At 41.2% G+C, this 72089-nt stretch overlaps 2 long non-coding RNA genes across 2 annotated transcripts; one reads left to right on the top strand and one right to left on the bottom strand.

Moving 5' to 3' along the window:
• Positions 1-19496: 19496 nt before the first annotated feature.
• LOC139177349 (uncharacterized) lies at positions 19497-35130 on the bottom strand. Its single transcript, XR_011561818.1, has 3 exons — positions 34956-35130; positions 26183-26292; positions 19497-19976 (listed from the first exon to the last, which is right to left on the bottom strand). It is a non-coding gene; the product is annotated as an uncharacterized lncRNA (long non-coding RNA).
• Positions 35131-35180: 50 nt separating this feature from the next.
• Positions 35181-57591, top strand: LOC139177070 (uncharacterized). Its single transcript, XR_011561476.1, has 5 exons — positions 35181-35281; positions 39907-39960; positions 50515-50680; positions 52867-52960; positions 53338-57591. It is a non-coding gene; the product is annotated as an uncharacterized lncRNA (long non-coding RNA).
• Positions 57592-72089: the final 14498 nt, after the last annotated feature.

The raw sequence follows: 72089 nt of genomic DNA, 5'->3' as shown, positions 1-72089 counted from the left end.
GCAACCTTTTCTGCGTACACGCCTATAACTTGGCCTCCGATGGCTCCGAGCACCCTGAAAGGTGAATGATGCTCACGGGAGACCGCACTGGAAGCTGTCACCCTGGGCTCCTTCCCTGCATTTTGCCTTCTTCCTCTAATTCTTAACATCTCTCTCTCCTTGATTCTTAGATTTCTCCTCCCATGTCTGCATCAACTCATGATACCCTTTTGTCAAAACAATGGACAATAATAGTTCACAATGAGCTCTAAATAATTTAAATATTTGGTTACAATGAAGATGGCCACAGCCTGCACATCTCTTTGAGCTCAGAAAGGGTTTCCTTCATTAGTTCTAACTTTATTTCCCATAAAATAGGAGGCCATTTGAGTAAAATGATAGTTGGAAAAAATTTTTAAACAGAACCAGCAAATAAACATGGTCTTTATGAGTTGTAACTTAATCCCCAGCTGATGTCATGCTTCATGTTTCAACAGCCAGAAAATGCCTGACATCTATATATCAGGCAGATTTATGGAGACTTCAGGGTAAAGAGGTAAGAGGATTTCTTAAATAAGTATAGTGTGTTAGTCTGGGGGCAATTTGCATCCTCTGTTATTCAGAGATCGAAATGTGCACATTTGGGCAAATTATAGGAATATGCCTTTTCAGTTCATCTCTTTTTTATGCTTAAAAAGTCTTCAGATCTGGGAGATGAGTGCGTGAGAAGAGAGAGGTGGGGAGAGAGAGAAAGTCAAAATGTGGTTCTCCTTTGCCCCTATTTGGTCACTGATGCTGCTCTGGCAATACTAGAGAGAACAGGAAAGATCCTGTATTGCAAATCTCAGAATCATAAACCACACACAGACCCTCTCCTCTTCCATGCCTGGCTTAGTGGCAGAATTGATTGTGTTGGCTGCAGGGCATAAATGAAGATTCAGCACCCTCATGATTCCCTATCAATGCCTATTGAAAGGGAAAGTGAAAGTTGCTCAGTCAAGTCCAGCTCTTTGCACCCCATGGCCTATAGAGTTCATGGAATTCTCTAGGCCAGAATACTGGAGTGGGTAGCCTTTCCCTTCTCCAGGGGATCTTCCCAACCCTAGGATCGAACCCAGGTCTCCCACATTTCGGGAGGATTCTTCACCAACTGAGCCACAAGGGAAGCCCAAGAATACTGGGGTGGGTAATCTATCCCTTCTCCAGCAGATCTTCCCAACCCAGAATTCGAACCAGGGTCTCCTGCATCGCAGGCAGATTCTTTACTAACTGAGCTATCAGGGAAGCCCCTTATCAATGCCTATTTGATCACCACAATTCCAGCAGTTATCCCACAGGGACTGAACTTTTCAGACGTAAACCTCTCCTTATATCACACATTGGTGGTCAGTTAGCCTAGAAAAAATGATTTTGAAGGAGTCCCAGCAAAAATGACTCACTTCAGTTTTGACATGTATTGTCTGTAGATTTAATCCAAGCTTCCCTATAGGTCTGCTCACCCTGGTGAATGAGTAAGAATAAGTCACACTAACTGATACAGAAAAATGCCCCACGTCTCAGTGGCTTAACACCATCACGGTTTCTTTGTTGCTTCTACTGTAATGCTATGGAGTGCTTACAGAGTGGACTTCTATATGGTGACTCAAATAGTGTCTTTCAATCATGTACCTTTGCCATCTGGAAACACTTGGAGTCTACTAGATACCCTGCATTCATCTGGGAAATAAGAAAGACAGAGAGAGAGAGAGAAGTCTGGAGAACTACATAGGAAGTTTAATGGATCGCTGGGCAGACTGGGTCACACAGCTCTCTTAACTGCAAAGGATGCTGGGAAACGCAGACAACTGGTTTCCAACCTCTATTTTGGTGCAGAAGTCACAGGACTGCACAGGTGAATGGCTGCTGGGGTTTCCTCAGAGACAAAAAGATGAAACAAATAACAAAAACAAAAGTAGCTTTTTTATATTTTTATTTCACTGTTGACCACATGCTTCAGGCAGGACAAGTACTTTTAAATGGGGCTCTATAGACTTCTTTCGGAGAAGGCACTGGCGACCCACTCCAGTATTCTTGCCTAGAAAATCCCATGGGCAGAGGAGCCTGGTGGGCTGCAGTCCACCGAGTTGCTAAGAGTCAGACACGACTGAGCGACTTCACTTTCGCTTTTCACTTTCATGCATTGGAGAAGGAAATGGCAACCCACTCCAGTGTTCTTGCCTGGAGAATCCCAGGGACGGGAGCCTCATGGGCTGCCATCTATGGGGTCTCACAGAGTTGGACACGGCTGAAGCGACTTAGCAGCAGCAGCAGCATAGACTTCTTTGGTGATACAGTGGAAAGACTCTGCCTGTCCACACTGCACAGGTTTGATCCCTGGTTGGGGAACTAAGATTCCACATGCTTTGCAGCTCAGCCAGAAGAAAAAGTAAATAAATAAATAAAAAGACAATGTTTTTAATAATTAGACAGATTCAACTATTTTACAACCCCATGGGCTGTAGCACACCAGGCTCCTCTGTCCATGGGATTTCCCAGGCAAGAATACTGGAGTGGTTTGTCATTTCTTTCTCCAGATCTTCCTGACCCAGGGATCGAAACTGCATCTCCTGCATTGGCAGGCTAATTCTTTACCACTGAGCCACAAAAGAAGTCCTAGATAGATAGATGGATAGATAGATATGGTGGTTCTAAGTGAGGTAGGGACTTGCCTGTGTCCCAGGTCATAAAAGTAATAAAGGACCCATTCTGAATCAGGACCCAGATATCCCAGTGTTGAATTCGCAGTTGTTGCTACTGCACGGAAATTGTAAATATAAATGGTACTAGAGGGTAGGAGGTGGGGTTTATCTCAAGAAAGCTGGAAATTAAATGGAATTGAGAGACAATTTCTAATTCCATCTAAGTGTTGGTAATGACTTACTTATGGGGTATTTGAGGAGTAGAGAGTGAAATTATTTCAGTCTCTGCTTTGAGGCTAAATGCCAGCCTAATTCAGAAATCCAGTCCCTGTTCACCCTAGTCTATCGTTTTTTTCTCTTTAAGAAATTAAAGCAGAACTTTTCATTGTGTCATATTAACATGACTGCTGGGACTTCCCTGGTGGTTCAGTGGCTAAGACTCCATACTCCCAATGCAGGAGACCTGAGATTTGATCCCTGGTCAGGGAACCAAATCTCACATGATGCTGCAACTAAGACCTGGTGCAGTCAAATATATATATATTTTTTTTCTTTTTTTAAATATAACAAGTGGTGATGACATTGGCCAGGACAGCAGGTGGAAAGCTGTTATGACCTCCTGCAATGATGCAGAATGGACAAAAAACACACTTAAATGAGTGCAGAAATATTTGAGAGGGTTAAGGTTAGAATCCTGGTGTGTGTTAATTTCCACAGCTAGTACAATACTAATAAAATGTTTTCATCCTTCCTGCCAAAGAAAGAGGAGCTCAACCCCCTTTGCTCTGGATATGCAGCTCCGAGGAGATGTTGCAAGGCTTTATAATCATGATTTCAAAAAGGTTTGTGGAAATGTTGCATTAATTCTTATAAAGAAATCTTTTTTTCTTAATTTTTTCATTAACTTCAGACATTTACTTGCAATTACATTTGTTCGGTGAATACAATGACAGAAATTAATAATTCATAGCTTTTGTCAGGGAAAATTTTTTTAAAAGGGACAGTTGTTCAATCAAATACAACTTTAAATGCCCCATCTTTATTTAAATAAGATTTTTAAAATAAATAATGGGGACTGTTATTGTACTTCCTATAAATCTCTTTTTCAAATTATATCTATGCTCTACCTAGTGACATGAAATCTTGGGTTGTTCAGAGCCCATCAGGAAAATAACAGGTTCAGATCTGATGTTCTGAAAGCAGGGAAATTTGAGCTCTGTACATACCGCTCTGCCTTAATCCTCTAGGGCATCGTGGTTTGTGATGGAGTATCAGAGCATGAGAAAGCTAAATGGGGTTGACAAGTTTGTGCCTTCCTGACAACCTCTCCTCTGACTTTTGGGAAGTTCAAGTTCAGAGAGAGTGTGAGCCTTTCAAGTTCACAGAGTGAATGAGCAGCACATACCTCAGCGAACATCTCCTGATCCCTGGCCAAGGCTCCCTCCATCTGTGATGCTCTCTTGAAGTCATCTTCCTGCCAAGGGCCTGCCTCCCCAGTGGCTACTTGGAGATTTTGGTGTAAGGTGTTTCTAGGCAGACCAAACCTTTCATCCCAACTGCTTAAACAACTAACCTGAGATTCAACTATTAAAATTTGGTTACTTTGGATTATGAATACAGATAAAAATCATGTTTCCCTTGTTAAAATGAAAGTACTCATCACTTGAGAATCAGCTTATGTGGAAAGGTGGGAAAAAGGCCAGGGTCTAGGAGAAAGAGGCTGATAAGGGGAGCCTTAGGTCATTAGGTCTCAAGACAGTGGATAAGATGGATTCTCTATGTGTCTCTGCCTCTCCCTGCCTGTAAGAACCTGGTTGGCAAATCAATTCCAGCCCTCAGTTGTTCCAGTCATAAAACAAACCATGAGACACTGGAAATTGCTAGCCTATCCATAGGCTGAGGGGGGGCGGGAGGGTCTCTGGGAAGTTTAGCCTAATGGTTAAGAATTGACTGTCTCTAGGTTTGATTCTTGACTCAACCAGCTGTAAGATCTGTGCCTTGGAAAAATTATCACTAAGATCTCTGAGTCATATTTTATTTGTAAAATGGAGAATTATCAGTTAGCTCTTGTGCTGTAACAAACAGCCCCAAATACAGGACTTAAAACAGCAATTATTTATTTTCATGTGTCTGAGGGTCAACTGTAGTGACTCTGTGTCTCACTGTGGTCTGTGGGTTAGTATGGGTGGTTCTGCTCTTTGCATGTGTCTTTCAATATCTTTCTGGGACCAGCAGACTAGGTGATTCTTCTGAAAGCGATGGCAGAAATGCAAGAGGGCAGGAGGAAACCTGGATGACCTCTAAAGACCTAGGCTCAGGCTGGTACTTCCATTTGTCTATACTTGACCAAAGCAAGGATGTGTGTGTTCTAAGTCGCTCAGTCATGTCCAACTCTTTGTGACCCTGTGGACTGTAGCCTGCCAGGCTCCTCTGTCTATGGGATTTCCCAAGCAAGAATACTGGAGTGGTTGTCATTTCCTTCTCCAGGGGATCTTTCTGAATCAAGGATCAAACTCTTGTGTCTCCTGCATTGACAGGTGGATTCTTTACCACTGCAGAAGGATGTGGCCAAGCCCAAAGTCAAGGGATAAATTCTACCCCAAATGAGGCTATGGCAAGAGTATGGAGGAAGCAAGGAGTGAAAAATCCACTCCCCCCCCAAAATTTATCATAGTAAATTTTGTGAATTATAGTACATAATTATCATAGTAAATTAGTAAATTTACATAGTAAATTATCATAGTACATTCCTCAGTTGCGTCTGACTCTTTGCAACCTCCATAGACTGTAGCTCACCAGGCCCCTCTGTTCATGGGATTTCCCAGGCAAGAATACTGGAGTGAGTTGCCATTTCCTTCTTCAGAGGGTCTTCCTGACCCAGGGATAGAACCCATGTGTGCTGCATTGGCAGGCGGACTCTTTAACACTGAGCCACCAGGGAGGCCCATCAGTTCAGTTCAGTCCCTCAGTCATGTCTGACTCTTTGCGACCCCATGAATCGCAGCACGCCAGGCCTCCCTGTCCATCAGTAACTCCCGGAGTTCACTCAGACTCACGTCCATCGAGTCGGTGATGCCATCCAGCCATCTCATCCTCTGTCGTCCCCTTCTCCTCTTGCCCCTAATCCCTCCCAGCATCAGAGTCTTTTCCAATGAGTCAACTCTTCGCATGAGGTGGCCAAAGTACTGGAGTTTCAGCTTTAGCATCATTCCTTCCAAAGAAATCCCAGGGCTGATCTCCTTCAGAATGGACTGGTTGGATCTCCTTGCAGTCCAAGGGATTCTCAAGAGTCTTCTCCAACACCACAGTTCAAAAGCATCAATTCTTCGGCATTCAGCCTTCTTCACAGTCCAACTCTCACATCCATACATGACTACTGGAAAAACCGTAGCCTTGACTAGACGGACCTTTGTTGGCAAAGTAATGTCTCTGCTTTTCAATATGCTATCTAGGTTGGTCACAACTTTCCTTCCAAGGAGTAAGCGTCTTTTAATTTCATGGCTGCAGTCACCATCTGTAGTGATTTTGGAGCCCAGTAAAATAAAGTCTGACACTGTTTCCACTGTTTCCCCAACTATTTCCCATGAAGTGATGGGACCGGATGCCATGATCTTCGTTTTCTAAATGTTGAGCTTTAAGCCAACTTTTTCACAAAAGTACTTTCTCACTGCATGGTTCTGACAATTAGTTAAGAAAGTATATATATTAGGCTTAGGTCTGGCTGTGCCCTCTCAGAGAATGGCAGGGTGTGCCTAGATGTATATTTGGAGTCCTCTCCTGGGTAAAGCAGCAATGGTTAGAGGCTAAGGATTTCCCTTTTTGATTTGAGATTTGGACAGTTGTTACAGAGGTTGTCTCCTGGAGGTGAGGAAATGTGTGGTCTTCCTCAATCCATCCATTTCCTGCTTCCACTTACAGTATTGACCCTCATCTTACACACAAAAGAAGCAAATGGATTTGATTAGCAAATACTTTCATCTACATCCTAATTGAAGTCTCTGGAACTTCCTTGTTTAAGAAAATCCCATTTTAATGCACAACACATCAGGTAGTCAAAAGAATTCCCTCTCCCATCAGCCATCCTACCCCTCCCAAACAGGGGAGTTTATCCACCATTTCCCCATGAGCTCCATCTGTCAGATCTAGACCCATGCAACCAAGGCTCTAGGCTGGAAGATTCTCCTCCTGTTTTTGATTCATGCTGGGAATCACTCAGGTCTAAAGCACTTAAAACTGGAGGAAAAATGCCCCCAGTGGTGCCTGGTCCAGATGTCTTCCCCCTGTGAACCTTCCTACTTCTTGCTAGGACCCCCAAGACAAGAAGCCCACTCTCAGAGGCTGCTTCAGCTGAACTCAATTGCAGCTGAGGAGGCAACCATTTGGCCATCTGAAAAGTCTGACCAGTTGGCACATTGCTGTCTCCAAATGAGCCGGCAGGAAACGGGGTTTCCTAAAACTTGGTTTTAAAGCACTTACAACAGGAAACCATTTCCCATGCATGTTAGATCTCTCTAATGACTGACTAACGAGAAACAGGCTATCTTAATACTCTGCCTCAAGCCATTACAAATGGCTTTCTTTCCAGACTTCATTAGAATATTTACTGCGTTTTGGATAGAAGACTTTTGACACTGCAGTCATAAAATTTACAGGGGACCTTTTTTTTTTTAAGTCTAAGAAGAAACTCGGAAGAAGTGGGGAAAGCCCTTGGCTCCCCAGCCACCAAGTCCTTCATTAGTGGTCTTCGAGTCTCGTGACCTCTAATTAAGAAAATAAACATCCCTGGGATAGTCCAATAAATTACCTTCAGAAAGAAAAACAGCTAGGTCTCTCCTTTGTCAGCTCCAGCCTCTTTCATATTATATGCAGCGAGAAAGAGAAAATCCACAATGTGGGCCAGTCCTTGTGCTAAGCACTTTGGAAGTTACGTTACTGAAGCATCACAACCATGTGAAAGAGCGAGGTCATCATCCCTGTTTCCCCTCTGAGAAAACGTGGGGCTGAAGTAAGCCAAAAGCACACAGTTGGTGAGTGACAGAGTTTGGAAGGGATCCATAGCTCCTGGAAACATAGCCCCTGTTTTACCAACCTCACTCCTTGTGCCTCGGCTCAAACAGACCCAGTCAATACAGGCAATAGCTACTCTGTGCAAGAGAGATGTGGACTCAGTTTCTTCTTGTTGTGAATTTCATGCATCCAGTCTTCATAAATGTCATCAACCAGAGTCCAACACAACTCCTGTTAAGTCTCCATCCAGAGAAACATCACTATGGGCCCATGTGCTGTAGTCTTTGCAATACTGCAGTACCCACTTGCAGGGCTGGCTATCGAGGAAACAACCAAAGATGCGGAAAAACAAAGCAGGGTGAAGGAATGGCCGGTGATATCTGCAGGGAGCAGGCTAGAGGAGACATTGAGTGGTTAACTGTGTGGTCAGGGAAGAATTCTGATGAGGGGTCATTTGAGTAGAGACCTGAATGAGGGAAGAAGAGAAAACTATGAAAGGTTTTGGCAGAACATTCTAGAATGAGTGGACAGGAAGGATTGGGGTCCCACAGTGGATGCATACAGCCCAGGTGTCTCTGGTGGTGTCCCCCATGGTCAAAGGTTGCATTGATAACTTTGAGTGTTCAGAGCTCTAAATTTGTCCTATGTAAACATACCAGAAACCTTCCTTTCTCCTAAAGTTTAATCCCATGTCAGAAACATCTTCACTGAAGCGCACTTTAATGATAGACCTTTGTTGCTTTGTTATGTTCTTTTTATAACTGGAAACTTTTATGCATTTTTTGGTGTAGGTGAATCACTCTGCTGTACACGTGAAACTAACACAACATTGTTATCAATTATACTCCAATATAAATTATTTTTTAAAAAGTCCATTGGTGTTTATTACCAAAATAATGCTTCTTCAAACTCAGCTATGCTCTGTGGAATACCCCATTCTCTATGATACTCTGTGTATTTAGAGACAAGAAAAAATGATCACTCATAAAGACAATGTGCTTTCTTTTAGTAAGTAATGAAGAACAATTGACCTACTGTGTTTCTACACTTTTGCCTTGATTCCTAGGAAGCTCCATGTTAAATTGAATATTTAATTAAAACAACAAACTTAGCTTTCAAGGATTTCGAACATTTCTAATGCTTAAAATTGTATCTGTTTTTTATTGCAACCATCCTTTAGTCCTTTGGGAAATGGTATGTAAATAGCACATGTACATAACATAATATATGCCAAGAATATAATAAGTATTGATTCATCTAAAAAAATAATATCTATAATCAGCTCTTTGGATACTTATTCCATTTATACTACATGGAGGCCAACCATATGACCAGACTAGATGAGAAAAGGAGAAACGTTGTCGTAGATTGATAGTCTAATGCCCCCATGCATGAAGCAATCAATGGTTTACATCTCCCAGTACCCACATCCTCACATAGCTTCCTCTCACATGAACACTGATTTTGGCCGGTGACCTGCTTTGGCCAATGCTGCTGCTGCTGCTGCTAAGTCGCTTCAGTCGTGTCCGACTGTGTAACCCCATAGACAGCAGCCCACCAGGCTCCTCTGTCCCTGGGATTCTCCAGACAAGAATACTGGAGTGGGTTGCCATTTCCTTCTCCTTCTGGCCCATTGGACATCAGCAAAAATGTTGCAAGCAGAGAATTGATAAGCAATCACAGGTATTGCAATCAAGGCTTACCCTCTTGAAATGTTGTTCCCACCATGTGAGACAGTCTGGTCCAGCTTTACTGAAGATAAAAAAACACATGGAGAGAGTGGTTCAACTCTCATATCTTTCTTATTTGAGCCCAGCCCCACACTGATCTTTCAGCTTCATGCAGCCTCATGAGTGAGTCCAGGCAACAAGGAGAGGAATCATCCATGGAATCATGGGAATTAATAGATCAAGCCTCCATATTTTACAGTAGCTTATTGCACAGCAATATATACAATCAGATCAGATCAGATCAGATCAGTCACTCAGTCATGTCCGACTCTTTGCAACCCCATGAATCGCAGCACGCCAGGCCTCCCTGTCCATCACCAACTCCCGGAGTTCACCCAGACTCACGTCCATCGAGTCAGTGATGCCATCCAGCCACCTCATCCTCTGTTGTCCCCTTCTCCTCCTGCCCCCAATCCCTCCCAGCATCAGAGTCTTTTCCAATGAGTCAACTCTTCGCATGAGGTGGCCAAAGTACTGGAGTTTCAGCTTCAGCATCATTCCTTCCAAAGAAATCCCAGGGCTGATCTCCTTCAGAATGGACTGGTTGGATTTCCTTGCAGTCCAAGGGACTCTCAAGAGTCTTCTCCAACACCACAGTTCAAAGGCATCAATTCTTCAGCTCTCAGCCTTCTTCACAGTCCGACTCTCACATCCATACATGACCACTGGAAAAACCATAGCCTTGACTACACGAACCTTTGTTGGCAAAGTAATGTCTCTGCTTTTCAATATGCTATCTAGGTTGGTCATAACTTTCCTTCCAAGGAGTAAGCGTCTTTTAATTTCATGGCTGCAGTCACCATCTGCAGTGATTTTGGAGCCCAAAAAAATAAAGTCTGACACTGTTTCCACTGTTTCCCCATCTATTTCCCATGAAGTGATGGGACTGGATGCCATGATCTTCGTTTTCTGAATGTTGAGCTTTAAGCCAACTTTTTCACTCTCCTCTTTCACTTTCATCAAGAGGCTTTTTAGTTCCTCTTCACTTTCTGCCACAAGGGTGGTGTCATCTGCATATCTGAGGTTATTGATATTTCTCCCGGCAATCTTGATTCCAGCTTGTGTTTCTTCCAGTCCAGCGTTTCTCATGATGTACTCTGCATATAAGTTAAATAAACAGGGTGACAATATACAGCCTTGACGTACTCCTTTTCCTATTTGGAACCAGTCAATTGTTCCATGTCCAGTTCTAACTGTTGCTTCCTGACCTGCATACAGATTTCTCAAGAGGCAGATCAGGTGGTCTGGTATTCCCATCTCTTTCAGAATTTTCCACAGTTTATTGTGATCCACACAGTCAAAGGCTTTGGCATAGTCAATAAAGCAGAAATAGATGTTTTTCTGGAACTCTCTTGCTTTTTCCATGATCCAGCAAATGTTGGCAATTTGATCTCTGGTTCCTCTGCCTTTTCTAAAACCAGCTTGAACATCAAGAAGTTCACGGTTCATGTATTGCTGAAGCCTGGCTTGGAGAATTTTGAGCATTACTTTACTAGAGTGTGAGATGAGTGCAATTGTGCGGTAGTTTGAGCATTCTTTGGCATTGCCATACATGTGTCCAAAGACTTCTTTTTAATACAAAATTCTAGAGAACTGTTACTAAGCATCTGGATCCAGTAAGCTCTTAATTCATACCTTAGAAAATTAGGGCCTCCTTGAAGGACTTATCTTTCCAGGAAGTAAAATATACCAACAAGAACACATATTTTCTGAGAAACTACCATATATAAGAAATCTCTCTTGAGCCAGTGGTTATGGTGATAAAAACATATAATCATTATCTTCAAAGAGCTCAGTAGATTATAAGGCCAAAATAATTTAAATGGTCTAGAATTGCAAGAGAAACAGATAAATGAAAAAATCAGAACAGAAAATCTAGAAACAGATTCTAGTTAAGTATAAGCATGTAATAGACTCTAAAAGTGGTAATCCATATCAAAGGCATATAAAGTCATTATTAAAGGATTTTCCATGCAAGGTACTAAAATAATAAATAGCTACAAGGAAAAGACTCTAAGACCTTACTTTAAATATATAGAGATAATCAGTAGCATTATGCTCATATGGAATTTGGTAAATATTCAGAAATTTAATACCTAGTCATTAAACTGGTGGCATCTTAATATCTATAATAAGAGTAGTTAAACCATATTAATTGGCAAATGCTACAAACCAGAGCTTTTAATTTATTTTTTGAGACCTAGTTTACCAGCACACCATTAACAATTGGAAATATTTATGCATTTCACCTCAGATATATTTAAAATTTGCTTTTGAAAAAAAATCTATAAAATGAGGTTGAATGAACAATATATTTTGTATATGTGACAAAAGTATATGTGTGTAGAAAAATATTGCAAGAAAATTTCTCACATTCTCTTTATACCAGCCTGTAGTTTTCAGATTTTCCACAATGAGCCATGTCTTGTGTCTCATCATTCCAAAAATTAAAACAAGGTAAGTTTTGAAAATCTAATTGTATAAAAAGAAAACAAAAAATTCTTCCCTCTCAAAATAGTAAAATTACTTAATACTTAAAATTCCAGGCATTAGACTAGGAAATTGATGTTCATCATTGAATCCTCCCCACATTCCCAGTTTGCAGATGATAATATCAAAGTCTGGGGAAGCAAAGTGATTTAGCCAAGGTCATATGGGTGATAAACAAGAGAGAAAAATTTTACATTCTTTTCACCCTGTGGTGCTGGTTTCAGTATTGTGCCCAATGCTAAAAGTCATCTTAAATTACTGAGTCTCATAAAATCCTATAAAGCCTCATAAAATTCATAGATCCCTTGGTCTCTCAGGCTTTCACTTAGAGGCTATTTATTCTCATTTTAGGCAATATTACATGAAGCATGGTGAAAACAGTACATCAGAACGTGAAGGCACTAACTCTGGAGGCACATGGGCAGCTATAACAAGTGACAATTGACAGCTGAAGACTTTTGTTTAGTCGCTCAGCTGTGCCCTACTCTTTGTGACCCCATGGATTACATCATTCCTGGCTTCCTTGTCCTTCATTATCTCCAAGAGTTTGTTCAGACTCATTTCCATTGAGTCAATGATGCCATCCAACCATCTCATCCCTGCCACCCCTTCTCCTTTTGCCTTCAGTCTTTCCCAGCATCACGGTCTTTTCCATTGAGTCAGCTCTTCACATCAGGTGGCCAAAGTACTGGAGCTTCATCTTCAGCATCAATCCTTCCAAGGAGTATTCACAGTTGATTTCCTTTAGGATTGACTGGTTTGATCTCCTTGCAATCCATCCAAGGGTCTTTCAAGAGTCTTTGACAGCACCACAATTCAAAAGCATCACATCTTCAGCACTCAGCTTTCTTTATGATCCAACTCTCACAACTGTACATGACTACTGGAAAAACCATAGCTTTGACTATATGGACTTTTGTCAGCAACGTGACATCTCTGCTTTTTAATATGCTGTCTAGGTTTGTCATATTTTTCCTTCCAAGGTGCAGGACTCTTAATTTCATGGCTGAAGTGATTTCAGAGTCCAAGTAAATAAAATCTGTTTCTACTTCCCTTTTTATCCCTTCTATTTGCCAGGAAGTGATGGGATGGTATGCCATGAACTTAATTTTTTGAATGCTGAATTTCAACCCAGCTTTTTCAGTCTCCTCTTTTAACCTCATCAAGATGTTCTTTAGTTCCTGTTTACAATCTGCCATTAGAATGGTATCGTCTACATACCCAAGGTTGTTATTTCTCCTGGCAATCTTGATTCTAAGCTGTGGTTCATCCAGCCCAGCATTTCGCGACTGCATGCAACCCAATGGACTGTAGCCCCCCAGGCCCTTCTGTTCATGGGATTTCCCAGGCAAGAATACTGGAGTGGGTTGCCATTTCCTATTCCAGAGGATCTTCCTGAATCAGGGATTGAACCCACATCCCCTGAATTGGCAGGTAGGTTCTTTACCAATGAGTTATCAGGGAAACTCACCCACAGTGGATACACCAATTTATATTCCTAGTACATGTTTTTTAATAGATTAAAACAAACAAACAAACAAACAAAGAATGGGAAGGAGAAAGAAAGAAAAGTAGAAAAAGCAAGAGTAGAATCGGAAGATGAACAAAAGGGAAAGGTAGAAAGGAAAACAAGGAAATTACGAAGAAGCAAACATAAGAAATAAATACCATAGTGATAAAGGGCCAGGTTCTACAGGGGCAGTGATCTGATGCACCTCAATTGCCTCAGAGTGCACCTCAGTTAAGTTACAGCCAGGATAAGAACTGATGTTCTTAATTAAGACCACAGATCATCAGAAAACTAAAGTAATACTTAGTATAACATTATTCAGGAGTCAAGGATAATATAGAGTATGTTTTAGAGGTATTTCTTTCATAAGTGATTAGGTTTAATACTTAGATGGGTCAGTATCAACCAGGTAGAAAATTTATTTTTCTAGACCAGCTCATTCCCAATCATGGGGAATCATTATCTTTGATTATGAACACATTTCCATTCAAACAAATCTTGCAATGAAACTGATGACAAATTGATCACTCCAACTATTTAGATGTGCAGATGTTATCAGCATTTCACTATCATTTGGAAAAATCAAATATTTCTTGAAAGTTTCTTTTTGTTTCATTTTATCACAAACTGCATATTATCTGACTACACATTCTCTGGAATTTTTATGCATCTTCCTTATTCCTTGACTTTAGAAAGAGTATTTTATTTTTTTCAATTCTAAACCAGAAAAAATTCTAAATCAAAAATCTGGGCAGGATATGGTCATGATTAACAGTACTCATTCAAGAATCAAGAGGACCTGGGTTGTCCTCCTTCTCTAGGGTTATTTGCTGAGATCTGGCTACCTGGTTTACCTGTTCTTTCTCAGCATCCCTCTATAAAAAGGATTAAAGTTTTTTCCCCAAGGTAGGAGGAAATGAGTAGGAAATTATATAATGCTGCCTTCAGGTCTTATAATGGCATATAGTAAACACTCAAGAATTTAAAATAATAATTACTGAACTAAAAACAAAATATATCTGTCAAGGTTGTATAGGGATTATATTTAAAAATTTTTTTGATTGTTGTACTTTGAGATAGAAATAAAGCCAGGCTTTAAGCCTCTGGTTAAAATATTAGCTTCTAAACTTATCTTAAGGGACTTCCCTGGTGGTCCAGAGGTTAAGTGTCCACCTTGCAATACAGGGAACACAAGTTTGATCCCTGGTTGAGGAACTAAGATCCCACATGCCACAGAGCAACTAAGCCTATGCACCTCTACTAGTGAGCCTGTGCACTGCAACAAAAGATTCTGCATGACATAACTAAGAGCCCACATGCTGCAACTAAGACCAGACACAGACAAATAAACATCTATTTTTTAAAAAACTTAAATTCATCTTAAATTTTAGGTCACCTCTGGGGTTCTTCTCATGACAAGATTTTGTAGGGTAGATGAAATTAAAGTGGTGTTTAAATGGTGATCTTTATTTTTGACTGAAAATAATTTGTTGGTTATCACACAGTTGTTTCATGATGGAATCCTACAGTAGAGCTTTCTTCTCTCCTAGGTAGGGGAGTTCCTATCTTAATTGAATTTGCTCTAAGTAATTTTGGTTCAAAGTTTAGTGAGCATTGGCTAGGTAACTCCCAGTTCCTGTTTGTTATTATTTTTTTTTAGATTGATTCCTCCTACTCTTATCCTTTTGATATCAGATTCAATAACCCACCACGCAAACAAACTAAACCAAAAATTTCAATAAATGTCTTCCATTCAGAGTCATGTTCAAAAAGTCCAAAATCCATGCCTTCTGACCCAGTGATTGATGAAACATTGTTGCCCTTTAATGATCCAGCCACACAGAAACTCTAGAAGATGTGGTCGGGGTTGGGGAGGGCTGCAGGGAAGCCCAAACCTTGGATGTTATTCCACGGCAAAACAGAAGCTCTTATCCCCAAACACTGTATTTGTAGATGGAGGTTTATTTTTTTAGAGAAAACATCATCATAAAATTGGTTGTAAGCTTTCAGAGATGCGGATTCAAACCCTGGGTCAGGAAAATTCCCTGGAGAAGGAAATGGCAACCCATTCCAGTATTCTTTTTATTTTTTTTAATTAACTAATTTATTTTAAGTGAAGTGAAGTGAAAGTGAAGTCATTTAGTCATGTCCGACTCTTTGCATCCCCGTGGACTGCAGCCTACCAGGCTCCTCCGTCCATGAGATTCTCCAGGCAAGAATACTGGAGTGGGTTGCCATTTCCTTCTCCAGGGAATTTATTTTAATTGGAGGCTAATTACTTTACAATAGTGTAGTGATTTTTGCCATACATTGACATGAATCAGCCATGGGTGTACATGTGTTTCCCATCCTGAACCCCCCTCCCACCTCCCTCCCTATCCCATCCCTAAGGGTCATCCCAGTGCACCAGCCCTGGCAATCTATTTCACATATGATAATATACATGTTTCAATGCTATTATCTCAAATCATCCAACCCTCACCTTCTCCCACAGAGTCCAAAATTCTGTTCTTTGTACCTGTTTCTCTTTTGCTGTCTCGCATATAGGGTCATTATTACCATCTTTCTAAATTCCATATATATGCATTAATATACTGTATTGGTGTTTTTCTTTCTGAATTACTTCACTCTGTATAATAGGCTCCAGTTTCATCCACCTCATTAGAACTGATTCACATGCATTCCTTTTAATATCTGAGTAATACTCCATTGTGTATATGTACCACAGCTTTCTTATCCATTCATCTGCTGATGGACATCTAGGTTGCTTCCATGTTCTAACCATTGTAAACAGTGCTGCGATGAACATTGGGATACACATGTCTCTTTCAATTCTGGTTTTCTCAGATTGTGTGCCCAGCAGTGGGATTGCTGGGTCGTGTGGCAGTTCTATTTCCAGTTTTTTAAGGAATCTCCACACTGTTCTCCATAGTGGATGTACTAGTTTGCATTCCCACCAACAGTGTAAGAGGTTTCCCTTTTCTTTGCACCCTCTCCAGCATTTATTGTTTGTAGACTTTGACAGCAGCCATTCTGACTAGCATGAGATGGTACCTCATGGAGGTTTTGATTTGCATTTCTCTGTTAAGCATGTTAAGCATGCGTTTGTTAGCCATCTGTATGTCTTATTTGGAGAAATGTTTGTTTAGTTCTTGGGCTCATTTTTTTGATTGGGTCATTTATTTTTCTGGTATTGAGCTGCGTGAGTTGTTTGTATATTTTTGAGATTAATTCTTTGTCAGTTGCTTTGTTTGCTGTTATTTTCTCCCATTCTGAAGGCTGTCTTTTCACGTTGCTTATAGTTTCCTTCATTGTGCAAAAGCTTTTAAGTTTAATTAGCTCCCACTTGTTTAGTTTTGCTTTTATTTCCATTACTCTGGGAGGTGGGTCACAGAGGATCCTGCTGTGTTTTATGTCAGAAAGTCTTTTGCCTATGTTTTCCTCTAGGAATTTTATAGTTTCTGGTCTTTCATTTAGATTTTTAATCCATTTTGAGTTTATGTTTGTGTATGGTGTTATAAAATAAAGTGTTCTAGTTTCATTCTTTTACAAGTGGCTGACCAGTTTTCCCAGCACCACTTGTTGAAGAGATTGTCTTTTCTCCATTGTATATTCTTTCCTCCTTTGTCAAAGATAAGGTGTCCATAGGTGTGTGGATTTATGTATGGGCTTTCTATTTTGTTCCATTGATCTATATTTCTGTCTTTGTGCCAGTACCATACTGTCTTGATGACTGCAGCTTTGTAGTATAGTCTGAAGTCAGGCAGGTTGATTCCTCCAGTTCCATTCTTCTTTCTCAAGATTGCTTTGGGTATTTGAAGGTTTTTTTGTATTCCCATACAAATTGTGACATTATTCGTTCTAGTTCTGTGAAAAATACCATTGGTAGCTTGATAGGAATTGCATTGAATCTATAGATTGCTTTGGGTAGTATACTCCTTTTCACTATATTGATTCTTCCAATCCATGAACATGGTATATTTCTCCATCTACTTGTGTCATCTTTGATTTCTTTCATCAATGTTTTATAGTTTTCTATATACAGGTCTTCTGTTTCTTTAGGTAGATTTATTCCTAAGTATTTTGTTCCAGGGTGCCCTGCCCTTCACAAAGAAAAGAGAACTCTCTCCAGGGCTCCCACCAGCTTCTCTGGGATTGGTTGCATTACTGCACTGGATGCCTTGGGGCACCCATCTCTGCCACTCTGGATTCAGGGATCTGAACCCAACTCCCTTTTGATCGGCTGAGGGCAACGGAGGCCATTGCCCATCCCTTGGAATGGTGCTCACTCATATCTCAGGACCAACTGACTCATGTTCCACTCCAGTATTCTTGCCTGGGGAAATCCCATGGACAGAGAAGCCTGGTGGGCTGCCATCCATGGGTCCCAAGAGTTGGGTACAACTTAGTGACTAAAGTCACCAACCAAGCTTTCCCACAATTTCCAGGCTTGCTGTTACAATCCAGCTACCTCTGGTTTCCTTTAAAAGGCCAGGAAGGCTTATAATATTCTACTAGCATTTCCTCTCTTGTTGGCCTTTCTTTTAACTGAACTGCTGAGGAAGAAACGGTGCATTAATTAGACACCTCAGTCCTTCTTATAAGAGACATATTTTTATCTACTGGTATGGGTTCAGCTGGGTCCCCTTGATTTCTACTGGGCATACTATCCAGTCTTATTTTGGCCTCCAGTTTAGACCTGAGGGGCAAACAAGACATCCTTTAGGGAATTCCAGCCAACTTCAGGTTTCTATAGACTTCCTTCTCTGTCTTTTCAATAGTTATTTTACAGGAAATTCACAGGTCTCCAAATCACACACTTCCCTACCCTAAAATTTTAACCAAGATTTACAACACAAGACAGCCCTACTGATGAGAGAAATGAACCAACTACCTTTATTTTTTCTTTCCATGGTGAAAAAGCCACAGTGCCTCGTTTGTTCCTAAAATTGACTTTAAAAAGAAAACTTCTCCCTTTGCTGACAAAAAGGAAATTTCAGGGGATTCCATTTCTTGAGTTATTTACCCTTTCAGGAAGGGCATTCCTGCTTATCTCATACTTTCTGTTCAAAAATCATCATGCTAGGTTTCTTTTGAATTTCTTCTCCTCTAAAAAGCTTACCAGAATTATCTAGTCTGCACATCACAGAGTACTGAACGTGTGTTTTATTCATCTTGGTAATTGATAATATACTGTATTGTACTTATTTCTAATTAATTTTCAACATATATATATATATATATATATATATATATCTCCTCCAAACTGAAAGCAAAGTTCCTTCTGTAGGGAATCCTTATCTTCTAAACAATGCTAAATATGTACTAGATAATGAACACTGATTATTGGATTTCTGTTGTGAATGTTTTTATAAATTCTATATATTTTCATGGAAGCATTAAAACTAAAGGGAGGGTGAAAGAAAAGCAGATACTTCTAGAGCAACTAATTCAAGTAAAAGGATCACATGAATCCTTGATATAAAAACATTGAATTACTAGAAGTGAAAATGCCTCATCTGGTATAAATCTCCATCCAATCTTGAGTTCTTACTAACCTTCTCTAAGAAGTTATTTTAAAAGCATTTTCCAGTATTTTAAGGTAGAATCATATCAACAATTTTAAGCAAGTCAAAGGAAAAAGTGAAAAAGAGGAAAGAAAATATATGAATAATGTTTCATGATCAATTATAGTATATGCAACACATATGTATTTAAAACATACACATGGACACACTAGGAACCCAGTTTTCTGTTACTTGCTCCAAGTTAAAGTTCAAGTAATTGGTCAGTGGGATTAAAAGCACTGGGATTCAGTGCATGTTTAATGGCCTCACACCTGCCTTCCTGTAAAGCTGCAGCCTATTCCTGCTCTATAACCTTTAAAGTTCACCACCAGCAATTTACCGATGCAGCCAATTAGACGACAAAGAAGGCAAGATTTCAGGGGGATCATTCCCAGGTCTAAAATACAAGGAACTGTAGCCCTGCTGAGATTCTCGCTGAGAACATTCACGGCTGTCTTCCAGGTTGGAGCTTGGCTGAATTCCTTTCACATACTAAAATTACTAGTTTCAGGATACATTGTCACCAGGAAACGTGTTGCCAGACCATCAACCATCTCGCCTTTTTCCCTGATTCTAATTTCTATCTGGTGACTTCTACAGAGCAAGTGTCAGCCCATTCAGATTTCCTTTGGCAAGTCCCCACTGTTAAGAGAGACCCTTGAGGAGTGTCTAGAGTAGGAAAGAAGCATAGGTTTGTCACAAGTGATCATCAGCAACCATGTAGGATTAACAACTACACACTCAGGAGGTTTACTTTCTTACATTTTTATTTTCAGTACCATCTTGATCCTCCTGGCTTTTTGGATTCACTGCTATGTTTGGGTCTATTCCTTGAAACCTTACCTACAGAATGTTTAAGCCCCAAAGCCTATCTACCAGGTAAGAAATATAACACGTTTGTTGATCAAATCAAGATGCTCTGATTTTCTTGTAGATCTAGGTAGCAGAGTTCCCAGATGACAGGTCTTGGCAGAGCACAGAAAGGTCTCTCATTTGGAGCTGGGAGAGAAATCACCTGTGAGAAAGAAGGATTCTGCTGTTAGACTCCGTGAGCAGAGGGATGTTTCACGTGAAGTTCCTCTGACTGGGGGGACTTTTCTAATAGGAGAGATTTTTCTAGCAAAAATGCCTGCTTAGCATTTGTTTCCTTTAGCGTGTTTCCTAACAACTCTCCACTGATCTCTGTTCAACAAGAACACTAAAAAATAAAGGGATAAAAATCTTGACATTTGGGTCAAGATTCTGCTTAAGTCTTGCAACAAATGGCCATTGATGATTGTAAGAAGATGCTTTCAAAGCTTTTGTGCTTTTAAATGAAATTTTATACAGAATATAGGTAAGAGAGCTGCCTGATTTCAGAGCTTCTAATTATATTTCACTTTTTCAGTCAATAGGAAGACAAAAATGAAAGCTCATGGAATTTTGCATCCTATCAAACTGGCTGATTTAAATTGATGAGAAATATCTATGTAATATTTATGCCAGAAGTTACCCAAGCTATCGAGACACCTTTAAAATGTGATAATTCGGAAGTTGCTTTGGTAATGTGCTCATTTGACAGCTTCCTTTTTTAAAGAAATTAAGCAATTAAGTTTGCTCTTATATTTAGATGTACTTCCTTAGAATAGCCTTGTGTGCTGCCTTCTTTAAGCACAGGCCAAAAAAATACAGCAAATGTATTACAGATGAGTAAAAATAGAATGGCACTCCCAAACCCCATTCTATGTAATTTCCTTATGTTGTATAGAAAACCTACTTCTCTTCAAAATGTAGCTCTCGATACTTCATACGACTAAAAACAAAAGATCAAAAAAATATGTTTTTATATAAAAGGGATCAGCAGAAAGGAATTTACACTGGTCAATTATCTTTCTGTTGGTTGTTTTTGTTTGCTTGTGAAAAAATGAAAACTCAGTATTGGTTGCAGTTAAGCTGACTTCAGGATTATATGCCCCAGAAGAATTTTGAAGATTAACATTAAAAGAAAAAAAAAGATCTTTTACTCCTCTTTCAAAATTGCCTGGGAAAAGAAAAGAAATGCAGGTGATGGGCAGATCCAATTTCACCACTGCATTGAGAACTATGGAAAATTATACTATACAGAAAATAGTTTTCCACGAAAAGAAGTTTGAACTGATTTGAGTATCTGACTACATATGAAAACAAGAGGCCATGTGATGCTATATCTGAATCCCTCCTAAGCAGGGTTTGCTTGATGTCCTGGGTGGGGTGGGGGGGGACAAGTATTTCTGTACAAGTAAAAATGTGTGTTTTATGAATTGCTAAGACCAGTGTGCACTTCTGATCCAGGTGGATAATTCTCCTACCCTAACATTAGCCACACCCCACAGAAGATGGAAAACCGCCAGGATCAGTGGCTTTGAAGATGAAAGGCCTGGATTCTAAAATTGGCTTGTGATGGACAAACTTGGGCAAGAAACTCCCATGAATCTCAGTTTTTCCACCTGTAAAATGGAGTTGAGAATAGTGGCTACCTACACACCTCCTCAACCCCCCACCCTCACCAGTTGATTTGAAGGATCATTTTAGACGATTCATGTGAAACATGAAGCAGAGTCCTGGCACACAGTACGCACTCAGTCAACGCTGTTAACCATTACAGCAGGATCACTATAAACCTTTGTAGAATTGAGTCACGCACACTGACAGGAGAGAAGCCAGAGGTTACAAAAATGACTGAACAAGGCACCTTGTGAAGCACTAAGGCATTTGGCCTTCAGAGATCTTTCAGCTGAAAAGTTACAGGTAGGTATTAAAGTCAATGCAGGTGTAAAGACAGCTAAGCAGAACAAGGAGAGGAGAAAAGAGGTAATCTTTTAAGAAGAGGTAATCCTTAAGAAGGAAAACTGATTTGAGTCCTCGGACCGTCACAAATGCCTTGAATAGCCTGATGAAACATACCAGATATTAGAGATGGGGCAGAGTGGTTTGCTGTTCATCACACTTAATTCCCTTTCTTCCTGGCACATGGACAGACTACAATGATCAGTACCCCTCTCTTGTAGTGGGGTGTGGTCAGGAGACAAATACTCCAATAACTGGGGGAGTGCAGGCAGAATGGCCATTGCTAAGCTTGGCCCATGAAACTGCCTGAGTGGTCTTCTGCCCTCTCCTCATGCCTGGTTGTGGACATCCTTGGATTCCTCGTGATAAAGATGGTATAGCCTCCATCAGCCTGGGCCCTTGAATGACCACATGGAACAGCCTCCTCCTGTTTTACTCCTGCATCTATGTCAACTGGACTATATGTGAATAGAAAATTAATGTGCATGAAGTTAAACCACCAACTGGAGAGTTATCATAACTGAATCAGCCTCCAATTCATAACTGAATTTTCCCCTAGTCTTTTCTGCCCCTGAAATTAAGTATGTGACCCAGCCTTTTCCCAATAGGAACATTTTACATTTTGACTCTATTTTTCCTTAAAATGTAAATAAGGCAAAATTGTTCTTGGTACTTAATTAATTCTGTTGATGAACATAACTTCATCTTCAAGGAAATTCTAAGTAAATTAACATGAAAGTAACTCTATGGAGGCTTATAAATTTTAGGATATTAAAGAACCAACCACAGTGAGAAATGGGACAGTATGAGATGAATGAGGACTCTACATTCATCCAAACATCTCTAACTCAACTAAAACTCCGCACAGGAAGTAGGCCATTGAAAAGCTAGAAAACAAAATTATGAATCAATGTTCTACTTATATAATATTATCAAATACATTTTAGGATGCTTTTTGAAAATTAAAATAATTTTACGATTTTTTTCCTCACCATAAAATAAATGCATCTTTTTTTTTTACAAGCATATATATTTCTCTTTATTTTGTTATATGTTAATTGTATTTTATATATGAATGAAAAATACCATAACATTTTTTTTTTTGCTGGTTAGTAGTTATTTTTTTTTAAGTTGCATTTTTAATTGGAGGATAATTACTTAACAACATTGTGTTGGTTTTGCCATACAACAATGTGAATCAGCCATAAGTGCACATATATCCCCTTCCTCTTGGAACTGTCTCCCACTCCCTTCACCCCACCCGTCTAGGTTATCACAGAGAATCTTTTAAAAATCTTTGGAGAATACCTAAGTTCAAAAAATGATATCAAGGTCATCTTTAATGTCACCACCCAGAGGTAATTGCACTAGTAATAGACCATATGAGATTCTTATTCCCATCAACTCTCACTGACCTAGACAGCCTCATCACTCACTCTACTCTGCCAAAATGGTAAGAGAAAAAAATTGCATCCCCATGTTCACTTTTATTTCTTTGACTATCTGTGAGTATATCCGTTATGTGTATTTCCTTTGGCTTATTATTGAGTTGGCTAAAGAGTTCATTCAAAACTTTTTGCCAACCCAATATATATCCTTTTGCACTCTTTTTTTTTCTTTTGACATGTTCATCTCTTATTGGTTTTTTTAAAAAGGTCTAAATAGATATGAATTTGACTTTTTAAAATAGAAAATAAATTTGAATACTCTATTTTTCTAAATATATTTGAATATTTCAATGCTGTGAAATAGGTTTAGATAATCTTTCTTGATGGAGCTTTCTTAAGCGTGGGAAAATATTAATAGTTTTAATTTGCATAAGGATTAGAAACGTCACACATCTGGATCTTTTCCTACTAACATAAAGATCTCTTTTAACTTTTCAGTACAAAATTGTCCACAATTGACAAGGAAAAAGACCATAGATTCAAGCTTTTGTTAATTGACCAGTGCTGTGGATATTAGATGTAACTTATTTTTTTTCTCTTAGTACTTTATGACGTGAGTCTGAGTGAACTCCGGGAGTTGGTAATGGACAGGGAGGCCTGACGTGCTGCGATTCATGGGGTCGCAAAAAGTCAGACACGACTGAGCGACTGAACTGATCTGATCTGATGATGTTCAAAAAATTTCAAGGAATCTGGTGATAACTAAAGCTGTCATTCTATCTCACTTGAAGATTTCTTGGTCTGGAACACAAGACCAAATAAAATCAAAATAATCATCACTTCTTTATTTTAATCTATACTTCATAAATGTCAAATTGCTTTGAGTCCTGTTTTTACAGCTGACTTAATATCAGTCTTGTAAAACTGACAGCATATGTATCATTTTTTTATAGGTGGAACAGATCAAAGTTTTGAAACATTGCATGAATTTTCTAGAATTACAGTGAATAATAATAGTAACTAATGGTATTTAAATTCATCATGCCCCTGTTACATAGTAAATCAAGTATAGCATGCTTTATCTCATTGAATTGTAATAACCATATCTTAGAGATGAGAAAAATAAACCTCAGAAAGGTGAAATGACTCCCCCAAAGTCACACAGCAAAGAAACGATAGAGCTGTGACTTCAACTACGGCAGATTCTAGAACCTGTTCTCTTAAGTAGCCAGCACTGATTAACTCCGTTGGAAAAGTGGCAAATCAGTATTAACTACAGAAACAGAACCAAGGCCTAGGGATAAACTCCAAATATAAACTTCACACTTTGCTATTGGTCTATTCTTATCACAAGAGCATCTTAAAAGAGCTTCTCCAAGCAGTTTGAAGGCTAGGGTGGGGCTTGCTTATAACAGGGAGTCGATGAAAGGATGGCATGGTTCACCGGTCAGACTTTTCCCAATTATAAGCAATTTTAACATTCTCTCAAATCTATAATTATAGGATTATTACAAACTCAATATATAGGTTGCTCAATCTGAAGCCTGCATGTACAGAATTCTGAACAAAACAAAAATTATATGTTTCAAAAATGTTAAAAACCCTCTTAATTTTTGTACAAGGTGATCCTCAAACAGCATAAAGGTGGTTCTTAGCAGAGAAGATTTTGGGAAAAAATATTCTGCACCAAAGTGTGTAGATGAAAGCTGTCTGATCTTTTAAACTCTATTGCCTAAAATATCCATTTGTGTTATAAAAATAAATGCAGATATTACAGAGAAGTACTGGCAGGGAGCTCTGTCATAGTTAATGAATCTTGAAAACACTGTTCCCACTCCAAACCCGTGATTGAATTTTCATCTTCCCACTCCCAAGTTTAGATGCTGGAGGTAGTATTTTTTCTTTTCCTTTTTTCCCCTTCGAGAATACCACATTGCCTGATTGTCCTTCATTTAGACTCTCCCCTGATTGAGATGTATTCTGGATAATACAGACAAGCCTTTGCCAGAGGCAGTCAAATGGCCCAGACAGTCTCTCTTGGTCCCTTAATTGTCTTCCAGGTCCCTAAACTGGACCTGGAAGACAATTTAGAAGTAATTGAAATCCAACACCCCCTTTTTCTAAACAGATGAGGAAAACTATGGTCCACAGAGATTTAATAACTTGCCCAATCACACATCTCATTGCCTTGAAGTTATGATTCCAACTTAGATCTTGATTTACTTTTCAACTTTCCCCAGACCCTAGCACTCAGACTGGCCAGCTTCTAGGCAATGTTTCTGTGTCATCAGCATCTGGAAAGAAGAGAAAGGGGCAGGTCAAGAAGTCAAGACTTCTGAGGCTCAGCGAAGCCAAGAGACAGTACCAAGTTGCTTGATATCTTGTTCTGCAGTCACTGGTGTCACACATCACATTTGGTCTGCAGCTGCAGGTGTGAAGAAACTATAAATTTACCAGTTCCAGGACAAACACGTCTTAACCAGTGTAGAGAAAAGTCTCGTGGTAACCCAAGCATAGTCTTCGGTGGTAAAGAATCCGCCTGCCAATGCAGGAGATACAGATTCAATCCCTGGTTCAGGAAGATTGCCCTGAAAAGGAAATGGCAATCCACTCCAGTTTTCTTGCCTGGGAAATCCCATGGACAGAGAAACCTGGTGGGCTACAGTCCATGGGGTCGCAAAAGAGTCGGACATGACTTAACCGACTAAACAGCAACAAGCCAAGCACACCCCCATGTAACCAACAAAAGCCAGCTCTAGCAGAGCGCCAGCCACAGGGCACCCCAGAGTCTCTGAGATCTTGCACCCCCAAAAAGCATACATAGGGCTGGGGTGGGGAGTAGTTTCTGGGCATGTTTCTTAAACAGCAGAATTAGACGCAATTGGAAACAGAGTAGGGGGAGGGACCAAGCTTTCGCTGTTCTTTTTCTTTTTTTTTCTCTTTTCAAGGGGTCAAAAGCCAACAATCTGACACTTATAAAAGTGTCAGCCCAAAGGGAGAAGTCTCCTTGGAAGACAGGATCGCTCACCCGGCGTGTATCAGAAACCGAGATTCATCACCACGTTTTCTTTCTCTTCTTTCCAACAGCCTCTGTTGCTCGTGGCAGATTTAATGGTGTGATTTACAGCACCGAGAGACCTTTGTCAGGGCCAGTAAAATGACAAACAATGAATATATGGAGCAGTATGTTAACAGCCCACCACACAATACCTTGTCAGTTACAGCTTGATAGTGATACATTTTAATTTTGTCTTTCATAAAAATCTTGGCATGTATGCCTCATTTGAACACAGGCTTCCAAGTCAAGTGTGTCATCCAAGCAAGCAGTTTATCACCCTCTATATTTTCTGTCCTTTTCATTTAATGTCATTCCTATGGCAACAGACATCGCCCTGGAAATCATTTTCAAAACAGCTTATTTGTTGAAAGGGACTGGATGAGGTTAAAATATGTGTTTGGCTGGGAAGAATGTCAGAGTGTGAATATGGCTTAGTTACATTAATCATATTCTTTGAGGACTTTGTGTAATCAGATACTTGAAGGAGGCGTATTGTGGGGTGGGATTTGACATCTCCACCCCACCCCCAGCTTTTTATGGGTTCACATTTCATAAGGATAAAAATAAGAGAAGCAAATTTGCAGTGCACTTCACGGGAAGGCATATTCACGTGTTTCTAATACGGCCCAGTATATCCTTTTGTGGAGTTGGGTGGATGGGTGGATTGTAACCCTAATGTTAGGGTTACTCTGAAGCTGATTATGGAAAACCAGATTTACTCATTCAGCATTTATTCAGTGATTCTTTACTGAGCATCTATTAGGAAATAGGCATTGTGCTGAGAATGTGGGTGAATAAAATAAACTGAGTTTCTCCTCCTATGGAGGGAGGAGGGTTAGAGTTTAGACTCTAGTGGGGAAAACAGATTGTCCAAGTTGAGTTCTCTAGCAATAAGGTCTGAGACGAGGATTCTTCAGTTCAATTCAATCCAGTCACTGAGTTGTATCCGACTCTTTGCAAGCCCAAGAATCGCAGCACGCCAGGCCTCCCTGTCCAACACCAACTCCCAGAGTTCACTCAAACTCATGTCCATTAAGTCCGTGATGCCATCCAGCCATCTCATCCTCTGTCGTCCCCTTCTCCTCCTGCCCCCAATCCCTCCCAGTATCAGAGTCTTTTCCAATGAGTCAACTCTTCGCATGAGGTGGCCGAAGTATTGGAGTTTCAGCTTTAGCATCAGTCCTTCCAATGAACACCCAGGACTGATCTCCTTCAGAATGGACTGGTTGGATCTCCTTGCAGTCCAAGGGATTCTCAAGAGTCTTCTCCAACACCACAGTTCAAAAGCATCAATTCTTTGGCATTCAGCCTTCTTCACAGTCCAACTCTCACATCCATACATGACCACTGGAAAAACCATAGCCTTGACTAGACGGACCTTTGTTGGCAAAGTAATATCTCTGCTTTTGAATATGCTGTCTAGGTTGGTCATAACTTTCCTTCCAAGGAGTAAGCATCTTTTAATTTCATGGCTGCAATCACCATCTGCAGTGATTTGGGACCCCCAAAAAATAAAGTCTGACACTGTTTCCACTGTTTCCCCATCTATTTCCCATGAAGTGATGGGACCGGATACCATGATCTTCGTTTTCTGAATGTTCAGCTTTAAGCCAACTTTTTCACTCTCCTCTTTCACTTTCATCAAGAGGCTTTTTAGTTCCTCTTCACTTTCTGCCACAAGGGTGGTGTCTTCTGCATATTTGAGGTTAGTGATATTTCTCTCGGCAGTCTTGATTCCAGCTTATGCTTCTTCCAGCCCAGCGTTTCTCATGATGTACTCTGCATATAAATTAAATCATATAAATTAAATAAGCAGGGGTGACAATATACAGCCTTGACATACTCCTTTTCCTATTTGGAACCAGTCTGTTGTTCCATGTCCAGTTTTAACTGTTGCTTCCTGACCTGCATACAGGTTTCTCAAGAGGCAGATCAGGTGGTCTGGTATTCCCATCTCTTTCAGAATTTTCCACAGTTTATTGTGATCCACACAGTCAAAGGCTTTGGCATAGTCAATAAAGCAGAAATAGATGTTTTTCTGGAACTATCTTGCTTTTTCCATGATCCAGCGGATGTTGGCAATTTGATCTCTGATTCCTCTGCCTTTTCTAAAACCAGCTTGAACATATGGAAGTTCACGGTTCACGTATTGCTGAAGCCTGGCTTGGAGAATTTTGAGCATTACTTTACTAGCATGTGAGATGAGTGCAATTGAGCGGTAGTTTGAACATTCTTTGGCATTGCCTTTCTTTGGGATTGGAATAAAAACTGACCTTTTCCAGTCCTGTGGCCACTGCTGAGTTTTCCAAATTTGCTGGCATATTGAATGCAGCACTTTCACAGCATCATCTTTTAGAATTTCAAATAGCTCCACTGGAATCCCATCACCTCCACTAGCTTTGTTCGTAGTGATGCTCTCTAAGGCCCACTTGACTTCACATTCCAGGATGGCTGGCTCTAGGTGAATGAACACACCATTGTGATTATCTTGGTCATGAAGATCTTTTTTGTACAGTTCTTCTGTGTATTCTTGCCACTTCTCTTATTATCTTCTGCTTCTGTTAGGTCCATACCATTTCTATCCTTTATTGAGCCCATCTTTGCATGAAATGTCCCCTTGGTATCTCTAATTTTCTTGAAGAGATCTCTAGTCTTTCCCATTCTGTTGTTTTCCTCTATTTCTTTGCACTGATGGCTGAGGAAGGCTTTCTTATCTCTCCTTGCTATTCTTTGGAACTCTGCATTCAGATGTTTATATCTTTCCTTTTCTCCTTTGCTTTTCGCTTCTCTTCTTTTCACAGCTATTTGTAAGGCCTCCCCAGACAGCCATTTTGCTTTTTTGCATTTCTTTTCCATGGGGATGGTTTGATCCCTATCTCCTGTACAATGTCATGAAGCTCCGTCCATAGTTCATCAGGCACTCTGTCTATCAGATCTAGTCCCTTAAATCTATTTCTCACTTCCACTGTATAATCATAAGGATTTGATTTAGGTCATACCTGAATGGTCTAGTGGTTTTCCCTACTTTCTTCAATTTAAGTCTGAATTTGGCAATAAGGAGTTCATGATCTGAGCCACAGTCGGCTCCTGGTCTTGTTTTTGCTGACTGTATAGAGCTTCTCCATCTTTAGCTGCAAAGTATATAATCAATCTGATTTCAGTGTTGACCATCTGGTGATGCCCATGTGTAGAGTCCTCTCTTGTGTTGGTGGAAGAGGGTGTTTGCTCAGTGCATTCTCTTGGCAAAACTCTATTAGCCTTTGCCCTGCTTCATTCCATATTCCAAGGCCTAATTTGCCTGTTACCCAAGGTGTTTCTTGACTTCCTACTCTTGCATTCCAGTCCCCTATAAAGAAAAGGACATCTTTTTATGAAGATTTATTTAAGACACCATAGAAGAGACTTACAGGAAGTTAATAAGGAGGTATAGAGGGCAGAAGAGGCAAGGAGATGAAGGTGAGCAAAGCTGAGTCCAGCCTCAACATGGTCCTGGGAAAGCTTAGAGCTTGCATAGCCCCAAGAGTGACCACCCTCTGAGGCACTGCACCAGGCCTGGGGTTTTGGGTGTGGGCTTCCCAGGTGGCTCAGTGGTAAAGAATCAGCCTGCTAACACAAGAGACACAGATTTGATCCCTGAGTTGAGAAGATGCCTTGGGAAAGGAAATGGCAACCCACTCCAATATTCTTGCCTGGGAAATCCCTTTGACAGAGGAGCCTGGCAGTCTACAGTCCACGGGGTCGCAAACAATCAGAAACGACTTAGCAACTGAACAACAACGAGTTGGTCACTGATTGCAAGCTGTCATGTAGGGTCAGTGTCTACTGTCATAGTGTCCTCTACATCCTTGGGCTGGGTGACTCCTGTTGACAAAGAGTGAGCCTTGAGAGAAGGGTGCAGAGTGGGCCAATAGCAGTCAAAACTCACAGCAGTTAGGGAGTAGGCACCCCAGCCAGGCATAGGAATCTGGTAAGAGGACATAGCTTCCACTCTATGCATATGTATGATATTTTATGTTAGTAGTAGTGCAATGAATAGAATGAGGATAGTCAATCAATGGCAGATGGACAGGTCATGAAATGCTTCCCTGGAGAGAGGACATCTGAGCTGAGAGCCAACATGGTGAAGATCTGGGACATTATCTCCCTAGGGACTTGAAACAGCAAGGACAAATAACCAGTGGGATCTTTTTAAAGGTGAAAGTTTAAGATATTTGAGGAGCACAGAGAAAGCCCAGGGGGTCCAAATGCCACAAACAAAGGAGGGGCTGGTAGAGGAGAAGGTCAAAGAGACAGGCAGGGGTCAGAGAGGATGTGGCAGCCCATGAACAGGGCTTGGGGGTTTATTCTAAGGTCAGTGGAAAGCCTACTACCCTATTTCACTTTTTTGACTGTGCTAGGTCTTAACTGCTAGTTGTGGCGAGTGGGGCCCTCTCTAGTTGCAGTGCGAGGGCTTCTCATTGTGGTGGCTTCTCTTGTGGAGCACGGGCTCTAGAGGATTGGAATTGCAGTGGCTGCAGCGCGCTGTCTCGGTAGTTGCACCGCACGGGCTTGGTTGCTCTGTGGCACGTGGGATCCCCCTGGACCAGGGATCAAACCCGTGTGTCCTACACTAGCAGGTGAAATCTTAGCCACTGGACCACCAGGGCATCAGATATCCCAATCTGGGAAATCAAACCTTCAGCCGACTTTCAGCTCCTCTTAGCACCATGCCAGAGGGTCTGAGAACATTGGTGTGCACAAGATACTGCTTATTTCACCACAGAGCTGGGCCTTGCTGGATGGAATGATTCCCAAGAAGCACATTCACGTGAATGTGAAAATCAGCTACAAATACTGCAATTCTTGCATTAAGACCACCCAAATATTGGTTCACACAGCAACCCATACAAGTCTTCTTAACCTCTGTCATGGATGACCTGTAGTTTTGATGGCAATCTGAAGCTTTTTTCCCCCATGTATTGTCCCTGTAACTGGTGTTTCAGGAACACATTGTCCCCACATTAGAACTTAGTGCAGGGCTTCCCTGGTGGCTCAGAGGTAAAGAATCCACCTACCAGTGTAGGAAACATGGGTTTGATTCCTGGTCTGGGAAGGTCCCACCTGCTGCGGGTTAACGAAGCACCTGTGCCACCCACTGTGCCCGTGTGCCCTAGAGCCAGTGCGCCACAAAAAGAGAAGCCACTGCAGTGAGAAGCCCATGAACCGCTACCAGAAAGTAGCCCCCACTCACCACAACTAGAGAAATCTCTTGCAGCAACGAAGACCGAGCATAGCCAAATATATAAATTAAAAAAAGAAGAAGAACCTAGTGCATTTTCCCATAGAGGAAATACTTGCATGGTGAACAGCCTTATAGAATTTGGCTACCCAAATTGTGATCCATGGGTATTCCACTTAGAAATGCAGACCCACAGGCCCCCTCCCTCCCAGGCTTACTGAATCAGAATCTGCTATTTAACCAGGCCCCCAGGTGATTCTACATGCACATAAAAGTTTGATCAACTCTGTTGTAAAAAGTTGTTTCTACAGGAAAATGTTTCCTGAAGTCCAATAGCTCACTTATTAACAAACACTGGGAATATACAACCAGTGTGTTAAAAAGTATTGAACTTTAAAAAAAGTAAATAAACTTAATAAAAAAATTTTAAATATTGAACTTTATAATACAATTAGAAAAGAAAAAACCATGTATTACTTTTCCGCATAATTACAGTCATTTTGTGTGGACACTAGGAAGCTACCTGGAGGCCCAAAATGATTGAAGAGAGACCCTGAATGGAAAGAGATTTGAGAAGAGAAGAATAAAGAAATGTAGTTTTGATGGATGGTATCACAGAAAGGAGAAGTGAGCATTAGTCCAAGTGTGTCTGAACATATTTTTTCTCAAAGGCGAGACTTCCAAAAAGGTAGGAATCCAGAAATCTGCTCTTCTATAAAAGCAATGGGGCAAAAAAGTAACATAGAGAAAATTGACTAAACCAGCTTTTTAGAGCTCTGGAAATTAATCAAAATTTTGCAATAATCCAAGGGTGTTTATTCAAGAAAATACTAGTTTTACAAGATGATCATAAGTTTTACTCAAAAGAAGACCCTGTACTTAAACGAGAAGCATTGGGTGTGAGAAAGTTTAACAGGTTTCTCTCAGCAGGACCTTTCAGGGCCTTTAACATGCCAAATGTACAGTGTATAGCATGCAATTTTCCCCCAAACTTAATTGATCACAGATCCCTTTTGTTGTGAGCTATTTCAAGGATTTAAATCCTGAGAAATATACTTTGGGAAATACTAGGTAAGACTCTGAGGTGAGATCTGAGGAAAAAAGGGGGAAGAACTGTGCACACTAGAGGAGAGAATGGGCATAAGAGAGAATGAGATGATATTGTCAATGCACCTTTCCTATCCAGAAAGTCTAAAGAGCAAAGAATGTTGACTGGATAAGATTAATGATAAACAGGTTGAAATATAGATGGTCAGAAAATACATGAAAAGCTGTTCAACCTCCAGAATTAACAGGGAAAGACAAATCAAATTAAAACCATTATACATTTGACAAATGTTCTAATCTCTGATGATATCAAGTGTCAGTGGAGAGATAGAGCCTGGCAACTCTCAAATATCATCAGTAGGGGTATAAAATGGGATCACCATTTTGAAGTGCAACTTGGCAAAATTTAGAAAAGTTGAAGATGTACAGGCACTCTAGAGAAACTCCCACTTGGATGCTCATGGAGACAAGTCCAAGAGGGTTTGTTTCAGTGTAATTTGTGGAAACAACCTAAATGGCCTTTATGTATGAATATATTATTTTACATTCATAGAATAGAATGTTATACAGTAGATAAAAATGAATGAAGGCTATATGTATTCACATCAATAAATCTTAACAGGGCACAAAGAGACTGAAATCATTTAAAGTTTTTAAAAATTTCAAAATATTGCATATTGGATTCTCTCATATTAGGTCCTTTTCAGATGTTAAAACATCCATAGAAATGATGCATACACATTCCTCATGATGGTGACTTCTGGGGAGGGAGAGAGGGGGATGGAACTGGGGAGGGATACTCAGCGACTTCAACTCCATAACGTTTTGTTTCCTCACAAAAAATATGAAACAAATATGGGAAAAGGTTTAAACCTGACTAGGTTCTGTTCAGTTCAGTTCAGTTGCTCAGTCGTGTCTGACTCTTTGCGACCCCATGAATCGCAGCACGCCAGGCCTCCCTGTCCATCACCAACTCCCGGAGTTCACCCAGACTCATGTCCATCGAGTCAGTGATGCTATCCAGCCATCTCATCCTCTGTCGTCCCCTTCTCCTCCTGCCCCCAATCCCTCCCAGCATCAGAGTCTTTTCCAATGAGTCAACTCTTCGCATGAGGTGGCCAAAGTACTGGAGTTTCAGCTTCAGCATAATTCCCTCCAAAGAAATCCCAGGGCTGATCTCCTTTAGAATGGACTGGTTGGATCTCCTTGCAGTCCAAAGGACTCTCAAGAGTCTTCTCCAACACCACAGTTCAAAAGCATCAATTCTTTGGTGTTCAGCTTTCTTCACAGTCCAACTCTCACATCCATACATGACCACTGGAAAAACCATAGCCTTGACTAGATGGACCTTTGTTGGCAAAGTAATGTCTCTGCTTTTGAATATGGTATCTAGGTTGGTCATAACTTTTCTTCCAAGGAGTAAGCGTCTTTTAATTTCATGGCTGCAATCACCATCTGCAGTGATTTTGGAGCCCAGAAAAATAAAGTCTGACACTGTTTCCACTGTTTCCCCATCTATTTGCCATGGATAAATACATGTTTATGTGTGTTTGAAAAATTATTTGCTTTGCTTCTCTCGATATAAATTTGCTATGGGTTGGATTACATCCCTCCAAAATTCACATGTTGAAGTCCTAGCTTCATTCTGAAGCCCCGAGAATGTGACCTTTTAAAGTCACTGAAGCTCTGAAGTTATAATTAGGATGTGATCATACTGAAGTAAAATGTCCCTCTTATCCAATATGGCGGGTGTTCTTATTTTAAGAGGAATTTTAACACAGACACGAGAGTAGGGGTAATGCCAGGTGAACATGAAGTTGGAGATCAGGATGATGCATCTACAAGCTTCACAGTTTAGATGATGCATCTAAAACTTCAAAGTTTGCCACCCAATGGCCAGAAGCTAGAGGAGAGGCACGGTACAGATTCTTTCTCAGTAGAAACCAACCTGAGTGACCTTGATCTTAGATTTCTAGTCCCCAGAACTGTGGGACAATCCATGTTTGTAGCTGAAGCCACTCGTCTGTGGTACTTTGTTACAGTAGCTCTAGCAAACTAATGAAGATTTTATATGAGACAGCTCAAGGCAGAGATGCATTCTTGAATAAGAAGAGATTCAGGGACAGCCTCCTTCAGAAGTGACCTTTAAACTGAGCATTAAGTAGGGGGAGTGGACATAAGTTGTTCTGACCTACTCAGTACTTCTTCCTTTGCAGAACTGACCTCTCTCATGTCCCGTGATCCCAGAGGGCATCCCCATCACACCTTCCAATCTAAAGACCATGGGAAGCCACATGACACAGTTCAGGCCAATCAGACTCTCCCTCTTAGAAGGTGAGTTTAAATCAGACACAAAAGAACACTAGCAATAGATGCTGAGCTCACTGATGACAGTACATAGAACTGTGAAACTTCCCCAGAGAAGCTGAGACACATTTTGTTTTCCAGAGATTACTGCAGTAGTATCTCCACTCCTACCTGCTCTTCTTACAATGTGAATTTGATCCTGCTCCATTTGAGATGTAGGGCCATTCTCCCTCCCTTAACCTGAGTGAGTGGCCTTATGATGAGTGGAAATGATACTCTGAGATTTCTGATGCTACATCCCAAAAGGCAATATAACATTCAGCTGGCTTTCTTGGGATCCTTGGAACCTAGCTACCATGGAACCTAGCTACTTGCCTTCCAGAACCCTCTGTGTTCCAGGCTCATCACAATGAAGCTAGTACCAAAAGCCTAGGCATACTGTAAAGAACCTCAAAAGCCTGTGGGAAGAAACCAAGGCTCCCAGCTCCCCTGTTCAGGTATGCTCTCAGCTACCAGCCATGTGACTGAGCCATATTGAAAGTGGGACCTCCAGCTCCCATCTGGGCCATGCCAGGTGATACCCCACAGGATGGAGGGGTTTCCCTGTCCAAGCTGAAGATTCATAAGTGAAATAAAGGACTGTTCTTGTTTCATGCCATTGAGTTTGGGGACACTTAATTACCTGGCAATGAAGCTTCCCTGGTGGCTCAGTGGTAAAAATCCTCCTGCCAATGTGGGAGCCGTAGGTTCGATCCTTGGGTTGTGAAGATCCCCTAGAGAAGGAAATGGCAACCCACTCCAGGATCCTTGCCTGGAGAATCCCATGGAAGAGGAGCCTGGTGGGCTATAGTCCAAGGGGTTGCAAAAGAGTCGGACACGACTTGGTGACTCAACAACAACAAAGACTGAAACAGCCGTCCTGATTTTCCTTTTTCCCATGGCCTGGATGTTGGGTTCTTTTTAATTTTGCAGACTTTTGAGGAATATCCTTTTGAGGAATTTATTCTTACCTAAATTAACCAAACTTTGTTCCTTTTGCTTGTAACTACTTGCATATAACCTTGGAAAATGATAGAAAGGCAAACGTCAAGTGAGCGCTAACAATGGCCTAAACACGTGTTCAAGGAAGAGCCCGGGCCCTTGAAAGGAAGGAGAACAGTTGGTGAGGCTGGAGTGTGAAGGGGTGCAGGTCTCAAGATGAGGTTGAGAGGGAGTAAATTAGTACTAATCGTGTACCACGCCTGGGCAAGGTATGTAGCTCCTAATGTCTCAGTCATCTGCATATCAACAGTAAGACGGAAGTCCTATTTTTAAGCAACTCCCCACCTCCACACACACAATACCCCATTTAAAGGAAAATGAAATCAAAACTCAGCAACCTCTATTTACTGCTGACCTGGAACTCGACCCGGCTCTGTCTTCCTCCAAAGCTTGTCCTCCTAACACATCTGCTGCGTGGCTCAGGAGATGATTTATAACTTAGAAGACAGAGTACAGGGAGAGCGCTAAGGGGGATATGCATGGATGAATACACAGCCCAGTTAGAAAGACCCAATAATGTTATGGAGCCATAAAACTCATTTTACAAAGAAAGAGATCAAACATGGAATGTGACTATCATTAAAGGGTGGAAGAAAGAATATGGACTTTGGAACTCCACAGAACCTCCTACTATGGTATGTGTAATCTCAGGCATTTCACCTGACCTCACTCAGAATCCATTTTCTCTAACAAGGGGGTGAGGACCCCCAAGTCCCCCTGGTAAGGTTTGACAATGACGCTTATAAATTTGATGGTGCCTGGTGGGTATCAAAATGTCACCAATAATTCTTGATATTGAGAATAATTATAGTAACACCCAAAGTTGTATAGATAGAGACTCAAAAAAGTGAGGGGAAAGAAAAGCAGGTAAAAAACAGAGGAAACAGGGTAAGATGGGAGAAAGGGACACAGGGGGAAGGAGTTACTGGAAGGAGGGAACATGGGCAGCAGGAACAAAAAAGTCAAATCTCATGCTGGAGGATTTTTAAGTCTCCACACAAAAAACAATTCCAGTGCCTGAAGCAACTCCTGGTGTGACCACCCCTGCAGAAGAGGTGCCAGCCACGTGCAGCCCAGCCCTAGGATCTTATAAAAGATCAGATTTTTATGCTTGGGTTTAGGGCACCATAGCTCCCAGGAAACCAGTCCCCAAACAATCAGATGCTCCCTTTGCAAAGACAAAAGGCAGCTAGCCCCCTTCTACATGAATCCTCTTAATTTCCCTACCTTGTCAAGGACCAAACAGCTCGTCGCGTTCTTGGTGGCCATGGGGCTCAGGCTCCCAAGGAAGCCTTGTTACTCTTTGACCGTCATGCATGGAAGAGTTACAGAAGGAATTTGGAGGAGGGCAAGTTGGGAGGTCCCCTGGGGGCAGTGGGCGAAGTAGCCCACACTAGGACCTCAGCCCCGAGTTTCCATTTCTGCCCAACACCTGATGAAAGGAACTGGTTTTCAAACCCTATCACCCAGGAATGAAGCAAGCAACAGATGAAAGGAATTATAGCAACTTTACCAAGTCATCTAAACTGTGGCCAGCATTGCTAGGATTCCTGGGTATGAGGTTTCCAGACAAGGGAGAAAAATGGACCGAAGGGAATTTCTTTCTTAAAAGGGAAGTGGGTCTGTGTTGAGATAATTCAGAAGAAGGATAAAGCTGGGAAGGCTGGTGCTGGTTCCTTGCCATCATCCTATCCTCGGGCCCTTATTGAAAATTCCTACCCTCCAGGCTCCCCATCCCCACATCAGGGTGGGGCCCCTTTCTATGAAGAAAATAGAGGTTGCAATGTTTGGCATATTAATTCGGAGCATATGGTCAAAAATATTGTTTGCTATGGCTCGTGGGCTTATGATATTTAATTTAAAATAGATTTTCCTAAATAAAAAGAGACTTTGTACAGATGGCCATTAAAAGCAAACCGTTTTGCTGCTCGGCATTGTTAAAATACAATGTTTTTAAAGCATTTTATAAGATGTTGGCCCTTTGGCAAGAATGGAGTGTTCTGAAAAGATGGAGGTTTGGCACAACGACAAGATGTCCCTGGTACGATGGTCACAGGCCCAGTTCTGTGGGCAATCTTTATCTCAGTAAGCTCGATTTTCTTTTACACAGTACACTTGCTTCTAAAATCCTGAAGTTACATTCAGACCTGAGAAAGTCCAACTCTTGAGATCAAGTAGCTAGAGTGATAACCACAAACGCTTTCTTATGTCATTTCTCATTAAATATGAACAGATTGTTTCCACAACAAACACAGAGCAAGCACGAGACCAGGTGTTCTCCCATTTTCCACGTCTCTTCCAGCCTTAGTGGGAGGATTACAGGGCTTTTCCTTCCTCTCTCTCTGCTTCTTTTAGCGATCACCTGAGGTTGATGACTGCCACGGAAAGGGTGGCCTGGCATCTTAAAGGCTTGGAGGTTGATGAACATGTCAAATAAGGTTGGTCTACATGGAGCACGTGAGCGGCATTTTTGTGCTGTTGATAATGCAGGTTCTTTCGAGTGGTTACAAAATAAAAATACCTTCTGACTCATCTCAGGAGAGTCGTACCATGAATTATGTCTATCCAGCTTGTTTTCTCCAGACAATTCATTCTGATTTTCTGAAGATGGCAGCAGACCCAGAGGGTAGAGCCTGCTAAGCTGCTTAACCATGAAACACACACAGAAAAATGACAAGGAGGAGAATCAATGGTGTTAACTTATGGGCTCCTGCTCCAAACAGGAGCATTCTGAACAACACTGACCTCTTCTATCCTCCCCTCAAATCATCCCTAGACAATATCCTTCCCTGGAATATGATCAGGAGAGAGCGCACATCTCAGGATCCAACTTGCTGCATTGCTTTTCATGATGCAAGGTCATCCACTGAAGACTTTTGTTGAAAAGCTGATACTTGAGAAATGGTTTCATATTAGTTCGGGATGGGAAAGAAAGCGGATAGAAGTTTCTAGATTGTCAGTAATCTTTTCTTATGAATGGCCAAAGAGAAACAGCCCACTTTTTGATGGAGGGTCAGAGAAACATGGAGGTACCAGAACAATTGTTCCCAACACAGTACCATCTGTAATTAGTGACAAACAACCAGTGTGGTTTGTTTTCTAGTTCAGTAACTTTTAACAACACTTGTAATCAGTCGGGTTTTTAGAAAGAGGGTGTGAGGGCCAGGGGAAAGAATTACATTACACACAGCACAGCAGTCCTTGGAGAAATGCTCACGGCTGGACACACCTTTTTGCCAGGGTGGCTTTCTGAGCCTTTGTTTGAAGGGATATAAACAAAAGCTCAGGGGAACACAGGAGAGATGCTTCAACCCCATGGGGGTAACCTCAGAGGGGAAGCTTTCTCCTCTGTCCACGAAGTGAGGGATTGGGTTTGCCAGCAGCCTGAGGACTGCAGCCCTGCCTTTGCAGAGCTTTGGGGACAGGTATTTACCTGGTCTGCACCTGGATATCAGACGCTTAAATGGGGCACAAACCTGCCAGAGCTTGAAAGAGTCAGAACACAGAATATGTAACTAGAATTAACAACACTGGAAGACATTTTTACTGAAACAGGCAAGACTCCTACTGGGGCTTTGGCAATTCAACTCCAGAAAATTCTTCAGTGGAGTTATCAATTAGCACACGCTGTGGTGAGCAGGAAGGTAAATATTGATTTGTAAAGTTCCTATCTCAGTGGCTGTCTTTGAATGAACTCAAGGAGTTTGACCACTCTTAACCAGGCATTAAAATTAAAGAAAAAAAATGACTAAGGTCTTTTTTTTTTCTTGTTAAAATGATTTTTTTTTCTGTTTATAACAAGACACTACGTTTTCAGTATAGACAAATTAGAAAGTATAGATAAGAGAAAAAGAAAAGCCAAGGACATTCATAATCTCAGCATTCAGCAACCATTTCTTACAAAATTCAGGGCTGAGAAGACATACTATTTTGTAATATCCTTTTGTCACTTTTGAGTCTTCATTGTCATTACTTACAATTGATAAATTTGCATCTACTTCATTCGTAATGGCAGCTTAGTATTGTATGTCATGGATGTACAAAAGCTTATTTAATCACTCCTTTGTTTTTAAACATTCAGATGGTTTCCAACTTTTCGGTGTGTTGTAAACTGCCTTGGTGAACCACCTTCTGGGTAAGTATTCACATTAAATACTTTAAATAACACATTAAAGTGTTATTTTCATTGTTGTTCAAAAGGAGTAACTTGGCAATGCTCTTGAAAATATTCTGAGAACTAAAGTCAAGACAAGGAACTGACATAAGCTCAAATGAGGCCAGGACCTTCCAAATATGTTTGCATAGAAGATGTGAATGGAGTTTTCTAGTAAAATAGTTATCTAGTAAAATAGGAAATATTGAAAGAAATTCTGTAAAAGTACCAGGCATTGAACCAACCTGTACAGGACCACCAGTGACCTGTAGATGTCTGCCATCTCTAATTTCTAAACATGCTATTCTAGGAGCCTCTGTTTTTACAACACATAAATGCATGTGGCGTCTTCCTGGGTTATTTGGACCAAATACTGTAATTCTTTAAGCTCAGCAGGCTGTTTTGGAGGATGACAAAAAAAAAAAAACAACCCTGGTTGAGATGGCAAGAGAGAGCTAGGGGGCAGGCAGATGTTGAAATGATAGTGGTAAAAGGCAAAATGCTAGGACAGAGTAGGTCTAAAGTTGTCCTTAGTGAACTCAAAATATATGATTTGATAAAAATAATCTTAAACTCTGCTTTCAAGGAGAGTGTTTATAAGAAGCATGAAAGACAGTTAAGGAATTCAGCAGACAGCCTTGTGTATGGAGGGCAATCACGGGGCAGGACTGTCACCACCCCCTCTCCCAGGTCCTCGTTGACCTGACATGGCTAAGCAGTCAGACAGCTTTTCCGAGTCCACACACAGCCCCACGTCCCTCCATCCAGGTCTCCAGGCTGCCAAGAGCAACCTATTGAAACTGATGCTGGAGGTGATACTTAGTTTCTATTGCTGGCCTGGTGGATTTTCCACCAGTAAGGGATGTTTTGGATGAATGGGAGGATTTAGTTGGTTAGGAAAGTGAGAAATCAATGCCTGGAATTGATGGAGCTAAATGGCAGGAGAAGGGCATTCTGCTGAAAAAGCTGAGAATCCAACCTGTGGAACAATTCCAGAAGGCCTGTTTTTTTCGTTTGTAATTTGGAACTATTTTAATAGTGTTTAATCATGACACCATCACACGCCAGAATTAGGGGGCGACTGTGAATGACTCTGTTGCAGCAAATGGCAAGCCCTCACTTTCATATACAGATCTATCAATTAGTCAACATTTGTTGAGTGCCTTAGGCTCATCCAAGGAGCCTGAGACAGGTCTTGTGCACAGCTAATTTATTGTGGGTCTTGAGTTCAGAGAACCTCGGCAAGGGATTGGAAAGAACAACACAGAAAAAGAAGGAATGCTGATATGAGGCTGTGGACTGGATCCCCTAGGAGCCTCTGAGGAGCTTCTAGAATCTTCCTCAGCCTTATCTGGTGAGGGACTGAGGAGGGGATCTGTGCTCCTAACCCCCACATGTCAAAGATCACGCTGAGGAATAAGTGTTGCACTCATGTGCGTGCAAAGTGGGTTCCTGATGTCAGGCCTGAAGCAGAAAGTTAAAGATACACAGTGTGGCCTGGGCCCAGGGCTCTGGGGCAGATGCTGTCAGATTTCACTCCTGCAAAGCAGGTTGCTACAGTTATGACTGTATTAGAAGTAATAAAATTATTAGAGACAATCTTTCTGAGTGTCAGCTAAGTGATGGAAAGAAACAGGACTTAAAGCTGATGGGAGAGCAAGTTCATAGGCAGAGAGCAAAAAGAGCTTGGCCTGTACCAGGACCAGATAGTCCAAAATGACTGGAGCCCAGTGAATAAGGAGAAGGGAGTCAAAGATAAGAGATGCCAACCTACCAAGGGCTTTGTAGACCGTGAGAAGTTTGTATTTGATGGGAAGACATTGGAGAGTTTGTGAGTGGAAGAGTAACATCATCTGATTCAGCTTTAAGGAAAAAAAAAAAAAACACTCTGGGAGCTGAGCAGAGAATTGAAAGCTGAAAAACTGGGCATGGGAAGGGTGAGCACAGAAGCAGAGGGAACCACGAGGGGCAACTGTAGAAGCACATGTAACAGACAAGAGTCGTTTCTTTTTTTTCCCATTGGGGTATCATTGCTTTATAATGTGCTCGTTTCTGCTGCACAATGAAGTGAATCACGTGTACATGTATTCCTCCCTCTTGAGCCCCGCTCTCCTTCACCTCCCATCCCACCCCTCTGGGTCATCACCGAGCACTGAGCTGAGCTCCCTGTGCTGTATAGCAGCTTCCCACTAGCTCTCTGTTTTACACATGGTGGGGGATGTACGTCAAGGCTACTTTTTCAATTAGCCCCAACCTCTCCTTCCCCGACTGTGTCCACAAGTCTGTTCTGTACCTCTGTGTCTCTATTCCTGCCATGGAAATAGGTTCATCTGTTTCTTATAGGGTGATAGTCTTCAAACATTTTTCTCTGGTTCACTCTAATAAGATTTTGAAAAATTATGAATACAGCCCCACATTTTTAAGTTGACATCTGAAATTTTTCAACCTAAGTATTAAATAGTTACCAAAAAGGTAATTTCTGCTCATTATAAATATTGACCATTTAAAATAAAACTTTAAATATATTACTCTTTTCAAGATATTCAGTTGAAACTAAATTCCAAAGCTTAAACACCATTTACTGTGTGCATTCATTTTAAAAGCACATTAACAAGCTTTTCTATGACAAATATTTTATTCTATCTTTATCTTTTAACTCATATTTTTATTCTGATTTCCATTACATTTCCCTGCAATTTTTATCCTGATGTAATATATTTTAATATTTGAAATTCTTCTATTGATTATTCTAGCATATTCTCTACATCAAAAATGCATGTGAATATTGGGATTTATTTTTTCAATTCCTATGGTCATAAAACCTCTAACTAGTGATTTTTCTGATTGAATTATTAGAAATTCTAATGCACAATTAATTATAATAATACACAACTGATTACAATAACACAAACGTATTACACAATTGATTATAATACCATCAACTATTAATTACTAACACACAATTGATTACAACAATATAAACACATTTCAAATGCTATTGAATAATGATTAGATATAAAAAACTAAACTTTATTAAAAAAGCATCTCTTCGGGTGGTTAATGGGTTTTTTTTTTCCCCTTGAATGGTTTTTACTTGCTGCTAGAACGAGACAGAGTTCAACATCAATTCTATCTCAATTCTTATTTTTATTGATACGAGTGCTAAGAAAAGTATTCACAAAAATATGTAAATAGAAATGAAAAGAGTTTTATTGTAGCAAATCTGTCATTGGTTTGAACTACCTCTGAGTTACATACCAAAATATGACAAGCTGATCGATCTTCAAAACATGCTTCAAGGATCTATCAGTTCAGTTAGTTCTTTCTTTACTTTGTTGAGCACGGAGAATTGGGGACAATCTGACTTCATCAAGGATGGTTCCCAGTCCTTGGATGCATTCCTTTCGTTCCTTTCACCAAAGAACCTCAGGGATTTTCCACGCCCCAGGGGAGGTGTTACGGTAAGCTCAGAAATGGATGCTGAGTAAACTTTTTGTTGTGGAAGGAAAGATGTGAGAGGAGGGGTACCAAGACTAAATAATCTCAGCATCCTTGTCAAGCAGATCCATTCAGAGAAAGAAAACAGGGAAATCAGTTGCTTTGGACTCTCTTTTATGTACACCTGGGAAAACTTTCTTGTAATCCCGCAGTGAAAAACTCTTTGCTTTCAAGCCCACTCATCTTGGTTTTGGCAATGAGAGTGGTGAGAATTACTGGAGTTAAAGTAAATATCAAAGGTTGATGCTCAGGACTTGATGATGGAGTAGAAATAGGGTCTGAATGAGAGAGGGAATCCAAGATGATACTTCAGTGTAATAGGAAGAGAGATGGAAATGAGAGGGTCTGATATTTATAAGAAGAGAATAAAATTACAGAAAAAAAAAAGATACACAACAATAAACTTTGTGTATTTCTTATTCAGGAAAGGCCTGCTGTGGGTTAAGACTGACCCTAGGATTCAGGGTTTCTCTAAGGCATCATGCTGCCATGTCAACATATGGCTTCCAAGACTCAGCAAAATGGAAAGAGAGAGGGGCTCCAAGTTACAACTTTCTTGTCTTAGAAATACCTTCGGTCATTTTTGCTTACAGTCCATTGGCTAGAAACAGTCACCTAGTGCTCAACCTATTGCATAAGAGGCTGGAACAGAGGATACCACGGAGCATTTTGTGAGTGCTGTCTTGGCCAAACTGGGTTTTGGCATATGAAACTAGATGAATGCTGCTTCTCACTAAGAAGATAATATTTGCATAGGCTCATTGCCAACCAGGGTTTTGGGGAGAAAAATGATAATGGTTTTCATCTTTCCATCTAGAAGAATAAACAGGCAAGACCTGTGGAGGAAAATATGGAAAACAACACCAATGAGAAAAACTTGCCCTACCAAATATTGAAATATATTACAAACCTAAAATAATTACAATGGCCAGTTTCAGAAGAACAAAAGAGAAAACCCTGAAACAGTTCAGTTTATATAAAGGCAGCCACATGGGGCATTAGTACCACTTTTTACACCATTACTAAAATAATTTACACATGGACAAAAGGGTTGAATGGGAAACAAAGCACTTATTTCAAAAAAACGATCTTGAGATCATTTAAATAATTTTCTCCTCTGAAAGAAAACTGTAGGTGATTACTTAAATTATTTCAAGATGAGCAAGGACTTCCTGAGCATAAAAGCAATAGAAAAAACGAAAGACATGAAAGAAAAGACTAAATACATCTGAAAATATATTATTACACTTTTTGTCAGTAGGCAACACAAACAAAATTAAAAGTCAAACGACAAACTGAAAATGGGTATTTAAATAAACACGAGGCAAAGAGTTAACAATCTCAATTTAAAGAACTCTTACAAAATTGTGATGCCACCAACATGCCAAGTTTTAATGGCAAAGGGTAAGAAAAGACAATTCACACTAGACATACAAATAGCTAAGAAAGACAATGGCAAGCAACGTAAAATAATCTTTTGCTCACTAAATTGACAGGTAATCTTAAGCTATTACCTCAGGAGTCAGTGATGGCAAGCATTTAATGAGAATGATGATGGCATATTCTGATGGAAAAAGTGTGAAGTGGAGCAAACTTCCTGGAAAGTGATTTGTAATATGTAATCAATACTGAGATGCTAAAGTGTTTATGACAGTGTTCTATATCTGATATATATATATATATAATCATATATATAAGTCATAATGTCAATTTAAAAGAAGGAAATTTGTGATATTTATATTCTGCTTCAAATAAAAAATATTACATCTGTTAACCTAGTAATTCTACTGCAATGGATTATCCTAAAGAAATAATAAAATTTACAATTAAAAATTTGTGTGTAAAGATATTCTTACAGTGTAACTTATTATAAAAGTGAAACTTAGAAAAGCACCAACACACTGCAAAATAAAGGAAAATGTTTAATTCAGTCATATTTTTAAAAGAGAATTTTAAGCACCCATTAAATATCAAGCTGTCTAGGAACATTTTGTTAAACTGAGATAATTATCATAATAGGATATCCAACAGTAATTCAGAAATAAAAATATAAGATGTATGTGGTGTGCTCAGTCTTGCCTGACTCTTTGCGATTCCCCGGACTGCAGCCTGCCAGGCTCCTCTGTCCATGAGAATTCTCCAGGTAAGAATACTGGAGTGGGTAGGCAATCCCTTCTCTAGGGGATCTTCCTGACCCAGGAATCAAACCAGGGTCTCTTGCATTGCAGGTGGATTCTTTACCAGCTGAGCTACCAACTTGGTCCCCATTTTAAATAAATTCATATGGAAACCTAAGTGCTTAAATGTGAAAGCTTCCCAGGTGGCGCTAGTGATAAAGAACCTGCCTGCCAATGCAGGAGACATGAGATACATGTTTGATCCCTGAGCCAGGAAGATCCCCTGGAGGAGAGCTTGCAGCCCACTCCAGTATTCTTGCCGGGAGAATTCCATGGACAGAGGAGTTTGGTGGGCTACAGTTCATAGGATGGCAAAGAATCAAACATGACTGAAGTGACTTAGATGACAACAATGTGAAAATGGATAAAAATGTTAACATAGTAAGAGTAGTTATCTCTGAGTGATTTTTATTTTAGTTTTCTTTCCCACCATTATCCAATTTTAAATAATTAATATTAAATAATAATTAATGTAATGATTAAAATCAATGTCAGTAAAATAAACAGAAAAGTAATTAAGTACAGTCACTGGAAGTTATCCTGCTCTGAAGCCATTCCTCAAGCCTTTGAGAGAAATTCAGCTTTTGCCAAAGAATCATTAGTAGCTCAGTTCTCTCCCCCAAACCATGTCCGTTATGCAGTGCTGTGTAGAGGAAAGCATATTGGATTGTAAGTCATAGATTAACTTCCAAGGTGGTCATTACTAGGACTGCTCACTAGTGTGATTTACAGCAAGGAGGTCCTGAAACTCAACACACCCTCTGAAACTCTATAGGTGAAGAAGAACTGAAAAAGTAGCTGGATAGTGTTTGTCTTACAGGAGAAAATCTGTCATTTTAGTTAGTTGGGAATCACCCATTATCATGGGCAGTTAACTTGCAAAAATATCTTTTCCTGCCTCTGCCTTTAAGCTTCTCTGACACCTTGACCCGAGGCTGCAAGAAAAAACTAAGAAGACAAATATGGTGGCTTCTACCCAAGAGCCCATCTTCACTTTCTTGACATCACCCTGATTTTGTCTAGAGTCCAGTTCTATGGAATGAAACATGACTGCTCCATCTCCTTACAGCCATCCCATTTTGGCTTGGCAAATCACTCTTTTTCACAGCCTTCCTTGAAGCTGGACGTGGACCCACATAAGGAGAAGTCTAGCTTTTCAGGGGGAAATGTTTCTGCTAAGATAAAAAGACAGGGGCTTATAAGGAAACAGTCTTTAGAGTCTGCCTTACTCAACCATGATGACTGAGTCACGGTAGCCATCTTTAAGACCATAAGAGACAGTTCAAGAGAATTCCATAGAGGCCTACCCAATGCTCTGACATGGTTTGGCTGCTGAACCAGCTCTGGAGAGTTTATCTACAAATTTCTTGAGACATTAAGTGTTTGATGGCTAGGGATTTTTACTTGCAGCTAATTGCTTCTCTTTTTTGTAGTATAATTACTTTACAATGTTGTATTAGTTTCTCTTGTACAACAAAGTGAGTCAGCTATATGTATACATGTATCACCTCCCTCTTGGACATCCCCCCCACCCCATTGCACCCATCTAGGTCATCACAGAGCACCAAGCTGAGCTCCCTGTGCTATACCACTACTTCCCACTAGCTAGCTATTTTACACATGGTAGTGTATTTATGGGGCTTCCCAGGTGACTCAGTGGGCAGACTCTGCCTGCAATACAGGCAATGCAAGAGACTCAAATTTGATCCCTGGGCCAAGAAGATACCCTGAAAGAAGGCACGGCAACCCACTCCAGCATTCTTGCCTGGAGAATCCCACGGACAGAGGAGTCTGACGGGCTATGGTCCATGAGATCGCAAAGAGTCAGACATGGTGGAAGTAACTGAGAATGCACAGTGTATTTATGTCAGATCTAATCTTCCAATCATCCCACCACAACCCCCTCACTCCCCTGGGCCATGTCCACACATTCATTCTCTACATCTGCATCTCTATTCCTGTTCTGAAACTGGACCATTTTTCCTCTGTACCATTTTTCTAGATTCCATATACATGCATTAATGTACAATATTTGATTTTCTTTTTCTGACTTACTTCACTCTATAAGACAGACTCTAAGTCTATCTACATCTCTACAAATGACCCAATTTCATTCCTTTTTATGAGTGAGTAATATTCCATTGTATATATGTACCACATCTTCATTATCCATTCATCTGTCGATGGACACTTGAGTTGTTTCCATATCCCAGCTATTGTAAACAGTGCTGCAATAAACACTGGGATACATGTGAACTTTTGGATTATGTATCTTAAATAGATATAATGAGACTTTAGAGGTGCGTTGATTTGTTCATGATGTTATTTCTGGATTCCCAAATATGGGATGTGGCTATTTGTGACAACTTTAATGAGGCTGTCTAAACATGTCTGGGGCTTCCCCAGATGACTCGGTGGTAAAGAGTCCTCCTGCCACTGCAGGAAACAGAGGAGATCTGGGTTTGATCCTTGGGTCGAAAAGATCCCCTGAAGAAGAAAATGGCAACCACTGTATACCTGCCTGGAAAATTCCATGGACAAAGGATCCTGATGGGCTATAGTCAAAGGGGTCACAAAAGATTAGACACAATTTTGTGACTAAAACAAAAACAAACATGCTTTGTGTTCTTGCAAACTAACAGAGGTGAACGAGTTCATGCCAACAGTTAGATCAGCCCTGCATCAGTTAAATCTTTCAAATTCAAGAATGCGTCAGACCTTATTATTCCTCTTGTCTTGGTGTTTATTAGCTTTAGTTAACTTGTCTGGTGTCCAATGTTTCAGATCTGTTCTCTCGATCTACTCTTTGGGAGAAATGTCATATTTAGAAATATCTACCCACATTGCTTACAAATATGTATTTTTAATTCCTTGGTTTGTATGATCAGAACTAGCAGATTTGACAAACTCCATGGAAAATATATTCTTATTTAAAATATATCTCTTGCTATCTTGTCATGAGCTTTTTAGTGAGAGTCTATCTTCACCCATAAGCGTCAGTCTAAAAGAATCTGGGGCCAGGCTCAGATGGTAAAAGAATGTCCCTCCAATTCAGGAGACCTGGGTTTGATCCCTGGGTCAGGAAGATCCTCTGGAGGAGGACATGGCAACCCACTGCAGTATTCTTGTCTGGAGAATCCCATGGACAGAGGAGCCTAGCGGGCTAGAGTCCGTATGGTCACTAAGAGTCGGGCACGACTGAGCAACTAACACTACTACTACTACTTTTTAAACAAGAAAACTGTGATATCCAGACAAAGACTGCCGCTCTGTCAGTGTTTATATCCTGCATGAATTACACCCACTGAGGTAGTCAGACACACATACCTAAAAACTTATATATAATCTGAACTCAGTGCATAAACAACTTTTTTTTCTTTTATTTTTTTTTGGCTGCGCCAGGTCTTCGATGCTGCGCACGAGGGCAACTCTCTAGCTGTGGCGCGTGGGCTTCTCATTTGGTGGCTTCTCCTGTGGAGCACAGGCTCCCGGTGCAGGGGCTTCAGTAGTTGAGGTCCGAGGCCTCTAGAGTGAGGGCTCAGTAGTCATGGTGCACAGGCTTAGTCGCCCTGTGCCACGTGGGATCTTTCTGGACCAGGGATCGGCAGATTCTTAACCACTGGATCACCAGAGAAAACTAAACAAACAACTTTTAAAGCAATGACCCATCTAACGACTTTAGTAAAACAGTCAGTATTGACACTCACCCCTGTTATCAGCTGAAATGACCAAGGCTTAACTTCCCCACTTTCTGACAACATTTATGTATCCCATACTTAAACCTGTCAGGAATGTGGGGAAAGATTATTGCCTTGGATATCAGGACTTGGAACCTAATGCTCTGGCCCTTAGTTTTTTGGGGTCTTTTGTGTGTGGTGTAAAAAGATGAATTGGCCCAGATGCTCTTAAAGGTTCCAGACTGCTTTCAGATTCTTCTGCAGAGGAATGTAGGCAAATGGAAAAAAAAAAAAATTTACCCTCCTTCTTTTAGAAGATGCCCTGTAGACCTGAAAATAATAATATTTGGAATGTCAACATTTTCTGAGAACTTACTATATGCCAGGCACTAGACTGTGAACAGCTTTTTGTGTATTATTTATTCCTTAAGATAATGAAACAATATCACTCCCATTTTGCCAAGGAGACATCATGACTATGCCAGGATCACATAAATGAAAGGAGAGAACTTTTATTCCAAAACCCATTGTCTTACCCATCGCACCACATTTAAAACAACATATGAGCTCAATCGGGCTTCCAAGATGGCATTAGTGGTAAAGAACCCGCCTGCCAATGCAGGAGATGTCAGAGACATGGGTTCAGTCCCTGGGTTGGGAAGATCCCCCAGAAGAAGAAATGGCAACTCACTCCAGTGTTCTTGCCTGGAGGTGCATGCATGCATGAGCTTCATTGTAGAAAAGAACAAGACTCAAGGTTCTCCTTATTTCTGTCTAAAATTAAACATGCATTTCAGTAAATGTGTTTTGTATTTTTTGGAGGCTGTGTTTTGGCTCCCATGGGGAAATAGCATTTTCTTGATAAAGGATGGATAAGCAAAGAATGATCTGTTACATGTGATCATAGGAGTCACGTCCTGTGAGACTTTTTACAGCCCGTTACAATTCGGGTTTTCAAGAATTGCTGTCACTGAATTCCATAAACATCCTTTGTGTTCAGAATATGGTAGCACCTACTCTCAAGGTATTGTTAATATGCTCAGTAAAAACACACTTGCCTTCTGCAGGCTATGGTTTTGCTTTGAAATCTCTGTAATTAAGACATTCTCATTTCAGGCACTGGGTATTACTGAGTTCAAAGAAACAAAGATGTATTTCATCTTTTTTTTTTTTTTTCCCTACAGATGATTCATCAATTCCACTCCTCCCGCCTACAGACGTCTAAATTTCAGTTTTCTGAGAAGCTACAAAGCGTGAAGTGGCATCTCCGCATTGAGTCAGAGGACACCGAGTGTTAAACTGTAATACCGCCAAGAGTTTGGTGTCAACCCTCTTAACCTGTTTTCCGGTGTAAGCATCATTAACAATGCTCTTTGCCCTTGGGCACTAAAAGGAAAAGACGCCAGTAACCCTACACCAACTGTTCCACTTAAGTAACTACCTGATGTGCCCGTTATCTTTCCAGGCTATCCGGGGAAGGGGGTGGGAACGTTTGCTCCTGTGTCCCTGGCAAGCCGGCTAATGCTTGTCAAAGCAACAGCTCTGTTCCCTGAAGCTCAATTTCCTGTCCCACATTTGAATCTGCACACTTGGGATAACCAGAGAATACTCACGATTGTGTTTACTGGACTATAAGACAGCACAAACATCAGTGTGTCCACTTCAGACACACACACGCATACAAATCAGACAGGTAACAGGAAATATTTCACACTGAAACACCTTGGTTAAATTTCCAGGTGCATCTGTATTAATTTGAAATATCATTCCTAGAAATTTGCAGGTAATAAGTTTGGAAAGTTCCTCTTCAACATTTTCTTTATTTGATCAAGTAAATCTATTCATCCACATTTTATTTGCTGAAGCAAATATACAAAGTGGTGTGCAGTATGCTGTTCTAAGTTTCTTCAGTCATGTCTGACTCTTTGCGATCCCATGGACTGTAGCCTGACACGCTCCTCTGTCCATGGGATTCTCCCAGGCAAGTATACTGGAATGAGTTGTCATTTCCTACTCCAGGGGATCTTCCTGACACAGGGATCAATCTCACATCTCTTACATTTCCTGCATTGGCAGGCAGGTTCTGTAAATTGCCATGTAGGAAGCCCCATGAAGTGCTGGCTCAGTGGTAAAGAATCCGCCTGCCAATGCAGGAGATGTGGGTTTGATCCCTGGGTCAGGAAGATCTCTTGGAGAAGGAAATGGCAACCAATTCCATATTCTTGACTGGGATATCTCATGGACAGAGGAGCCTGGCAGGATACAGGCCATGGGTCGCAAAGAATCAGACACAACTGAGCAACTAAACAGCAAACATATGACATATTCCAAATATTCACTCAGGATATCGTTAGAAGAGCTATAAGCACTTTTTTAATGTATCAAGATTGCCCCTGGCGATCTTCTTGAGTCTTGACCAGTAGAGGCAGCTAATTAGGTGGAATATTCCAGAGAAATGGAAGTCCCTGCAGAGTGAGATAATTCAAGCCATTCCTTATTTCATAATGAACATTGTAAAAAAAAAAATGGTTTCTTCATTATGAGAGGAAGGGGCTGCTCTAAGGGAGTGGAGATTGGCAGAAAGAGTGCTACTTGGGTTTTGCAGAAGGAACGTTTTCAACAGTTATATACCCTTAATATTTTAAAAATGTACTTTGGGAATCAAGCAGATCAGCTCTTCCAAGCCAATCATTTTCCAATCCAAGATCAAAAGTGACATTTTAAAAGAGGTACATTAAGAAAAAGAAGAAATTGCTGCAGTTGAGCGATTCCAAGGTCTCATCAACTGTATATAAATGAGTTCTGTGTGTAATCTCCTGCTCGTGTATAACCAAGACCTGAGCTCTCTGCCAGGAAATACCTGTGGCCACTGTTAAATGGGATATGGTCCATCTCATTGGCTCTGAACAGCCTAGGGTGGGAACAGTAAAATATACCTTTATTTGCTGGCTACAAGATGGATGTGGATGCCCAGTCTCACTCTGAGCTGACTTCTTCCCAATATGTGGTGCTCCCAGAACTTTTCACAGAACAGGCTGCTCTGAGCTTCTCCCTAGAACTCCATATATTCTGCTGCAGACAACAACTCTGCGTCCTGGACATGCACGCCCTTCTGGAGACATGATAGAACAGAGCAATCTCCTCCAAGAAAGTGAAAGTGAAGTCTTTCAGTTGTGCCCGACTCTTTGCGACCCCATGGACAGTAACCTGCACCAAGCTCCTCCATCCATGAGATTCTCAAGGCAAGAGGACTGAAGTGGGTTGCCATTTCCTTCTCCAGGGAATCTTCCCAACCCAGGAATCAAACCCAGGTCTCTCACATTGTAGACAGACAATATACCATCTGAGCCACCACGGAAGTCCGAATCCCAACCAAATTGTCAAAGTTTCAAGTTACTTTTCCACCTCGCTGAATAAAAAAGCAGATTCCAAGTCAATCCATAGGTCTAGGGTAACCAATGTCTCATCCTAGGAAGCAGCACCACCATCTTTCTATTTTCCATTTGAAATAAGTCTTTCTTTCTGTCCACCCCAAGCCACTTGCCTCATTAGGTATAGAGACAGGACAGCTGGCTGCCCATTGGTCATCTTCTGCCACGTGAGGAAGACGGTCTCAAGCTGAGCACACAGGTATAGTCATATCTGACCCTCGATGCGTACTGCACAAGTCCTGGTTCTTTTGGTTAAATTTGAAATCTCTATCACCTTGCCTCAAACCATTTAATCCACACTGTATTCCCACTGGTCAATCATGTTAGACCCACCACCTCTAACTCTCTGCTTCTCTTAATATCCTAAACTTGTCATTCTTGTCTCTTCTCCAAGCCTTTGTTTGTACTGTTCCTGATCCTTGAATTTAAATGACTTTGTGTTCATAGGTATTGCTAATATTTTATAAAGTGCTGGCTATGTGCCCAGTCCTGTGCTGGTCACTGCCTATAGTACATTATCTTACCTGTATAATGTCCAAGGAAAATATGGATATTTATTCCTGTCACATCAAACAGGAAACTGAGGCTTGGAGGTCGAAGCAGATGCTGAGATGTCTCTCCAAGAACTGCTTCTCTTTTCAAGATGAAGGTAATTCATTCTCCTTGCTGCCAAGGGTGCTGACTGCTCACCTCGGATAATTACTTTACAATATTGTGATGGGTTTTTGCCATTTATCAGCACAAACCAGCATTAGATATATATATGTCCCTTCCCTCTTGAATCTCCCCTGACATCCGTCCCCATCCCATTTCTGCAGGTTCTCACAGAGTTTTTACCCCTTGCAGCAATTGGAAGGGGACTGCTTTTCCTTTCTCCAGGGGCAGCCCCCTACCTATGACTTCTTAGTGTAAGAGTATAAAGGCCTGGACCCCTTAACTTAATTGGGGACATTTCTCTAGGACCATCCCCTGTCCAGAGCTCCCTGTGGGGTCAACTCAGGCCACTGGTGTCACCACATCCTCTGCCCAGCCTGCCTGCTGCCCCCTCATAGTGCTCCTCGGAGCACTCCCTCTCACACCTCCTGCACACAGATCACAGTTCCAGGGCCTATTTCCTAGGGAACCCAACTCAATGAGGAAGACTGCTGGTGCCCAAAACCAGGAGCAAGGAGGAAGATCTGAGATTTCAACATGACTCTGTTTCAAAGACTGTGTTCCTTTCTCTCTGCTGTTCCTGTTTCCGTCGAAAGACCATCCGTCTTTCCCTTCTCAGAGGGGCAGAAACTCTTTTTTTCAGTCTCTCTCTCCAAGCACTAAGATGCTTACATTTCACCAGAAGAAAGTGGGGAAATGTGGCCTCAGGGAGGACGAGTAATCACATAGATGCAGCACATAGATGTGTTTTGTTTGTCCTGTGTTGTCCTTTAAAATGATGGGTCAGTATTTTTTTGATTAGAAGATTTGACCCCAAAATACAGATTACCAACTTCTCTTGCAAAGCCAGAGTAGCTGGCTGTACTGTGTGGTTACTTGGTCAAATGAGCACAGTGCCTGCAGCTGGGTGGTGGCGTGGTGGCCCCTGTGGACACTGTTATTTGTTGCTATTTGCACCACCCCAAGCAATCCCTGACACGGGGTTTGGGGACAATGCCATCAATCGAGTTGCTAGTCTATTTTTATTTTTTTAATGAAGAAAGAGATCTCTCTGTGTGGCTCAACCAAAAAATAGGAAAATTAAAGATAGGCCTAGAAGATTATATATTTAAAAGAAAAGAATAGGAAAAAGCTTTAGGGGAAAGGGAATGAGCGGGAAGCTCATCACCAACTCAATGGACATGAATCCGAGCAAACTCTGGGAGATAGTGAAAGACAGTGAAGCCTGGCATGCTACAGTCCATGGGGTCGCAAAGAGTCTGACACGACTTAGTGACTGGACAACAACAACAATGATGTGTGAGCAGGATGGGTGAGTTACAGTTATATGTCTTATGTTGGTCAATGCATGGTCTTCCCAGCATCTGTGGAAATTCAAGTTTGGTCCGTGGCTCTGCTGAATAGCAGCACTCTTTACAATAGCCAAGTCAACCAACCCAAATGGAAACAACCCAAATGTCCAGCGACAGATGAAGGATACTGAAGGACATGTACCATATATGGTATATATACACAATTGAATACTACTCAGCCATAAAAAGGAATGAAATAATGCCATTTCCAGCAACCTGGATGGACTTTATAGTAAGTGAAGTAAGTGAGAAAGAGAAAAACAAATACTATATAATATCACTTATATGTGGAATCTAAAATATGATAGAAATGAGCATATGCATGAAACAGAATTGTGGACATAGAGCATAGACTGGTTGCCAAGGAGAAGGGGGATGGAGGAAATTATGGAGTGGGAAGTTGGGGTTAGCAGATGAAAGCTATTATATATGGAATGGATAAACAGCAAGATCCTACTGTATAGCACAGAGAACTATATTCAGTATTATATGATAAACCATAAGGAAAAAGAATATTTTAAAAAAGAATGAATATATACATTCCTATGTGTGCATGTGTGCTCAGTCCTCAGTCATGCCTGATTCTTTGTGGTCCTATGGACTGCAGTCCACCAGGCTCCTCTGTCCATGGGATTCTCTGGGCAATTCTTCATGCTACACTGGACTGTGTAGCCATTTCCTGCTCCAGGGGATCTTCCCAACCTAGAGATCGAACCCACATCTCCTGCATTGGCAGACAGATTTTTTACCACTGAGCCACCTGGGAAACCCATATATATATAACTTAATCACTTTGATGTACAGCAGAAATTAACACAACATTGTAAATCAACTATACCTCAATTTAAAAAAATGTTTAATGAATAAGATCAGGGAATCACACTACAAGTCAGGTGTTGTCCGTGGTCTAACAGAATCAGCCTCAGATCTGGAGTGCATGGAGAGGCGGGTGAGGGAAGAGGAGGGATCTGATTGTGCTTCTGCTGTGATATGGTCCTATGGACAAGTCCCAGAACCTTCCCAATTCTTCTGTAAAACAAGTGATGTATTAGATAATTTCAAAGGTTATCTGTCCAGCTGTAAAATCCTAAAATCTATGATCTGTCTGCTTATTGTTCTATATGATTAAGTTTGCCTGAGTAACAGACATATGAGGGCACGGATTATGTCTGCTATTTCTTTGTATCTTTCACAATGTAAAATGGAAGATAAGCATGGTACACATGTTGATGGATTGAAAGACTCCCTTCAATCAATATGATACACATACTGATGGGCTGATGGACTCCAGAGCTCCAAGTGAGACCCTGTCCACAAGGAGAACCTACCCCAGACTACAGACTTTGTCTAAGGAGAAAGCAGAAAGCAAGAAGACAGAGCTACATTACAGATAGCAGGAGCTGCACACAGCGTGAAAGAAACATAACCACAGCTCACAAATGGAAAATGTCGTAACAGTTCTGGGGGAAAAAAGAGTTAAAACTGTGTTTCCTCCAGCACTACAGTTTCTCATGAACAGAAAGCGCCCTTTGGATGTAGTCTGGAGGGAATTGAAACTCACTACTCTGGAAAATCAATTCAACAGGATGAGAGAAAGTCACAGCTTTCCGAGACCTCGCTCCCACTCTCCTGGCCCCACTTTGTTTCAGAGGCGTGTTTCAGAAAGGGCTGGGGGTATTGGAGACTGATCTGAATCACCCAGAATTTAGCTAAGCTTCTATTCCCTCTTCAATTTCTTGCAATTTTCTAGGCATAGGTGTTTTAAGAGGGTTTTTCCTGAATTTTTGCTTCATTCCAATTGCCAGCTTGGTTTAGACCTATGCCACACTGTAGCTTCTATGTCATTTTCCTTAAAAATCCAATCATCTGATAGCTAGTAAGTTTGGCAATCTTCCTGGAGACCAAGGAAGTATGGAGGAGCTCCGTGTTGTATCAAGAAGTCTGTCACCATCTTGCTGTCCCACCCCACCCCTCCACTCCTTTCTGGCTTCAGCACCTTTCAAAAGGCCATATTCCCAACCCATGTCTCTCCCTGGTATACATCGAAGAAGAATAACTTTGAGTTCCCCTCCTTCAACTACTTTTTGTGGGGGCAGGGAATAGACTCTACAAGCTGGCCTACTTAGAATTCCCAGATCAATCAAGTTCTAGTGAGTAAAAATCTCTCTATACTGTTACACTTAAATATTTTTTAATAAGCCTTCCAAACTGCCTAGAACCCTGGACATAGCATCTCTGTATTTTCTCTGCCGGGCATTTGTATTTAATTCTTAGTGTAGAATATTAAACTGAATGCAATTTCTGGTGACGATTTAATTTAATGCTCTCATTTCATGAAAGTGAAAGTTTCCTGGGTGGCTCAGACAGTAAAGAATCTGCCTGTAATGCAGGACACTTGTTGTTAGAGGTTGGGAAGATCCCCTGGAGAAGGGAATGGCTACTACCCACTCCAATATTCTTGCCTGGAGAATTCCAGGGTATGAGAAGATTTGTGGGCTACAGTCCATGGGGTTGCAAAGAGTTGGACATGACCGAGTGACTAACACTTTCATTTTTACTTTTTCTTTTCATCGCTAGGGAAGCTAAGCCCCCTCACAAATTAAATGTCTCTAGAATTTTTAAATATAACTTGACTACTTTGACCAATGGTCAACAGAAGAAACAGGTCCTTGTTCCACATGGAGAGCTACCAGCTTTGTTCATACCCCAAACCATGTATCATCTATATTACGGGTGATATGAAGAATTTTTCAGGATAATTCTTTCAAAAAATGCTTGATGCCCCACACTCTGATATTAGAACCTAATGTCCACATAATATGGAACCCCACTATATATAATAAGGAATGTGAGTAAACACCTTGATGGGATGACAAATATACATGGGAACCAGCAGGGACAAAACAAAGAAGTTTGAGGCCTTGTGGGAAATTCCTAGAACTATAGGGGTTTTGGTTTAGCTGCCTCATGGGGGTTGGGTGGGTTGGGAGGTGGATAGCTTGGTGGTCTGATGGGGAGGGCACAGCGTTGCATGACACCTGAAGGTTTTATATTTTGTCTCATGGGTGGTGGAGTCACTGAGAAGGTTTAAGAAGAGAGAAATAGTCTATTTTTGCTTTTTATTTCTACAAGAAGGTGTAAGTTTGCCTATAGAAGGATAACACTGAAAATCAAGAAAATGTTTAAGAGGCTCTTGCAATGATCCAGATGAAAAATAGAGTAATGGCCAGAGGGGGAAGATAAGGGAACAGATCAGATCAGATCAGTCACTCAGTCGTGTCCAACTCTTTGTGACCCCATGAATCGCAGCACGCCAGGCCTCCCTGTCAATCACCAACTCCTGGAGTTCACTCAGACTCACGTCCATCGAGTCAGTGATGTCATCCAGCCATCTCATCCTCTGTCGTCCCCTTCTCCTCCTGCCCCTAATCCCTCCCAGCATCAGAGTCTTTTCCAATGAGTCAACTCTTCACATGAGGTGGCCAAAGTACTGGAGTTTCAGCTTTAGCATCATTCCTTCCAAAGAAATCCCAGGGCTGATCTCCTTCAGAATGGACTGGTTGGATCTCCTTGCAGTCCAAGGGACTCTCAAGAGTCTTCTCCAACACCACAGTTCAAAAGCATCAATTCTTCGGCGCTCAGCCTTCTTCACAGTCCAACTCTCACATCCATACATGACCACAGGAAAAACCATAGCCTTGACTAGACGAACCTTTGTTGGCAAAGTAATGTCTCTGCTTTTCAATATGCTATCTAGGTTGGTCATAACTTTCCTTCCAAGGAGTAAGCATCTTTTAATTTCATGGCTGCAGTCACCATCTGCAGTGATTCTGGAGCCCAGAAAAATAAACTCTGACACTCTTTCCACTGTTTCCCCATCTATTTCCCATGAAGTGATGGGACCGCATGCCATGATCTTCATTTTCTAAATGTTGAGCTTTAAGCCAACTTTTTCACTCTCCACTTTCACCTTCATTAAGAGGCTTTTTAGTTCCTCTTCACTTTCTGCCACAAGGGTGGTGTCATCTGCCTATCTGAGGTTATTGATATTTCTCCCGGCAATCTTTATTCCAGCTTGTGTTTCTTCCAGTCCAGTGTTTCTCATGATGTACTCTGCATAGAAGTTAAATAAGCAGGATGACAATATACAGCCTTGACGTACTCCTTTTCCTATTTGGAACCAGTCTGTTGTTCCGTGTCCAGTTCTAACTGTTGCTTCCTGACCTGCATACAAATTACTCAAGAGGCAGATCAGGTGGTCTGGTATTCCCATCTCTTTCAGAATTTTCCACAGTTTATTGTGATCCACACAGTCAAAGGCTTTGGCATAGTCAATAAAGCAGAAATAGATGTTTTTCTGGAACTCTCTTGCTTTTTCCATGATCCAGCGGATGTTGGCAATTTGATCTCTGGTTCCTTTGCCTTTCTAAAACCAGTTTGAATATCTGGAAGTTCACAGTTCACGTATTGCTGAAGCCTGGCTTGGAGAATTTTGAGCATTACTTTACTCGTGTGTGAGATGAGTGCAATTGTGTGGTAGTTTGAGCATTCTTTGGCATTGCCTTTCTTTGGGATTGGAATGAAAACTGACCTTTTCCAGTCCTGTGGCCACTGATGAGTTTTCCAAATTTGCTGGCATATTGAGTGCAGCACTTTCACAGCATCATCTTTCAGGATTTGGAATAGCTCAACTGGAATTCTATCACCTCCACTAGCTTTGTTTGTAGTGATGCTTTCTAAGGCCCACTTGACTTGACATTCCAGGAGAGATACATTTAGGGAATGAGTCCTTGGCTTCCCAGGTGGCTCAGAGGTAAAGGATCTGGCTGGTGAGCAGGAGATGCAGGTTTGATTCCTGGATTGGGAAGATACGCTGGAGAAGGAAATGGAAACCCACTATCATATTCTTGCCTGGAAAATCCATGGACAGAGCAGCCTGGTGGGCTATAGTCCATGGGGTCACAAAGTATAGCACAAATTAACACAATATTGTAAATCAACTATACCTAAAAAGAAAAAAGCACTGGCTTCCATAGTCTCAGATGTAGAGACTAAATTAATAGAAATGCTCCTTCTGCATCCAGAGTAGACTTGTGGAAGAACATGTTTTGGTTACCAGAGCAGAGCATGGGTTGTTTTTTGGAGACAAGAGAGGCAGCCTCCCACTGCAACCGGGTCCTCTTTGAGTTGACTCCAGAAGAAGGACATGAGATGTCTTCCAAGGTCCACATGTTCCCTGTGGGTTGGTTTGTGTGTCTCGCTCACAAACTAGGTGGAGGCCAGAGACACTTGCCTCAGGTGCAAAATGTAATAGGGACACCAAAACACTCTGCAATGGAAATAATAATACAAAAGCCCTTTCATGCATTATTGTAATATTAATTACTTATTAATAAAAGAATCATTTGTTGCATTGTGTTATTAATCTTAATAAAATAGTGCTTGATGAAATATTTTTAAAAATCAAAATTAATACCAAACTCCACATTGAATAAAAACATCATAATTTTCATCTTGTCTACACATAATTCCAGCTCTACTTCTGTTTATGCCATTTTGAATATTTCTATAACCTATTATTTCGCATTGTTCAGACTTGTCTCTTAAAAGGCACTGAATGAGACATATAATTTCAACCTATAAAAATAAATTTAATACAAAATGCTGTTCCAGTTAGAAAAATGCTTCATTCTAACTCCCAGAGAGTCTAAGATGCTTCAGCCTAACAGGCTGTATTTACGGGTATCATCTCTGGCTTCCCAGGCGGCTCAGTTGGTAAAGAATCTGCCTGCAATGTGGGAGACTTGGGTTCAGTCCCTGGGTTGGGAAGAGCCCTGGAGAAGGGAATGGATACTGGCTCCAGTATTCTTGTCTGGAGAATTCTATGGACAGAGGAGGCTGGCGGGGCCACAGTCCATGGGGTCACAAAGAGTGGGACACAACTAAGCAAGTAACACTTTCTCTGGCTTAGCCAGGAGCCAGCTAGCCTCCATTTCTTGCCCGCATTATCTGAGTGCCAAACTGGGAGCTGGAGCCACTTTATTAAGGATTAAAACATTGTTTTATTCTTCTGCTTTGGAAGTCCAGTAACTTGAGAAGAGGAGATAGGCTGGCAATGGGACTATGGCAAGCTGGCAGAAACAAAAATAGCTGTGAAGCTGCTTTTGTGTGTCTATTTCACACGTCGATTTCCGTTTCAGGGCCAGAACCTGGAAGTGCCCCAGGGGTCCAGAAAAGATGAAACTTGAGGTAGGAATGAATGAGTGACCACTAGGCGTGTTTCAGTTCCTGTCTGGGGAGTAGAAGCTGCAGATAGCAAGAAAATACTAGCTTTTCTTACAGAGCTTATGCAGGCTGGAACTTGGGAGGAAAAACTGACCAATTGCACCCTGAACCACAGCTCTGGGGAGGGAATTGGTCAATTTTCCCATGGCACTCGTGTCTGCGCCATTCATGCAGAGTGTCTTCTGGGTTCTTCGTAGTTAAGCTGGCTTTATGAGTAAGTAGGTGAGATGCAGGATGAACCAGATGGGCTTTGGATATGGTACCAGAGTGTATCCCAGCTGTTACTAAGCTAGCACTAGCATTTAACTAGTGATCTTATCTGAGTGTCTGCACCATCCCAAGCCTCAACTTCCTCACCCTTGCAGGACAGGTATTAATATGAGATTGTGCTATGCATGCTAACTCGCTTCAGTTGTGTTTGATTACTTGCAATCCTCTGGACTGTAGCCCCCCATGCTCCTCTGTCTATAGGATTCCCCAGGCAAGAATATTGGAATGGGTTGCCACTTCCTCCTCCAGGGATCTTTCCAACCCAGGGATCAAATCCAGAACTCTCTTGTGTCTCCTGCTTTGGCAGGTGGGTTCTTTATGACTAGCACTACCCAAAAGGCCTGAGATCACAACTATTAAATTCTTTAATATGTCATCTAGCATGGAACCCATAACCTAAGAGGGGGCAACAAGCATCCTTCCCAACCAAACTTCCCAACCAACCCTAAAATTTCAAAGGCAGAGATTCTCTGTTTCTGACTTTTAGCAATTAATTTACATTTCCCTAGTAGATCTAAAACTCCAAAGCACTTTGCCTTAAAACCATTCTATTGTGTCCTCCAAACATTATAGGGAGTTAGGCAAGGCAAGAATTATTCTCATTATTTTTAAATGGAAAAATTAGAACAACTGGTAGAAGACAAGTCTTCTGGCTTTTACTCCAATCAAGTTTCTACCACTCTGAACTTTCTCTTCTGCAAATAATACGAACACAATACATGTTTGTTGACTATACAATTTCGGTAAACTACATGAAAAGTCCAAAATACAGATGTTCTCATCCTCCACCAGAAAAGTGCAGTGTTGAGGTTTTTTTCTCATGACAAGTTATTAAGTTGCTCAAGATGAAAGGATTTGTCTTTATATATCTTTTTTTAAAAAAAACAATGTTTTAAACTGTGTTAATTTCTGGAGTACAGCAAAGTGATTCAGTTATACAAGTATATATATGTATGTTTTTCATATTCTTTTCCATTATGTTTCACCACAAGATATTGAATATAGATCCCTATGTTATACACTAGGACCTTGCATATCCATCCTATTTACAATAGCTGCATCTGTTAATCCCAAACTCCCGATACCTCTTTATGTATCTTTGAATCCCCTGCAATATCAAGACGTAGGTAAACACAATAACTGGGATTAATTTTTTTGACTGACTGATTTATAAATGATCATTGATATATGGATGTTAGAGGTTTTCTTACATTAAATGTTTGCCCATGTTTTCATAAACAAATGAAATGGAGAATGAGCTTGTGTTCATGTCAATTGAAGTGTTAACACTCAACCCAGAGCACATAATCTGCTACAGTCACCAGCTCCACAGTCACATTGGGAGGGTTTTGTACCAACTTAGCCAGAGCCGCCTCCCTTCTGCCCCAGCAGTCAGAGCTCTTTGGGAGTTCATCTTTCACAAACACGTTAGAAATACTGAAGCCATTCTATGGGTCAGCACTGAATTTAAGGAGCCACATATCAACTTGAATCAGACTGATTACAACTCCTCTGAACCTAATTGGCAAAACCTAACTGCATTCATGTTTTATTAAAAGCAACTTTCATTACACAGGCGGTGCTGTCAGAAAAATAAATTACATCTGCAAGCACTTAGGTATAAAATTTTGCAGATAACTTCCAGTCGTCGGTAATTTTATATTAGAAACTGTTTTTCCAATACATGCTAAAACTTTGTTCATCAGCATTAAACATGCTTTACCTACCACTCTCAGAATATTTATAGGATTTGTAATATAACCTCCTTTTTTATTCTTTAGTGATTTAGTAAACTGTTTTCCACCAACTTTATTTTTGGCAGCCTCTGTAGGCCTTTTGGAAACCATAAATTGGTTTGCATTTTATATTCCACTGTTTACCATTCGCCCCCCACCCTCTGCCTTAGAATAGATTTCAATCCATTAAAAAAAAAAAAAGTGGTAGGTGTTGGCTGCAAAACAAGTGAATTCTACTTGAAACTACAACAAATGACTCATATAACCTTACAGATGGGAAAAAGTATACAAAAGACCCATTTCACTCTCTCACTCTGAATACAATATTTGAGTTCTCACTATGGGGAGTTTTAGCTGATTGCACCTACAGGATTTCCCAAAAGTTCCCTTTTCTTAATTGTACCCTTAATTTTCAACAGTGTGATTTGGGTATATTTGTCGCCGCTACCACATGCAATTCAATCTTTGTAGAAATTCAGAACAATTTTTTGAGCAACGTACATTGACTAGCAGTTGCTTCAGAAAATAAAACTCTCTCTTTTGAGCTAAGTTTAGACTTACAGCAGAATTGCAAGGATTGTACAGAGTTCCTATATGCCCTTCACTGAGCATGCTTTATTAACATCTTATGTAACCATAATACATTTGTCAATGTAAGAAATTAACATTGGTACAATATTCAACTCATCTGCAGACATCTTTTGGGTTTTCCAAGTTTTCCCACTAATGTCTTTTTTGTTCCACAATTCGGTCCAGGATCCCACATCACATTTAGTTTTTACATCTTCTTAATCTCCTCCAATTTGTGACAGCTACTTAGCCTGGCCTTGTCTTTTATGACCTGGAACCTTTATGAAGAGTCCCAGGCACTTACTTTCTATAATGCTTCCTAGTTTGGGAATGTATAATGATTTTCCATGATGAGCTTAGAGTTATACTTGATTGGGAAGAATACCGTAACTACAGCAGTTTTCACTGTGATGCTGATGCTGATGGTCTATTTTCTTTCTTCTTCCTACTTATTAATTGGAATTCTTCTGTAAAGAAGAGTTGTGCTTTATACCCATATCTTTATTTGCTCTATGTCCATGTTAGTCACTCAGTCGTGTCCAACTCTTTGCAAGCCCATGGACTGTAACCCACCAGGCTCCTTTGTCCATGGGAATTCCCCAGGCAAGAATACTGGAGTGGGTAGCTGTGCCCTCCTCCAGGGGATCTTCCCAATCCAGGTATCAAACCCATGTCTCTTATGCCTCCTGCATTGGCAGGAGGTTCTTGGCCACTGTTTAGGTTACAGCAATCATATCATTGGGGCTTTCCTGGTAGTTCAGCAGTAAAGGATCCACCTGCCAATGTGGGAGACTTGGGTTTGATTCTTTGAGTCGGGAAGGTGCCCTGGAACAGGAAACGGCAGCCCCTTCCAGTATTCTTGCCTGGAAAACCCCATGGACAAAAGGGCCTGGTGGGCTACAGTCCATGGGCTTGCAAAGAGTTGGACGCGACTTAGCAACTAAACAACAAGAACAACAATCAAATCATTATTTATTTGTAGCTTACATTTTTCCTAATGCCTTGATCACTGGGAATTTTTCCAGCTGGCTCTTGTGACCTTTTAACACGCACCTCTTCCTTTTTTTCCCGAATCCACTGTTTCTGGCACCACAGTATGCTCCAGGTTCATCTTACATGTTCCTTGCCCAAACCCTGCCATGAGCCTCTTTTCCAAAGAGCTTTTGTCCATTTACCTGGAGAAGGATTTTTAGATACTAGGAATCCTCACTGATATGGGATGTTACTGTTTTTTATACCTTCTCAAAAGATAGAGCTAAGATATGGGCATCTGTATATGTACACTAACCCGTGTGCACACTTATCTATATTAATTTCTGTATCTGTCTATCTGCATACAAATTTTAAAAACCAGGGTTTTTTTTTTTTCACTGATACTGCTGACTCTAAACCAACATCATGGGGTTTATTCTAGCCTTCTTCACTTCCTCATATGTAACTTCTTCGTCTGACAGTGAGAAACCCATGTCTCACTATCTACCATGGATTTTCTTATTTCTCCATCCCTGTTATACATAGAAAGTAGTTTCAGAATTGCTAACTCTGCCCCTGGGAAAAACTAATGTACTAATTAGAGAACAGTGTCCAAATATGCAGGGTTTTTTTGCCACTAGCCTTATGGCATCCAGTCAGAACACTATTTTTTCCAAAGTTACTTAGGTTAGTTCCTTTCTTCCCCACTCTCTTCAGTGTGGTTATTATGTATTGGCAACCAAGTTTAATTCATTTGTCTCTGTTCCCTCTCAGGTTCTCTCCACAACCTCGTTGTGTTTTTTCTTAAATTTATAACAAATAATGTTCCCTTTGTGGCATATAGTTCTGCAGACATTGACAAATGCATGGAATTGTGTGTCCAGCACTTACAGAATAATTCCATCACTCTAAAATTCTTTCATGCTGAGCCTTTGTATTCAACCCATCTTCTTGTTCCTGGCAATCAGTGATCAGTTTTGAGTTTCTGTAGAAGTTTTGCTCTTGCCAGACTGTCCTTAAATGGAATCATATTGTAGCCTCTGGGGTTGAGCACCTTTCTCTGAGCAAAATGCATTTAAGCTGCAACTATGTTTTTGTGTCCATCCAGAGTTTGTTCCTTTTTCATTGCTCAGTAATGTTCCATCAAGTAGATTTACCAAACATTTTGCTTATCCATTCAATAGTTGAAGCTCAATGGGTTATTTCTCTCATTTTTCATGTGTTCAGTGTCATAGATTAAGAAACTCTTTAACCCAAGATTACACTACTTTCTCCTATGCTGTCTTCAAGAAGTTGTATAGTTTTACATTTTATATTTAAACTATTATATGATCACATAAGGGCTGCCCTTATAGCTCAATTGGTAAAGAATCTGCCTGCAATACAGGAAACCCTAATTCCATTCCTGGGTTGGGAAGATCCACTGGAGAAGGGATAGGCTACCCACTCCAGTATTCTTGGGCTTCCCTTGTGGCTCAGTTGGTAAAAAATCCACCTGAAAAGCAGGAGACCTGTGTTCAATCCCTGGGTTGGGAAGATCCCCTGGAGAAGGGAAAGGCTACCCACTCCAGTATTCTGGCCTGGAGAATTCCATGCACTGTATAGTCCATGGGGTGACAAAGAGTTGGACACAACTGAGCGACTTTCACTTTCACTTTCACTTTCATGATCACATCCAAAGAAATGTCCAAGTGTTTCATTGTAGTTCTTAACAGTGAATGTGGAAAGTAATTTTCTGGCCAGCTCAGCAGCCAAGTGCGAGCAGCAGGCCTGGTGTTGTAGCTGGAGAAGCTACATCCAAGAGCTTTCAAGGGGACCTGACTATCAGCACGTAGAGAGTCCAGGGCACTCACCCAGGTCCCCCCTGGCCATCACCACATTAGGACAAAATATCCTATATTTTAAAATAACTGCATGCAGTCCATATACGACTCTAGTTCTTTGAGCAGAGAAAGATCAAGAATATTGCTGAAGACAGACAGTATCCTTAGGATACAATAGGGTTGGAAGGGGCAGAGTTTCAGAAATGGCAGATGAGGAGGTGCCAGAATCCTGATAATTCTCCCAGACTCATGCCCCTCCTTCTACCCACATCCAAGCCTTCCCAGAATCCTCCAGCTCTGACTTGTTACACACCCTGAAATCCATCCATGGCTTTTCATATCCTCTGTGAATCCTCTGGTTCAAGCTACCATCTAAGAAATGCAGCAAGACCCGCATGGCTTCCTGGTCCTACCTTAACAAAGCACCACAGGTTGAGTGGCTGAGAACAACAGAAATGTATGTCTCACAGTTTTGGAAGCCAGAGGTCGAAAATCACTCAGCCAGTAGGACCAGGCTCCCTCTGAATCTTCTAGATAAGAGTTTGGTCCAGGCCTTTCTGCCAGATTCTGGTATTTCCCTGGCTTTGGTAGCATAACTTCAATTTTCACAAGGCATTCTCCCCAAGTTCCCAAACTCCAGACTCTGTTTTAGTCAGGGTTCCCCAAAGAAAGAGAACTGATAGATTTATCGAAGCATACATGTGAAGGATACACACACACACACACACATATGTGGCACTAGTGGTAAAGAATCCCCCTGCCAATTCAGGAGACATGAGAGATGTAGGATTGATCCCTGGGGTTGGGAAGATCCCCTGGAGGAGGGCATGGCTACCCACTCCAGTGTTCTTGCCTAGAGAATCCCATGGACAGAGGAGCCTGGTGGACTACAGTCCATAGGGTCACAAAAAGTCGGACATAACTAAAGCAACTTAGCAAGCATGCAGCATATAAATACATATATACATATACAGATATATGTATATATAAATATGTATATACATACATATGTGTGCATGCTAAGTCTTTATATATATACATATATATGTACGTGTGTGTGTGTGTGTGTGTATATATATATATATATATCTAGAGAGAGAGAGAGAGAATGATTTTCAGGGATTCACTTCTGCAATTGTGAGGCTGGCAAGTCTGAAATATGTATGGCAGGCTGGCAGGCTGGAAACTCAGGTAAGAGTTGACATTGAAGTCAGAAGTCTGGATGCCACGAGGCAGCAGGCTGGAAACTTGGGCTGGGTTTCTGCACTTCTACCCTGGCACCAGGTAGCTGCTCGTCAACTTGGAGAATGGGTTCATATCAGGGCTCAGTGTTGGTCTCCACTGCACCCAGCAGTGGCTGTAGCCAGGTCAGCCCTGGTGAGCTGAAGCCCCTGTCGCTGAGCCCGTGGGTAACTTCCATCCCCACCACCACATCCACTTTGTTCGTGAGCCCATTGGGTGATGACAGGGGTGGCTGGGGGAATTGACAACGGGTATCTTCAGGATAGGTGACCCTCCTGCTGCTGCTGAGTCACTTCCGTTGTGTCCGACTCTGTGTGACCCCATAGACGGCAGCCCACCAGGCTCTCCTGTCCCTGGGATTCTTCAAGCACGAACACTTGGATAGGTCACCCTCCTATCCACTCAATTATTAAAATCCTCCTCTGCCGAGGTCACCCTTTGGTGAACATTCACATATGACACAAATGTCTTCATGGTTTTGCCCATTCAGAGAGATTTATTCACATACCTCTCCCCCAAATCTCCTTGTCATCGATTTTCCAATCATTCTCCTTCTAAGTCCCTGACCATCCAGCCAAACCATTGGCCACATGACGGCCATGCCTCAGTATATAATTGTACCTCTGGCCGTTCTTCTTCCAAGCAAAGTGAATAACCAGGTACACTGCCCAAAGTTCTGATCACTGGGAGGATTTTCCTTCGGGCATGTATGAGAAACAGGCTGTGATGCTTTAGCTGTTTCCTTTCACAGAACCATCTGTCAACCAAACCTGTTTCTCTTCCTCTGTCAGCTGATCACTGATGGTGGGGACTCCCCATGAGAACATCAATGGAGCCTGGGAGAGAGAAGACAGCATAGCAGGAGCAGAGCCCATGGTATTTGGACCACCCATTCATCTAACTCACTTGTGCCTTCAGCTCAGGTCCAATCTTATATACCATTTCCATTTGAGAGTGGAGGCCTGCTGTGCACACCCAGTTTTATGGCTTGTGGGTCAGATGGTCAGTTCATGGTGGCAGCTCAGGTCATTTGGCAATCTAGCAACTCAGAGTTGTGGGTTTACTCTCTACCAAGGCCCAGTGATAGGCCTAGAGCTTTTTCTCAAAAGAGGAGTAGTTATCCACCCAGGATGGCTGGGCTTTGCTCCAAAAATCCTAAGGAACTGTGCTGTGATTCACCTGTAGGGGCTTGCCCTCCAGACAGCATCCTTACCTACTACTACCACTCCAAGTACCACTGGATCCACTGGATCATATGATCCAAAAAGCAGCCTGCACATCAGCCTGGACCTTTGCAGAGCCTTGTCTTGCTCTGGGCCCCACTGAAAACTAGCATCATTCTGTGCAAAGTATTATATATCAGATGGATAAACAACAAGGTCCTACTGTACAGCACAGGGAAAGGTATTCAATATCCTGTGATAAACCATAATGAAAAAGAATATGAAAAAGGAAAAAAAAATATATATATATATTCATATGTGTATGTGCAGGCATTTCATCACACTGAGGTAAAAGGCCTCTGAATTTTAGTCAGATATATTTCCCATCCACTAGCATGTAAATGTCTTATCACTAAGTCTTGAGTAGTAGTTGCTAACTCTTGCTCCATAGATCCATTCAGCATGGTGGTTGTGATTTAGTCCCTAAGTTGTGTCAGAATCTTGTAACCCCATGGACTGTAGCCTGCCAGGCTCCTCTGTCCATGGGGTACTCCAGGCAAGAATACTGGAGTAGGTTGACAATTCCTTCTTCAGGGGATCCTACTGACCCAGGGATCGAACTCGAATCTCCTGCATTGCAGGCAGATTCTTTACCAACTGAGCTATGAGGGAAGCATTCCCTCCATTCAGCATAATGTCATTTATATGATGGACAAGAGTAATGGGAGGGGCTATCAGGATCTCTGCAAACTGAATTATGACACAGGGCTGAAGAGTTGATATACCCCCAAGATAAGACAGTGAAAGTGTATTTCTGGTCTTGCCAGCTGAAAGTAAAGTGCTTTGGGTGGGTCTTTGAGCCAGGGATAGAGAAAAAGGCATTTGCCAGATTAATAGCTACCTATCAGGTACCCAGTTACATGTTAACTTGCTCAAGCAATTAAACTACATCTGGTACAGCCCTGGCAATTGGAGTCACCCCCTGGTTAAACTTAATCCTGTCATTCTCCAAGATCCATTGGTCTTCTTGTCTGTTCCACAGGCCGAACAGACAGGTTGAAGGGGGATGTGGTAGGAATCACCACAAAACAGGGCCATCTTGCAAGACTGATGGTGTCAGTAGTCTCTGCAGTCCCTCCAGGAATATGTTATGGCTTTTGCTTTCCTATTTTCCTAAGTGGAAGCAGTTCTTTTTTAAAATTTATTTTGTAATTGAAGGATAATTGCTTTACAGAATTTTGTTGTTTTCTGTTGAACATCAACATGAATCAGCCATAGGTACACATATTAGCTTTCCACTTGGCCTTTTTCATCAGAATATACCTCACTCCATAGGTCAGGGCACCAGTATGGGAATTTTGCTTCCTGCTGAGTGTATCTTTTTCAATTATGGATTCTGGAGCTGGGAAATGACCACAGGATACATTCAGGAGCCCAGTGGGCTCACTTTGAGACAGACCTCAGCTGAAACTTTATCAATCACCTGACTTCCATTAGCCCCTACTCTAGTAAGGGACCACAGTGAAGTTTTGGGTCTCTGGGAATTAGCGTTAGTTCAGAGCCAGTATCCAGTAGTCTCTAAAAAGTCTGATTATTTTCTTTTCCCCAGTACACACTCAGCCTGGTAAGACACCATAGCTCCCTTTGGAGAAGGGTGGGAGAACGATTAACAGAATAATTTTGTGCAGTGTACTGGGGTCCTCCCTCCAGGAGCTCAGTCTCTCCTTTATTTAGGGGGTTCTGGGTCTATAAACTGGCTCAAGTCTCGAGGAAGGACCATGAATCCCTGTTTCTATTGTTCAGATTAGATTTGTTCACTTGACCTAGAACTTTTCTGCTGGTCTTCTGATCAAGAAAGAATTTAGCAGACCTCCTATTTCACTTCTAGAAATGCCATGATCAACTAACCAACACTATTGTTCTGTGGGAGTCTGACTACACTGCTTGTGGCTTTGACTCCACTGTCCATCATGGAAACCATCCCCACCTTGCCTTTGGCCACTGAGTGTCACCACATGGCCCTTTCACTGGACAATCTAGTTATTCCCAGTACACTTAGGCTTCTTAATTCAATGACCAGAGTCTCTACTGTAAAGGACTGTCTTACAGAGAAGAATGACCACAGAGCTCTTCAAGGTGCTGGGATGCCCCTCACAGATTTATTTCTTATAGTCATGGTGAAGGTATGTCTACTGTAGACTGAGCTCCTCGGGCTGCTTTACTTCCAGGCCTTTGCTCACCAACTCTTAGGAATGTCTTCCCTCTGGAGTCAAAAAGAGTCAGACATGACTGAGCGACTAAACAACTCCAAGAAGAGTCTTGGATGCTCTTGTCTTCCTGACTCCTCAAAGGTAGCATTCCTGAGTTTATTTCTGCACCTGGAGGTCATAAGATACCACCTGCTGAATATGAAGACTAAAATTTGAGAGCAGAGGGTGGAGCACCCCAGCACTCGGACCCACTCCTGGGATTAGAAACAGGCAGGTCTCACAGTGCTCTCCCCAGCCACTTGCAGGGAAGCAGAGTTGACTTCGGACTCCCCGGTCTCTTTCCGTCCTACGAAACATGCCTTTTCTGTTCTTGGCTTAATAGCATAGTTGGATGCAGCAGAATTACACATGTGCTGCTGTGAAACGTGAAATCAGAGCCAGGCGGGACCTCCCCTGAGAAAGGCTGCCTATAAATCGTAAACCCCTTAAATGAATAGCTTAGAGGCACAGGGTTGCCTTGGGTGAGGGTTAATTGGGTCGGGTACAAAGAGTTTTATGTTCATAACTGACTGTCCATCTCGCCTCTTCCTGATTTTCTGAAAGTTATTTTGCTCCAGGACAAATTTGTATTTGCTTTTCTGACAATGATCGGTTTGAAGCTCAACTCTTTTCAGCTGTTGGGAACTTGTAGCAGGCTCAATATCTAACAGATTTTCTCTCTCTGACGCATCCGTTTCAGATACGTCGAAATGGAGTTTGAGGTTTTCAGGGTTTAAAAAAAAAAATCCTTCTTCTCTTTCCAGAGTACTGCTTCAGGTTATTATTTTTGCTCTGGTTTTTTTAAGCCCTCAAAACAGCTTTTCCCCCCCTTTTTCTTTTTCATTCTCTCACACATCTTCAGCTAAGACTGCAGCTTCTATGTGTCAGTGCTAAGTGAGAAGCTGAAGTCCAAGGTCTAAGAACTCAGACTCTGTGTTCAGCTGGACTTGAAAGCCAACACTAGCTCTTGGACTGCTAGCACTGTGACTTGAGACCAACCATTTAACCTTGC

This window comes from Bos indicus, chromosome 18, assembly GCF_029378745.1.
Source record: "Bos indicus isolate NIAB-ARS_2022 breed Sahiwal x Tharparkar chromosome 18, NIAB-ARS_B.indTharparkar_mat_pri_1.0, whole genome shotgun sequence".
Taxonomy (NCBI): Eukaryota; Metazoa; Chordata; class Mammalia; order Artiodactyla; family Bovidae; genus Bos; species Bos indicus.
Note: the sequence above shows the minus strand (reverse complement) of the source record. Positions and strands in the feature narration are given on the sequence as shown.